The sequence below is a fragment of the Lithobates pipiens genome, unplaced genomic scaffold, assembly GCF_037356315.1.
Source record: "Lithobates pipiens isolate NorthernLeopardFrog02 unplaced genomic scaffold, aLitPip1_a1.2 Scaffold_3, whole genome shotgun sequence".
NCBI classification, from domain to species: Eukaryota; Metazoa; Chordata; class Amphibia; order Anura; family Ranidae; genus Lithobates; species Lithobates pipiens.
Window position 1 is genome coordinate 37,916,004 of NW_027507790.1, and position 60,948 is coordinate 37,976,951.

General features: G+C 46.3%; 1 protein-coding gene and 1 non-coding gene across 3 annotated transcripts; one reads left to right on the forward strand and one right to left on the reverse strand.

Annotated features, from left to right (window-relative positions):
* Positions 1-9,547: 9,547 nt before the first annotated feature.
* Positions 9,548-9,688, reverse strand: LOC143941789 (U4 spliceosomal RNA). Its single transcript, XR_013264416.1, has one exon. It is a non-coding gene; the product is annotated as a U4 spliceosomal RNA (small nuclear RNA).
* Positions 9,689-33,170: 23,482 nt separating this feature from the next.
* On the forward strand, positions 33,171-60,256 carry SIRT4 (sirtuin 4). 2 transcript variants are annotated; one of them, XM_077461450.1, is made up of 4 exons: positions 33,171-33,240; positions 44,655-45,146; positions 49,497-49,791; positions 56,389-60,256. In XM_077461450.1, exons 2-4 carry the CDS (start codon positions 44,665-44,667, stop codon positions 56,566-56,568), a joined length of 957 nt encoding a protein of 318 aa, XP_077317576.1. In that variant the 5' UTR covers positions 33,171-33,240; positions 44,655-44,664; the 3' UTR covers positions 56,569-60,256. The 2 variants fall into 2 exon arrangements, with proteins under 2 accessions (XP_077317576.1, XP_077317577.1); XM_077461451.1 differs by lacking the exon at positions 33,171-33,240 and adding an exon at positions 33,920-35,192.
* The last annotated feature ends 692 nt before the right edge of the window (positions 60,257-60,948 follow it).

Sequence of the window (60,948 nt, forward strand, 5' to 3'; positions counted from 1 at the left end):
GGCAGGGGAAGCTTCTCATTCGCCAGGAGCGATCGAGAGGGGATGGCCAGAAACCAACGGCCATCCCGGATCTCTCCTGAAGCGAAACGGACCGTCGCAGCCAGCGGGAGGGGCTCATATCGGACCCCCACCCGCTGGAAGGCAAGCACATACCGGTACGTGCTTGTGCCTGTCGGTGCCATTGTGCCGACGTAGATTTACATGCGGCGGTCCTTAAGTGGTTAATTTTCACACCCATTATATTTATAATTATTTATGATGGAGGTATTTTTTTGTGGGTGCTGTAGTCATCTTATTTTTAAATGATTTACTTGTAAACATGTGATCACTGTTATTGGTCACAGTGATCACATGGTACCTGAGCCAATCACAGGGGTTCGTTACTGACCACTCTGTCAGACCCAGTGGTAGCAGACCATACCACTGGATGTCATATGACGTCATAGGCTTCCTAAGTGTAGCTATGAGGTCAGAGTGCGCCCCCCAACAACTGGTCCAACAATATGGCTAGGAAGGAGACAGCCATTTCATAATGACCCCTTATCTTGGGCTTCGAGGACATTCCTGAAACAAGTGGCAGCAAGAAGGCATGGAGGAATGTCAAGCTTCCCACCCTCCCAAATCCCTTTGCTGCAGCTTGTCTGTGGAAAGTGCTTGATGCCTAAGACAAGGGGTCATTATGAAGTGGTGGTCTCCTTCCTGTGTTGTTTGGATCGGTCATGGGAGGAAGGAGATGCCCAGTCTGACCTCATAGCTACACTTCCGAAACACCTGGCAACATGGGACAAAGTAATGCAGGTAATTTGTCCAATAGGGGGCAGAATAGTGAAAAACTACATTTTTACAATACACTTTAAAAAAAGTATGTTACCCGGACATTTCATATTCCTGATGTATTTGTTGTACCATGTTCTTGTGTTAAAAAGTATACTTCATGGATGCAAGTACAGTAAATATCTCCTAAATGGTGCACATTTAGGAGATATTTAAACTACTTATAGGGGGGAGGGGGGGGGGAGAGAGAGAGAGAGAGTGAGAGCGAGAGAGCGAGCGAGCGAGCGAGAGCGAAAGAGCGAGAGAGAGAGCGAAAGAGCGAGAGAGAGAGCGAAAGAGCGAGAGAGAGCGAAAGAGCGAGAGAGAGATCGAGAGAGCGCGAAAGAGCGAGAGAGCGCGAAAGAGCGAGAGAGCGCGAAAGAGCGAGAGAGCGCGAAAGAGCGCAAAAGAGCGAGAGCGCGAAAGAGCGAGAGCGCGCGAAAGAGCGAGAGCGCGCGAAAGAGCGAGAGCGCGCGAAAGAGCGAGAGCGCGCGAAAGAGCGAGAGATTACTTCCTCTTTAATAGCATAGGGATTTTTTTTTCTTTTTGCCAAAGTCATGTAGCAGCTTACATTGTGGCTTAAATTTATGAAGAAATTTGTTTTTGTTGGCTATGTTTTATAACAGAAAGTAATGTTTTTTTATTTTTTCATTTCTATAATATAAAATATCATGAAGGAGGTCAAAAGTGTCAGTGTCCGATTTGTCCACTGCAATATCGCAGTCCCGCTATAAGTCACTGATCGCTGCCATTACTACTAAAAAAAATAAAAAAAAGTGGAAAAAAAATACTCTAGTTTGTAGGACACTATAACGTTTGAGCAAACCAATCAATATACGCTGTTCGGCACCTAGGTCACGTCACCAGATACACGCTTTTTTACACCTGCCTCTAGGGCCCGGCCTTTTGGCTAGGACCAGAGGAATTTTTGATTCCTGGCCGGAGGGCCGGTCATTGTATTGCACAATGGCCACTTTTCACTCTCCTCTTCACTATCCCTTTCCTCACTTTTTATTTATTTTATTTGTGTTGTGTGTCACGTTTGTCACTTCACGTTTTGATTAGTAGGGTGTCAGTCCTCGGACCAATCCTGAACGTCTTGAGGGAGAGCGGACATAGGCCTTCTGGCTTGGTCCAATCTCCATTGGGGGGGGGGCTACCTTCAGGGAAGACCCCATAGTACCAAGTACCTAGGAGGTTCTGTTTCGGCAGTCCTCCCGGGGAAAGGAGGTCTTCCGGTTTCGTCCGGGGACCACTTGTTGAGTCTGGTACCTCAGTCCCTGTCTGGAGCCTAACGCCCCGGGGGATCAGGGTATGGTCCTTTTGGAGGACATCAGGCACCCGTCTGCACTTTTTAGTGTGTCACTCTTTATGTGTGTGCACTTTTTTTATGCACCGGGTGGAAGTTTTTTGGGTGTGTTTTGCACGCCATGGGCTTTTAAAAAATAAAAATAAAAATCAATATACGCTTATTGACATTTTTTTGCCAGAAATATGTAGCAGAATACATATTGGCCTAAATTGATGAATAAATTTGATTTTTTACATTTACATTTTTTTACATTTGATCACTTTTGCGATTTTTATTTTTTGTGCTATAGTACGACAATTTTGGAAAAACAAAACAAAAAAAAACCAAACACAATGTTTTACTTTCTGCAAAAAAAAATAAAATCATACTTTTTAGGTTTATAGCACAAAAAATAAAAACCACCGAAGTGATCAAATACCACCAAAAGAAATCTATATTTCTGGGGGAAAAAAAGGACATCAATTTTATTTGTGTACAGTGTCGCACGACCGCACAGTTGTCATTTAAATTAACACAGTTGCCGAATCGCAAAAAATTCCCTTTTGGGGCATTAAGCTTCATACGCATGAAAAGATGCACATTTGCTAGCTGCGCAAATGTGTAGATGTAAATGGAGGGGCCAGAGAATGAATAGAATTTGAAAAGGCTCCATCAGCATAGTAACCTAGTAAGTGAGGTTAAAAAAAAAAAAAAAAAAGACAAGCCCATCAAGTTCAACCTATGTGTGTGATTATATGCCAGTATTACATTGTATATCCCTGTATGTTATGGTCATTCAGGTGCTTATCTAATAGTTTTTGGAAACTATTGATGCCACCTCCCCGCTGAGACCACCGCCTGTGGAAGGGAATTTCACATCCTTGCCGCACTTACAGTAAAGAACCCTCTAAGTAGTTTAAGGTTAAACCTCTTTTCTTCTCATTTTAATTAAAGCCACGTGTCTTATTAAATTCCCTTCCACTGAAAAGTTTTACCTCTATTGTGGGGGTCACCAGTATGGTATTTGTATACTGAAATCATATTCCCTATCAAGCGTCTCTTCTCCAGAGAGAATAAGTTCAGTGCTCACAACCTTTCTTCATAACTAGTATCCTCCAGACTCTTTATTAGCTTTGTTGCCCTTCTCTGTACTCGCTCCATTTCCAGTACATCCTTCCAGAACTGGACAGCATACCTCAGGTGCGGCCGGACCAGAGTCTTGTAGAGCGGGAGAATTATTGTTTTATTTCTGGAGTTGATCCCCTTTTTAATGCATGCCAATATTCTTTTTGCTTTGTTAGCAGAAGCTTGGCACTGCATGCCATTGCTGAGCCTATCATCTACTAGGACCCCCAGGTTCTTTTCCATCCTACATTCCCCCAGAGGTTCTCCTCCCAGTGTATAGATTGCATTCATATTTTTGCCACCCAAATGCATTATTTTACATTTTTCATTTGCCATGTAGTTGCCCACCCCATGAATTTGTTCATATCTTTTTGCAAGGTTTCCACATCCTGTTGAGAAGTTATTGCCCTGCTTAGCTTATTATCATCCTCAAATACAGAGATTAAACTGTTTACCACATCCTCCAAGTCATTTATGAATACATTAAATAGGATTAGTCCCAGCACAGAACCCTGGGGGACCCCACTACCCACCTCTGACCATTCTGAGTATCCATTTATCAGCACTCTCTGAACTTGCCCTTATAGCCAGGGGCGGACTGACAACTCATGGGGCCCCCGGGCAATAGGAGATTATGGGGCCCCCAGGCAATCAGACAGGTAGGTACTGGAGAGGTGGGGTAGCTATAATCTAAGGATTTTTAGACCAAAAGGATGTCGGTAAGGGACATTTCAGAGAGAGATGTAAAAAAAAAAAAAAACACAGATTTTTACATACTGTCCCTGGTTTTACTGAGGCTGGCAACCCTGATGGGGCCCCCTAGTGGCACGGGGCACTCGGGCAGTGCCCGAGTGGCCCAATGGTCAGTCCGCCCCTGCTTATAGCGAAACTTTACTCAGTGGCATCGCTAGGGTTGGTGTCACCTGCTGCGGTAAAATATTGTGTCACCCCAACCCCCCCAGCACTGAACTGGCTAGTGCTTCGGTGCTCTCCCCCTTAACCTGCCACAATGGATGGAGCTGGAACGGGACGGGGGGATGGATAGAGCCGGCATGGGGTCGGCGGGCAATGGATGGATAGAGCCGGCATGGGGTCGGCGGGCAATGGATGGATAGAGCCGGCATGGGGTCAGGGGAATGGATAGAGCCGGCATGGGGTCGGCGGGCAATGGATGGATAGAGCCGGCATGGGGTCAGGGGAATGGATAGAGCCGGCATGGGATCAGGGGGGATGGATAGAGCCGGCATGGGATCAGGGGGGATGGATAGAGCCGGCATGGGATCAGGGGGGATGGATAGAGCCGGCATGGGATCAGGGGGGATGGATAGAGCCGGCATGGGATCAGGGGGGATGGATAGAGCCGGCATGGGATCAGGGGGGATGGATAGAGCCGGCATGGGATCAGGGGGGATGGATAGAGCCGGCATGGGATCAGGGGGGATGGATAGAGCCGGCATGGGATCAGGGGGGATGGATAGAGCCGGCATGGGATCAGGGGGGATGGATAGAGCCGGCATGGGATCAGGGGGGATGGATAGAGCCGGCATGGGATCAGGGGGGATGGATAGAGCCGGCATGGGATCAGGGGGGATGGATAGAGCCGGCATGGGATCAGGGGGGATGGATAGAGCCGGCATGGGATCAGGGGGGATGGATAGAGCCGGCATGGGATCAGGGGGGATGGATAGAGCCGGCATGGGATCAGGGGGGATGGATAGAGCCGGCATGGGATCAGGGGGGATGGATAGAGCCGGCATGGGATCAGGGGGGATGGATAGAGCCGGCATGGGATCAGGGGGGATGGATAGAGCCGGCATGGGATCAGGGGGGATGGATAGAGCCGGCATGGGATCAGGGGGGATGGATAGAGCCGGCATGGGATCAGGGGGGATGGATAGAGCCGGCATGGGATCAGGGGGGATGGATAGAGCCGGCATGGGATCAGGGGGGATGGATAGAGCCGGCATGGGATCAGGGGGGATGGATAGAGCCGGCATGGGATCAGGGGGGATGGATAGAGCCGGCATGGGATCAGGGGGGATGGATAGAGCCGGCATGGGATCAGGGGGGATGGATAGAGCCGGCATGGGATCAGGGGGGATGGATAGAGCCGGCATGGGATCAGGGGGGATGGATAGAGCCGGCATGGGATCAGGGGGGATGGATAGAGCCGGCATGGGATCAGGGGGGATGGATAGAGCCGGCATGGGATCAGGGGGGATGGATAGAGCCGGCATGGGATCAGGGGGGATGGATAGAGCCGGCATGGGATCAGGGGGGATGGATAGAGCCGGCATGGGATCAGGGGGGATGGATAGAGCCGGCATGGGATCAGGGGGGATGGATAGAGCCGGCATGGGATCAGGGGGGATGGATAGAGCCGGCATGGGATCAGGGGGGATGGATAGAGCCGGCATGGGATCAGGGGGGATGGATAGAGCCGGCATGGGATCAGGGGGGATGGATAGAGCCGGCATGGGATCAGGGGGGATGGATAGAGCCGGCATGGGATCAGGGGGGATGGATAGAGCCGGCATGGGATCAGGGGGGATGGATAGAGCCGGCATGGGATCAGGGGGGATGGATAGAGCCGGCATGGGATCAGGGGGGATGGATAGAGCCGGCATGGGATCAGGGGGGATGGATAGAGCCGGCATGGGATCAGGGGGGATGGATAGAGCCGGCATGGGATCAGGGGGGATGGATAGAGCCGGCATGGGATCAGGGGGGATGGATAGAGCCGGCATGGGATCAGGGGGGATGGATAGAGCCGGCATGGGATCAGGGGGGATGGATAGAGCCGGCATGGGATCAGGGGGGATGGATAGAGCCGGCATGGGATCAGGGGGGATGGATAGAGCCGGCATGGGATCAGGGGGGATGGATAGAGCCGGCATGGGATCAGGGGGGATGGATAGAGCCGGCATGGGATCAGGGGGGATGGATAGAGCCGGCATGGGATCAGGGGGGATGGATAGAGCCGGCATGGGATCAGGGGGGATGGATAGAGCCGGCATGGGATCAGGGGGGATGGATAGAGCCGGCATGGGATCAGGGGGGATGGATAGAGCCGGCATGGGATCAGGGGGGATGGATAGAGCCGGCATGGGATCAGGGGGGATGGATAGAGCCGGCATGGGATCAGGGGGGATGGATAGAGCCGGCATGGGATCAGGGGGGATGGATAGAGCCGGCATGGGATCAGGGGGGATGGATAGAGCCGGCATGGGATCAGGGGGGATGGATAGAGCCGGCATGGGATCAGGGGGGATGGATAGAGCCGGCATGGGATCAGGGGGGATGGATAGAGCCGGCATGGGATCAGGGGGGATGGATAGAGCCGGCATGGGATCAGGGGGGATGGATAGAGCCGGCATGGGATCAGGGGGGATGGATAGAGCCGGCATGGGATCAGGGGGGATGGATAGAGCCGGCATGGGATCAGGGGGGATGGATAGAGCCGGCATGGGATCAGGGGGGATGGATAGAGCCGGCATGGGATCAGGGGGGATGGATAGAGCCGGCATGGGATCAGGGGGGATGGATAGAGCCGGCATGGGATCAGGGGGGATGGATAGAGCCGGCATGGGATCAGGGGGGATGGATAGAGCCGGCATGGGATCAGGGGGGATGGATAGAGCCGGCATGGGATCAGGGGGGATGGATAGAGCCGGCATGGGATCAGGGGGGATGGATAGAGCCGGCATGGGATCAGGGGGGATGGATAGAGCCGGCATGGGATCAGGGGGGATGGATAGAGCCGGCATGGGATCAGGGGGGATGGATAGAGCCGGCATGGGATCAGGGGGGATGGATAGAGCCGGCATGGGATCAGGGGGGATGGATAGAGCCGGCATGGGATCAGGGGGGATGGATAGAGCCGGCATGGGATCAGGGGGGATGGATAGAGCCGGCATGGGATCAGGGGGGATGGATAGAGCCGGCATGGGATCAGGGGGGATGGATAGAGCCGGCATGGGATCAGGGGGGATGGATAGAGCCGGCATGGGATCAGGGGGGATGGATAGAGCCGGCATGGGATCAGGGGGGATGGATAGAGCCGGCATGGGATCAGGGGGGATGGATAGAGCCGGCATGGGATCAGGGGGGATGGATAGAGCCGGCATGGGATCAGGGGGGATGGATAGAGCCGGCATGGGATCAGGGGGGATGGATAGAGCCGGCATGGGATCAGGGGGGATGGATAGAGCCGGCATGGGATCAGGGGGGATGGATAGAGCCGGCATGGGATCAGGGGGGATGGATAGAGCCGGCATGGGATCAGGGGGGATGGATAGAGCCGGCATGGGATCAGGGGGGATGGATAGAGCCGGCATGGGATCAGGGGGGATGGATAGAGCCGGCATGGGATCAGGGGGGATGGATAGAGCCGGCATGGGATCAGGGGGGATGGATAGAGCCGGCATGGGATCAGGGGGGATGGATAGAGCCGGCATGGGATCAGGGGGGATGGATAGAGCCGGCATGGGATCAGGGGGGATGGATAGAGCCGGCATGGGATCAGGGGGGATGGATAGAGCCGGCATGGGATCAGGGGGGATGGATAGAGCCGGCATGGGATCAGGGGGGATGGATAGAGCCGGCATGGGATCAGGGGGGATGGATAGAGCCGGCATGGGATCAGGGGGGATGGATAGAGCCGGCATGGGATCAGGGGGGATGGATAGAGCCGGCATGGGATCAGGGGGGATGGATAGAGCCGGCATGGGATCAGGGGGGATGGATAGAGCCGGCATGGGATCAGGGGGGATGGATAGAGCCGGCATGGGATCAGGGGGGATGGATAGAGCCGGCATGGGATCAGGGGGGATGGATAGAGCCGGCATGGGATCAGGGGGGATGGATAGAGCCGGCATGGGATCAGGGGGGATGGATAGAGCCGGCATGGGATCAGGGGGGATGGATAGAGCCGGCATGGGATCAGGGGGGATGGATAGAGCCGGCATGGGATCAGGGGGGATGGATAGAGCCGGCATGGGATCAGGGGGGATGGATAGAGCCGGCATGGGATCAGGGGGGATGGATAGAGCCGGCATGGGATCAGGGGGGATGGATAGAGCCGGCATGGGATCAGGGGGGATGGATAGAGCCGGCATGGGATCAGGGGGGATGGATAGAGCCGGCATGGGATCAGGGGGGATGGATAGAGCCGGCATGGGATCAGGGGGGATGGATAGAGCCGGCATGGGATCAGGGGGATGGATAGAGCCGGCATGGGATCAGGGGGATGGATAGAGCCGGCATGGGATCAGGGGGATGGATAGAGCCGGCATGGGATCAGGGGGATGGATAGAGCCGGCATGGGATCAGGGGGATGGATAGAGCCGGCATGGGATCAGGGGGATGGATAGAGCCGGCATGGGATCAGGGGGATGGATAGAGCCGGCATGGGATCAGGGGGATGGATAGAGCCGGCATGGGATCAGGGGGATGGATAGAGCCGGCATGGGATCAGGGGGATGGATAGAGCCGGCATGGGATCAGGGGGATGGATAGAGCCGGCATGGGATCAGGGGGATGGATAGAGCCAGCATGGGATCAGGGGGATGGATAGAGCCGGCATGGGATCAGGGGAATGGATACAGCCGGAATTGGATTGGGGTGGTAGATGGAGTTGGGATAGGATCGGGGTGATGGATGGAGCTGGTATGGGGAGGATGGATGGATGGAGCTGGAATGGGATCTTTGATTTGAAGGGGGTGGGGGTTAGAGGATATGTGATAGGGGGTGCTTTGGGAGGGGAGAGGAATTGTGCTGGGAATGTCGAACTTCAAATCTGCCCCCCTTCTTCTACCAAAAGTCCTCTCTAACCCAAAAGAAAGCACCCTTCTACCACATATCCTCTAACCCCCACCCCACCTGCACAGGGGCGGACTGACCATTCGGCCACTGCCCGAGGGCTCCGGGCCACATCAGGGTTGCCAGCCTAAGTACACAGTGGACACTATCCGATGGGGAACAATATATGATGATAGGACACTGGCATCAAGCTGAACTTGGTGTCATCCGTGTGCGGGTCACACCCCCGCACCCCCATTGACTTTACTCTACATTGCAACAGTATAATTGATACACTATGATGCCTGCTAATCAACAGTTTGTGTCTGCTATTCAAAATGACATCTCCTTGTATATATAAATGTAACATATTACACTATCATCTTTATGCAAAAAAGAAAAATAACAATACTTGCATGCTATATAACACCAACGTTAAACAGCTTTAAGTTAAAATAATGCGACCTCCTTAACTTTGGTAATGCTTTTCAAAATCTATTTTTGTACCAGATAATTCAGTCTCCGTAGAGACTGTCAAAAATTGCCGGTGCCGGCTATATTGCAAGCCGTCACGGCGGGGTATTGGGAAAAGTTTTCAATTAGCAATAATCGCGCCTCGGATAAACCTCATTGGCTACGATACTGCCACTGCGCAAAGCTACCGATTATTGGGAACAGCGAGCACCCTCCCACAGGAACATCGCACTGAGCTCAGGGCGAGTCACACCGGAACGCTTTATTTTTTTTTATCTATTCTATCTTACTTGTCCTATAAACATTCCATGTTACAAATAACATGTGTACACATTTCTTAGACCAATCGAACAAACTATCTGTAAGTATGTAAGACAGATTGCTTGAGTTACTGCTGCATTGTGGGTATTTTATTCAAATGACTCTTTACACAGTTCCGCCTCCTATTGGTTCTAGGAACAACCTTCCCGCAGCGCTTTCCTTTCTATTGGTTCCAGGAACAGGCTCCAGACAATTCTTCTCTCAGGATACAGAGGGGAAGAGACGTGTCCTGAATATGACTGAACAGCACCGAGCTACACAATGTCATCATATATTACATATCACGGTATGGACGGGCAAACCCTGCTCACTATCGCCATCTATTGGTAGTCAGAAGCACTACATGCGACAGGCTTCCTAAAGAATGCGCTTTGTTTAGCTCGGCAGTATTCCATCAATCACCACAAAGGTCATGTACAAGAGGAGAAAAATAGAGATTTACATTTGCAGATTGACCAGAAAATGAGTGCCGGTGTTCTGCCATATAACGTCCGGCCATCTATAAGTGTCTGCCCCATACTCAGTACGCCTGCGCCGTGAGTCAAGGTGCAAGCCCCACCATCCAAGTGGACATAGGGCTGCACATTTTAGCGGGCTCGCTTAGATCGGCACGCTTCGGGCACGGCCTCGCCGCGCTCGGCTATTTTTAGTCTAACTCTATGTCCACTTAGATGGTGGGGCTAGAAGCTGGACTCACTGCGCAGGCACCGTTCATCTTCGGCTATTTTCGGAATCTGTGTGTACTGTGCATTTGCAGCAGACACTATCCGATGGGGGACACTATGTGATGGTACACAGGTGTTCTGTCAATATGTGCCCACTGTCAAAACGTGCTCTTACATGCGCAGAACGGAAGGGCACTCCAGCTGAGTTGCAGATCAGCTGGAGTGATGTCACATAACGCTTGCGCACATCGTAGATGGGTTTTTTCGATGGTGATACCATTTCAGAGGCCACAATTGAAAGCTATGCAAAGAGCGGAAGAACACCGTATTTGTCATATTGTGCCTTGCTGTTGGGCCGCGGGTTTACAGCGAGGCACAATCTGACATCTAAAGTGTCCCTCCGCTCTTTGCATAACTTTTAATTGTGGCCATGAAATGGTATCGCCGTTGAAAAAACCCTCCTACAATGTGTGCATGCACTATGGTGACGGCACTCCAGCTGATCGGCAACTCAGCTGGAGTGCCCTTCAGTTTTGCGCATGCACTTTTCAACGGAGGGCACAAATCAATAGAACACCAGTTCAATGCCCTGCGAGAACACATGTGATTCGCACCACACTGAAGTGCAAATCACATGCGATGTCCATTCGATGCGATTTCAGCCATACAGATAGTATATGGCTGATATCACAACGCATTCTGACCAAACTCGCACAGGACCTTTTTTTGGTCCACATCAGAATGGGATCGCATGGGTGTTCACACCCATGCGACCCGATTCATGTCCAAACTGTCAGTTTGCAGTGAAATATGCGAACTGAACCGAGGGGGTCATTAACATTGTATTGACACCAGTGGCAGCTGGTGCTCAGAATTTATTTTGGGGGGGCGCAAACAAACTGAAAGATTCTGAAAAAAAACCCCATAAATTGCAGCCTCACTGTGCCCTTCAAACGCAGCCACTGTGCCCTTTAAACGCAGCCACTGTGCCCTTTAAACGCAGCCACTGCGCCCCATCAAACGCAGCCACTGCGCCCCATCAAACGCAGCCACTGCGCCCCATCAAACGCAGCCACTGCGCCCCATCAAACGCAGCCACTGCGCCCCATCAAACGCAGCCACTGCGCCCCATCAAACGCTGCCACTGCGCCCCATCAAACGCAGCCACTGCGCCCCATCAAACGCTGCCACTGCGCCCCATCAAACGCTGCCACTGCGCCCCATCAAACGCTGCCACTGCGCCCCATCAAACGCTGCCACTGCGCCCCATCAAACGCTGCCACTGCGCCCCATCAAACGCTGCCACTGCGCCCCATCAAACGCTGCCACTGCGCCCCATCAAACGCTGCCACTGCGCCCCATCAAACGCTGCCACTGCGCCCCATCAAACGCTGCCACTGCGCCCCATCAAACGCTGCCACTGCGCCCCATCAAACGCTGCCACTGCGCCCCATCAAACGCTGCCACTGCGCCCCATCAAACGCTGCCACTGCGCCCCATCAAACGCTGCCACTGCGCCCCATCAAACGCTGCCACTGCGCCCCATCAAACGCTGCCACTGCGCCCCATCAAACGCTGCCACTGCGCCCCATCAAACGCTGCCACTGCGCCCCATCAAACGCTGCCACTGCGCCCCATCAAACGCTGCCACTGCGCCCCATCAAACGCTGCCACTGCGCCCCATCAAACGCTGCCACTGCGCCCCAAATGCTGCCACTGTGACCACCCCCCACCCACTCGCTGTCTGCCCGGCACTTACCCTGTCGCGGTGGTGGGTCAGACATGTGGGTGACGGCAGCGAGCGGTGGGACCTTGTAGTGGATCAGACAGTGGCTCCTGTGTCCTTGAATCGTCTCCTCCCCTCGCAGACCCACGCACCTGATTGGTGGAGAGGCAGTTCAGTGTTAGGAAAGCGAATATTTTATTGTTTTTTCTTTTAACACACCTGGGTGGACTCCGAGCGCAATGCTTTGCGATCCAAGTTAACGTTTTTTGAAGCCTATTAGAGTCTATGGCTCTAATCAGGTGCTTCAATAAAACACCCCCCCACCTCTATAATTCAGGTGCCCAGCGTCCAAAAAGGGTCCGGACGCTTGAATAGGGAGTGGCGGCGGTGGCCATGGATAGATTTATCCATTAGTCATAGAGAAAGGCTGGAGAGAGGGGGCGGTGCCCATGGGCCCTTAATGGATGCACCACCACTGAGTGACACTCCTGGCAGTTTGCATATGGCAGTGTGAACTGCTGTGTGAGTGGGGTGCAATGTGGGAACCTGCAGTGGGTTTGCAGGGTACCCACATCGCACAAGTGTGAACTGAACCTCAGGGCTCATTCACATGGGCAGCCAGTGGGCAGAAAACACAGACAGTTGAGTTGTTTTTCTCCCCCCCCCCCCCCCCAAACACCACCTAAACACAGAAATGCAGCTTCAGGTTGTACCCATGCCAGGATCAACAATGCTTTGCTTTGTTGACTAAATGGCATGCTGCATTCGGCACTGTTGCCAAATGTAACCCATTCAAGTGAAAGGGGCAGTGGCGCAACCGACCTCTGAAAAGCAATCCACCGTGGAACACTGTTCACATACCAGGATTTTACAAAAGTCTACTAGGAATCGTAGAAACTTTATTACTCATCTCTATGTATCATGTAGTTTGATCACATCTACAGTTAAACAACACTACCATGTGGCGTTTGTCTGTGTTCTTTTGCAAGTTTTTATAGTTCATTTTTGAATCAGCACTATTTATTTGAATGGGCCTCCCTCCACGCCAAAAAATATACTAAAGAAGCTCATGTACCAAATGTTGGACATGAGCTGAGCACATTTTGCATTGGTAGTTTTTCGTGCCAAAAACAAAAAAAAAAAAAAAACAGGCAACTGCTAGCCATGTTTGGAGTGCCCATAAGAAATAATGCCACTGCAAGTGCGTCACGCTTTGTAGCTCACTTTCAGAAATGCTCGTTTCCTCTATGCCCAGGTGTGAACAGGGCCTATAAGTTCAGCAAGCTTTCCGTCTTGGTTTGTTAATAGCGTTTTCCAGACATTCCAAAAAAAAAAAAAAAAAAGGCTCGGAGAGGCATGAGAGTGCTTTACTGGCGAGTAAGACATGATATAAAGGAAGTAAATGTTTATTTCTGTGGAAAATAAAATGAATTGATGACAACCGATGAGCCCTGGCCAGATGCCCCAGGATATAATTGCTCTTCATCATTCCCATAGCTCTATGTCAAAACATTGGACCATTACTACTGTTGTTATGGCTCTTTTCAGCTATTCTTGGACCGCATTTTAAAAGCTGGACTCTGGGATAAGCAAATATTGTCTAAATACAAGAGGCATGTGTATTATTACTTGAATCTTTGTGTGCTTTGTGTATTTCCTCCGGATCTGTGGAGTAAGGATGAGCTCCGGCGTGTTCGCACACCCCGCGTGCAGAGCCCGCCAGGAAGTCGGCACTGCGCTAATCACAGGCAGTGAGACATTTCCCGTTCTCTGCAGCCACGCATCGGGACAATGTCTCACTGCCTGTGATTAGCACAGTGCAGTGCCAACTTCCTGGTGGGCTCTGCACGCGGGGTGTGCGAACACGCCGGAGCTCATCCTTACTGTGCAGTAATCCAGAATGAAACTGTCAGGATTGGGCTCAGTCCTTCCTTCTCTGCGCTGGCTGCTCAGCTGTCGGCTAATTGCCAACTCCCATCACTCTCCAGTCTCCACAGTTACTCAGCTGTTGATGATGCTGCTCATCAGTCTTGCCTACTTAAGGATTAACCCAGTGGCTTACGGATTAGACCTTCCTTCAAATATGCGTATTTTGGATGTATTTCAGGTCTCCTTATTAAAACCTTTGGTCTGCAACCGCTTTACCACCTTGGTGCCATGTCCTCACCCTGTACAGGTTGAGAACCATGAGGAGTAGGGGTGCAACGGATCGTCACCAATCCGTGATCCGAAGGGGTCACCCCGCTCAGATCGGCACATGACGCGCTCCGCGGTCTCGGCCTTATGAAAGGCCACGGCTTCGGCCTAGCACCGAAGAGGCGGCCATCTTTCTACACCCAGGCTGCTTACACTGTGATCTCTCTGTACTAATCTGTACAGTGGAGGGGAGAGATCCAGAGATGGAAGCAGCCATCCCTCCATACCCTGCAGTACCCAGCTATACCCTGCCTGCCAATACGCTGCGATACCAGCCATACTCCGCCGTACCCAGCCATACTCAGCCAATATTACAGTGGGGGAGATTGTGGATATTACAGTGGGGACTATATGCTGGTGGAATTTTTACAGGTTTTTGCAAATTAAATTTGCTGATCCGAAAAATGATCCGATCTGTGACTTTGATCCGAGGAACGATCCGATCCGTGAGTTTTTTGATCCGTTGTACCCCTAATGAGGAGTATGAAGTACAGTCCATTGTTGACTCCCGTAGGTCCTGTGGGCACAAGGGTGACCACAACATCCCTTTAATCCAGGACACATATGAATTACACAGGTTCTGAGGCTAATTTAATGCAGATAAGGCACCGAGTGAGTTTAATTACCTCTTTAATCAGCCACAGCCTGTGTAAATTAATGTGTGTCCTGGATTAAAAGGGATCATGTGGCAACCCTAGTGGGCGCATACAGTACCTGGTGCATTGGAAAGGGTACGGTCCAAAGGAACACTCTTGGGTCTCATCCTCGGATGTACATGCCCCCTGTCGTCCTACGTGATTTCCATAGACGTTTTCCCCTCAAGCCTGGTGGTCTTCTGATGGGGAGGGGTCATGGAGGAAGGGATACTGTCAGGGCTGAGCAGCCCTTCCTTCTCTGAGCTGGTCATTCAGCTGTCAGCTAACTGCAGCTCCAATCTCTCTCTACAGTTAGGCTACTTTCACACTGGGGCGGGTGCTGGCGGTAAAGTGGTGCTATTTTTAGCACCGCTATTCGGCCACTAGTGGGGTGGTTTTAACCCCCACTAGCGGTCCAAAAAGGGTTAAAACCACCTCCAAAGCACCGCTGCAGTGGCGCTTTGCCGGCACTGCCCCATTGTTTTCAATGGGCAGGGGCACATTAGGAGCAATGTATACACCGCTCCTACAGCACTGCAAAGAAGCAGCTTGCAGGACTTTTTTGACCATCCTGCAAGCGCACTGCTTCAGTGGAAAACTACCTTTAACACCAGAACAGGCCATCATGAGTACCTTGCAATGCCTTTTGGCCTTTGCAATGCCCCGGCAGTTTTCCAGGAATTTATTAGCGATGTCCTCTGAGATTTGTTGCAGTTATATCTAGTGGTTTATCTCAATGATATCCTCATATTTTCCAAGTCTCTGGAGAGCCATCACACAGATGTCTGCCATTAACTTCAGAAACAAAGAGAGAACAATCTCTGAGAAGTGCAGGTTCCATCGTGAACAGGTTAAATTCCTGGGCTACGTCATTTCCACTGCTGGTTTTTTGATGGACCCAGAGAAACTTTTGCCAGTCCTACGGTGGGCCCTGACCCATGTGTTTACATCCTCTGCAGCATTTCCTGGGCTTTGCCAACTATTATCGGAAGTTTATTCGTAACTTCTCGTCTCTAGTCTAGCCCCTGACCGATATGACCAGAAAGGACGATAACCCACAGTTGATCTCTGGAGTCCATTAAGGCCTTTGGGAGTCTCAAGGCTACCTTTGTTTCTGCTCCTGTATTGGGACATCCTGATCCTACATTACCTTTTATCCTTAAGGTTGATGCTTCTGAGACTGGAGTTGGTGCCCTTCTGTATCAACATCCTACCTCAGAGAGCGCTATGCATCCCTGTGGCTACTTTTCCAAGAAATTGTCACCTGCGAAGTGCAATTATGAGACTGGTTACAGAGAGCTATTGGCGATAATTTTAGCCCTGAAAGAATGGAGACATCTCTTTGAAGGTACCACTGTGCCGGTTCTCATTCTTACTGGCCATAACAATTTCACATTCTTGTCTGAGGCTAAACGCCCCTCTCCCAGAAGGGTGCGACGGGCACTTTTCTTGTCAAGTTTAAATTACATTGTCTCATTCTTAACCGTTACTAAGAATGTAAGGGGCGGACGCCTTGTCACAACAATTTTCCTCCACTTCCAAGTTGGAGTCTGTTCCGGTTCCTGTGATTCCTCCCGATTGTATTCTGGCTACGGTTCGCAACAGTCTCACTTCTCCTTTGGGTGACAAAATTCTTGCTGCTCAGGTCCATCTCCCACCTGAGAAACCTTGTGACCGCTGCTTTGTCCAAGAGAGTCTCTGTACTGCCGTGCTCCAGACTTACCCTTCTCCCAAGGCAGCTGGCCACCCTGGGAAGAATCAACTCGTTCAGGCCATTTCCCAACAATTCTGGTGGCCTAGTCTACGTACTGATGTAACGGCCTTCGTAGCTGCCTGTTCCATGTGTGCTCAGAGTAAGATTCCACAATACCTTCCAGTGGGCCTCCTACAACCCAGACCCAATGAAGAGAGGCCCTGGATCCACCTGTCTATGGATTTCATTGTTGAGTTATCCAACTCCCAAGGCAACACTGTTATCCTCATGGTGACTGACTGGTCCTCAAAGATGTGTCATTTTATTCCACTTAAGAAGTTGCCAACTTCTAAAGGAACTGGCTTCCATTTTTGCTCGGGAGATCTTTCACTTACATGGCTACCCAAGGTGATTGTCTTGGGCAGGGGTAGTTAGTGTCCCGGTTCTGGTGAGCCTTTTGTGCACAGTTGGGAATTCAGCTTACTTTCTCCTCTGCGTATCACCTGCAGTCTAATGGGATCACAATCAGTCCTTGGAGCAATTCCTATGTTGCTACATTTCTGACCATTATAACAACTGGTCAGACCTATTACTGTGGGCAGAGTTTGCGCACAGTGCCTTGAATTCTTCTTCCCAATTGTCCCCGTTTATGGTGAATTATGGTTTCCAACCTTCCATGTTGCCTGACTCGTTTGTTCCGCAGAGTATTCCAGTGGACTTCATTCCACTTGGGCACAATTCAAGGAGGCTTTGCGTCATGCTAATGATAAGTACAGACTCCATGCTGACCACAGAAGCTTGCCTGCGCCTTCCTACCAGGTTGGGGACAGGAACCAGAGGAGCTCTGCCTTCACCTTGGTCACATCACAAGAAACTATCTCCTGCATTCCTGTTTAAAGACTGGCTTTGCTGTCATCCCTTCTGGCTCCAGAACCTGCTTGCTGTTCCACTACTTGAACCCTACTTCTATCTTGGCTGACTACCCATTCCGGTTACTGAACTTTGGCTATGTTTTGACTATGTTTTTTCTTTTTACTTTTATTATTAAAAAAGTGTGATTTAACTGTTACTTCTGTCTCGGTCTGATTTCATGGTTTCTGACAGAAACGTTTCATTTGTGTAGGAGCTTTCTGTAAAATAGACCAGTGCCTGCTGTTCTCTCTTTTTCCTGGGTGACGGGTCTTGTCTCTGCCCCCTCCTGTAGTTTTCTGCAGGCAGCTTGTAGTGGGAGGGGCTGCTGAGTCCCTCCCACAGCTTTGCTCTTTGGATAGGTTATGTGCAGCACAATGATGTCTCTGCTATTTTACAAAGTAATATCTGGGCTTGGGAAAGCATTTGGTGCACACAAAGTGGAAATATATCCTTTTCAGTTTTATTTAATTATATTGTAATAAAATATCTGTGCTCAGAACCCACAAATAACCTTAAAAGAGGTCAGAAAAGCTCCTAATAGACAGATAATGATATATTATACACAGTCAGATTTTCCTAACCACAGTGCACTGTTGTAGAGAGACAACTAATGAGATTAGTAGTTTCCATACATGGAAAGGATCTGCTGATGAACTCACTGGCCAGCATTACTCACAATCAACAACACTCCGTACTGAATTAAAGTAGGATGACATAATTACTGCAGATCACAAGGCAAGGAACTGGTAACAATCAGTTTATACTTATAATCCACATCTAATTAATGGAACTACAAGCACTGTATTCTCTTGCAGCCTTGCTCAGTCCTAGCAAAAGGAATTTTAATAAATAAAAAAATAAAAAAAAACACATATACAGGCGCTTTGCCTTTGGGTTATGATGTGTGCACAAAGGGGATGTATCTTATATCGCTTTACTTTTCAGACATTTTCCAGGCAGTACATACCTAGTATGTTTTTGAACAAAAAGAGGAGATAAAGACGGAGGGGCATTTACTAAGAATGGAGCAGTTATGCATGGCAACCAAATCAGCTTCTAGCTTTCATTTTAAAAACTTAACCGAACAAGCTAGGCTAGAAGCTGATTGGTTACCATGCACAGTTGCTCCAGAATCTGTTTGCTCCAGTTTTAGCAAATCCCTCCCAGATATGTGTCTGTGAGCATTAGACACTGAGCTTGCCCTAAACTGTACTTTTGAAGTTACCCTTAAAAGTACTTCCATAAAAATGAGGCCTCTCCTATCCCAGCCACCTCTCCCACATCAAGCCTCTCCTACCTATCCCAACCACCTCTCCTACCTATCCCAGCCCCCTCTCCCACATCAAGCCTCTCCTACCTATCCCAGCCCCCTCTCCCACATCAAGCCTCTCCTACCTATCCCAACCACCTCTCCTACCTATCCCAGCCCCCTCTCCCACATCAAGCCTCTCCTACCTATCCCAGCCACCTCTCCCACATCAAGCCTCTCCTACCTATCCCAACCACCTCTCCCACATCAAGCCTCTCCTACCTATCCCAACCACCTCTCCTACCTATCCCAGCCCCCTCTCCCACATCAAGCCTCTCCTACCTATCCCAGCCCCCTCTCCCACATCAAGCCTCTCCTACCTATCCCAACCACCTCTCCTACCTATCCCAGCCCCCTCTCCCACATCAAGCCTCTCCTATCCCAGCCCCCTCTCCCATGGCAAAGTTCTCCTATCCTGATCACCCCTCCTCCATGAAGACACCTTTCTTTCACCCTTGTCCTTCCCCTGGTCAAACCGCTCCTTTGGCAACACCAACACTGTGACTGGGACTATTTACCTTCAGACCCATTCATAATGTATGAATGGGTTTGGGGGTAAACAAAGCCATCTATATAATTGTTAGCAAGTAGAAACAGTGGTGACACACCACTATGTATTTCACAGCAGATTAACATTCATAAATGTTTAAAATAAAAAGGAATAGTATATATACAGTAGGCATAGATTATAAAATAAATAAATGAAATGCTTTTATGCCTTTTTTCTGTTTTGCTTATTTTGGCATATTTTATTTCTGAAGCATTTTACACAATGATAAAATCTAACAAATCTAAAATATACCAAACACAAGCATGCACCCAGTGTTGAAAATGAAAAAGTAGCTATTTTTTGCCCCTTTTTTCCTAATTTATTAAAACTACCTCTAATAATAAAATACTTAAATAATTATACAAAAACACCACAAGGGAAAGGACACTATTTTTACAACTATATGGGAAATACAGCTGCAGCAACTGGCATTTTTAAAATGCAGCCTTTCACTTTAAAAAATCAATAGTACACTGGGCACATAACTGTCGGCAGTGTCTGCAGGAGCCTGACATTGCACCAGCGATCCACTGGCTGAGGTGCAATGCTCAACAGTCTCCTGTGAAAATAAATAAATTCAATTTTTTTCCCTGCAGAAACACATGCATGTATTTTATTTTTTTAACAAAGGGGAACTTAGCCTTTAAAACAGAACTTATCTCCCTTCTCGCATTGTACGCCATAAGCTCCATTGTCACAGCTTACTTCTTTACCCAATCTTCATCCCTGGCTTGGATTCCTCACCCAATGGCTCCTGTTGTTGTATCTGAGCCAATGAGGAGAGAGAGAGAGAGAGAGAGTTAAGAGAGCCTCAGCTTTCATGCACATCGATGGATCGAGATCGGACTCAGGTATGTAATTAGAGGGGCTGCAGGGGAAGCTACATGCAGAAGTTTTTGTTTTTTTACCATACTGCATAGAATGTAGTAAGGTAAAAACAAACTTGCCTTTACAACCACTTTTACTTGCCTCTCTCCAAAGCACTAAGTGTCATTTCTTCCTGCAGTCTAGTTCCTCTGTTATCAGCATGAGTCACTACTGAAAGGTTTTCCTGACACCAAGAGCTAAAAAGGTGACAGGGGAGAGAACTCCAGCACACAGTCTGTAATTGACATCCTCAGCTCTGTTCCTGTGTGCTGTGTGAAGAGGTGAGGTGGGTGTCATGTCCTTCCCACCCCTCAGCTCTCACGGCTCTTGTACAGTGTGTAACTACAGCTCCCAGCACCCTGCTTTGTGAGTCTGTGAAAAAACTTTTTTCATCTCTAATGCCCCGTACACACGATCGGACTATCTGGCGGACTTGGTACACTCCGCCCATGTGTGGGCTCTGGCGGACTTTTTTTCCCCAAAAGTCTGGCAGACTTAGAAAGAAGTTTTGACTTAAAATTATCTGCTGGACTCGGCAGTCCAGTGGACAATCCAGGCTCCACCGCTAGTAAAACAGCTAGCAGAAGATAGCGGAGAAGTCCGGCGAGAAGACCCCCCAAGACGGAAGACCACCGGAGCTGTCCAATAAATTATTTTAAAACCTTGTGTTGTGTTTCATTTACACTTTTTTCACCAGGTGAATGGGTAGGGGTACATTGTACCCCATACTCATTCACATAGGGTGGGGGGCCGGGATCTGGGGGCCCCCTTATTAAAGGGGGCTCCCGGATTCCGATAAGCCCCCCGCCCGCAGACCCTGACGACCAATGGCCAGGGTTGTCGGGAAGAGGCCCTTGTCCTCATCAACATGGGGACAAGGTGCTTTGGGGTGGGAGGGCTGCAGCCTGGTACGGAGGGGGGGGCGCTCTCTCGTCCCCACCCGCTTTCCTGACTGGCTGCATGCTCGGACAAGGGTCTGATATGGACCTTGGGGGGAACCCCCACATCGTTTTTTCGGAGTAGGGCATCCCCTTTAAGTCCATAACAGGTGACGGGGCCAGTGAGGTGTCAATCTCGCCGCCGAAGGCGGCAACATTGACTTCCTTCTCTAGTCCCCTCTACCTGGAGCCGCGTTCAAAATGCTTTTGTTGAAAAGCCTATGGTGATATGCCCGTGAAGTGGCAGTTCAGGGGTGCCTTACATTCACTGTGCTTTGATGTTTGACACCTCACTGTATACACGCTTTTTCACACGTGCCTCTAGGGCTGGGCATTTTGACTAGGACCAGAGGAATTTTTGATTCCTGGTCGGAGGACCTGGTCATTGTATTGCACAATGGCCACCTTTTCACTCTCCTTCACCATCCCTTCCCCACTTTATTTATTTTTTTTTCTTTATGAGTATTGTGTGTTACGTTTTATGTTTGTCACTGCACTTTTAGCGAGTAGGGTGTCGGTCCTCGGGCCAACCCTGAAAGTCTTGTGGGAGGGTGGACATAGGCCTTCTGGCTTGGTTCGCCCTCTCTTTGGGGGTCTCCCTTCGGAGGAGCCTCTACCCTAGTACCTGGGTGGGCCTGTTTCGGCAGACCTTCCGGAGAAAGGCAGTCATCTGGTTTCGGTCAGATGGGCCATGTATGGTACCTCAGACCCCATCTGGAGCCTCGGGGGATCAGGGTAAGGTCCTTCCTAGTGGAGGACAGTAGGACACCTGTTGCACGTTTTTGTGTTCACTCTTGATGCGTGTGCACTTTTTTTGGCACCGGAAGTTTTTGGGTGTGTTTTGCACACCACAGGCTTTTCAATAGAAAAAGAAAAAAAAAAGTACCAGTTACTTACCGGTAACTGTCTTTCTGGGAAATCTTCCAGGACGGCACACCTGAGAGATGAGAGGCTCCTCCCTACAGGAAACACAATCAATCGACAGCTGTTTTAAGTCCCCACCCTTCCCCTTGATCCTCAGTTTGTAGAGAAGTAACTCCTGAACCAGGTTCACAAGGGAAATCATTCCTCATAGGTACTCACCTTCTAGTGTTCTAGAATTTTCCCTCCTCCAACGGGCGGGAAGTAGGCCTGCCGTCCTGGAAGATTTCCCAGAAAGACAGTTACCGGTAAGTAACTGGTACTTTTCTCAAGTCATCTTCCAGGACGGCACACCTGAGAGGATAAACAAGTACCTCAGGCCTACCTTAGGGTGGGGCCACTGCAAAACCCTCTTGGCGAACCTTGGCTCTGCAGTGAGCTTTACCTCCACTCCATACGCTCATATGCTTGATGAAGGCATGTTAGCTGGATCATGCGGCTGATCTGCAGGTCTGCTCCACAGATGTTCCTGCCTTTTCCGCTTCAGATGCAGTATCTAGGTGAAATGGGCTCTTAAAAATGGAATCAGAAAACATGTTAAACTTGTAGGTTAGCAATGTTGCCTATCTCACACATCTAACAACCATGGCCTATTATGCCTGTAGGTGCTACTTAGAACCACTAAAAAGATAAATAAGAGACCTGTGTAAGACAAGGACACTACATTAATCAATAAGAGGGCCTGTCTTAACACTATCCTGTTGAGGGAAATAAAACTGCTTCCCTTTTATCTTTATGTCAGCAAAAGACTAAAGGGAAGCCTACTTAAGGGAAACAGATTAACAGAAGCTTGAACCCTGGGTTTAAGGCACGCCCAATCTATGTCCTTACTTACGCCTGAGAGCCTTCTTCAGGAGATTAAAGTCCCTAGCAGGAGTAGACTACCCATATTGCTATGTCTAGTTTTGCTAAAAGGGCAAAATGAAGGCCATGCACCGAGCCGAAACCTATTTGATCGGGTATACATCTTTATACTTCATCCTCAGGCCCTAATACTCCTCTGAACAGAACTCTCCAAGTTCTTACTAAACAGGGCGATTCATTATCCCCTTCCTCCAGTGTCCCATAACCCTACAGGGCTTCAACCCTAGGAAATGGTTCTGGCATCCCTGAATGCAAGTGGTCAAGGTTTTCTGACATGTGGCATCTGCAGCCCGAACTCCTGGCCCCTCCATGGAAAAGAAGGCTGAAATACAAAAAGGTGATACATGTATTATTAATATCACAAATAAAATGATCATAGATTGTGGGCACGGCACAATAGATTTAGACAGAAAGGACACAAGCATAGACAACAATGTTGTGTGCCTGAGTGTGAGTAGCTAAACCAATATATCAAATATGGGAAGAGACCCAAATCTGAACCTCAACGTAGACGTAGACAAACAGTCCTCATAGTCTGGTTTTCTGATGTGCTGCCAAGATGTAAAAACATTAAGACTCAAGCAAACCCTAAGTGCTGCGTATTTCTTTAGTGCAGCTAGCTAGGTCATAACTGATATATAAATACGGAAAGGACAGGAACCCCCTTTACTGTTGTGCTTTACCTATGTACAGCAAAACAAGGCTATAAAGACAGAAAGACCCAAACTTCTATGTTGTGTATTTCTGACAAACCACCACAGTTATAAGATTAATATGAACACCAACTCCCGTGTTGTGCATTTCTGCTATGCCACAGGGAAAAATATGGAACACAAGACAATCCTTTCTGTCATGCACTTCTGTAGTGTAGTTCAGATAGAACCAACACTGAGAAAGGACACAAGCAACCTGCAGCATTGTGTTTTTCTGAAACAGAAAGCACCAACAAGCTTCAATCTTGAGTATTTCTGCTGTGCAACAACATAAAAGCAGACACTGAGGAAAAAGACAGACAGCCTTTACAGCTGCAATCTTTCTGGTCCGCTGCAAAATAAAACAATAACGCCATGATGAGTATTCCTGCTGTGTAGCGAAACCTCAATCAGAAGGGACAGATAAGTTTAGGGTTCCCACACCCGTGCGACCCAACCTGCGACTTGGGACTGCAAGACGCATGAGAAGTCATATACTATGGCTTCCAATGGGTACCATTTGTGTCTGTGCGACACCAGCAGTCCCTGATTCCTGGATCCACAGACCTCAAGATTACACAGGTCTCAGGGAAAAAAACAAATAGCAATTTTCAGGTCGAACAAGTAAGGGGTCCCCAATGCTGTGACTTCCTGGAGGATTGCAGCCAACAAACCCCTGCTGTGTATCCCTAAGATGCAGAAAGGTAGATCCATGAGAAACACTGCTTAGCCTGATATACAAACGATTAGGCAGTAAATATAGGACATACAGGACACAAACATTCAATCTTTGTGCATGTCTGATGTGTAGCAATATACCAATACTGAGCAGAGAGGCCACCATCCTCAATGTGTCTCTCAGCTGAGCAGCAAAAACAAAATCAGAAAAAGACAAGCAATCTTCACTGCTGTGTCCTTTCTGATATGCAGCCAATAAGGCAGTATATGCAAGACATAAAAGGACAGACAACCTTCAATCTTGTATATGTCTGATGTGCAACAATATAACAATTCTGAATAGAGATAGCACATCCATATTGAAGCGATTTGGCCTTGCGACTCAACATGTCAAATCGCATGGCTAAAATCAGCACAACACCACTTTGTGGTGCTACAGGGATTACCAAAGGCAGTATATGTACTACACCTGGCAGGGGTTCAATTTGTATTTCTGCTATGTAGCCCAACAAATTCGAACCATCAATTTTCACTGCTGCCTTTCTGATAAGGCAGTAATACAGGACACAAAAACCTCACAGACCTTAATGCTGTATAAATCTGATGTGCAACAATAAAACACTATGAATAGAGATAGCACATCCATATTGAAATGATTTGTCATGCGACTCAACATGTCAAATCGCATGTTTAAACTCGGCAGCCATTGCTGTTAATAGCACTGTCTGAATCAGCACAACGCCACGCAAATCAGGACCATCAGACTTCACTGCTGCCTTTCTGATAAGTAACCAACAAGGCAGTAAAACAGGACACAAAGCCCCACAGACAGACCTCAATCTTGTGTATGTCTGATGTGCAGCAATATAACCATTATGAGCAGAGATGTCACCAGACTCAATGATGTGCATTTCTGCTGTGCAACACAAAACCAGAAAGTACAGATCACCTTCACTGTTGTATTTTTCTGATCTGTAGCCAAACAAAGCAGTACCTTTAGTATATAAAGGACAGCAAACAAGCTTCAGTGCAGTGCATTTCTGATGTACAGCAATATAGTCCTTATGAGCAGAGATGTCACAAATCTCAATGTGTATTTCTGCTGTGCCACAAAAACATCCCAGCAAGCACAAACCTTCACTACTGAGGTCTACTGGTGTGCAGCCAATGAGGAGTCATGGTCTATCCCTTTATGAAATAACCAACAGGCAATTTATTTCATAGGCATAGCCTGGGCTGTAGATACTAAACCTTCACCACCAGAGAAGGAACAGATCCTAAAATGGTTGGACACCCTACTATTAGTAGTAGTTGTTGTCCTACCTTACCTCCATAGACTGAGCAAACGCTAGCCAGCACAAATCCAGGTGGTGCTGATTAGCAACTAAAGTCTCAATGAGCCCAGCCCTAGAGACCGATTTAAGACCTCTCTATAAGAGGTGGTTACCAGTTTAGCCTGGGAGGTAAATAGCTATTTGCAGGCTTCAAACAATCAATTATGTAGCTCTTGCATAGGTTTGCACAGAAAATCCTCAATTAAAAGGATGTAGGGAGCGATCTATGGTGAATCGCCTTTAGATCTGCCACTGAGTGGATTGTAGCCCAAACCAATAAAAAAAAGTTTCTTCTTACCTCCTACACTATAATATAAACACAGTGTAAAGGTGGAGTGGGAGGTTGGAGCTTATGAAAGTTAACTATAGCAGGCAACCCCCAAAAGGAGGATCTGTGACAAGGGAACCCCTACTGTGCCACACAGTAGCTTGGTCTCTGCCCATCCTTGAATGTTAGGTCAGCTCTTAAACATTGTGAAGCAACTTCAGATTCCTAGCAGCTGGGCTAATAGGGCCGGTAACCTAGTGCACCTGCTGACCAGGGGAGCTGCTGAATCCACCAACCACTGCCCAATTAATAACTTGTTCAGTGGTATACTTGGCCTGTAAGTAACTTTGTATCTACCAGGTCCCCTCTGTATGCTATATTCATCCCTACTAATGTACCACACCTGGGCATGTAGGGAGAGGCTGGCAACCTACTGCTGCGATAACCACAGTGTCTCTGCTGTAAGAGGGAGCTGTGGCTGGTGGTTTTAGCAGTGGCGTCTGCGCTATTTGTATCCCGACCCCAAGTTCTGCACTGCACCAGTCAGTATATACACGGGGAAGGGGGAGCAATGGCCTACCTACCTCTTTCTCATCTGAGGTGGTTTAGGCACACTCGTTCCTCTGCACCACCTGTCCACCATACAGCTTCTCTGATGTAAGAGGGGCTGCAGCTGGTGTTTTTAGCAGAAGCTTAAGGGCTATTTGAATCCAGACCCCAGGTGAGATCTCAAATGCCCAGAAACCCTCTGGCTGGAATTGGGGATTTTGCAGCTAATTTCCCACGGCAAAAGGAAAGTAAAGTACTCACCGTTGTCTTCCTCTTTTTGCCACAGCCAGCGGGCTTGCTTTTCCATCCTTATGGTCCACACGCAAGGAGGATAGCCGCCAAAGTGCTCCCCCCCCCTCCCCAACTGCTGTCCCCATAGGGAGGTGCTAGGTTAGGCTGTGTCCTGCACTGTACCAGTCAGTCAGTCTATATACATGGGGGGGGGCAATGCCTTCCATTCCTCATTCCCATCTTCATATCTGAGGTGGTTAAGGCAGACATCCACCGTAGTAAACTAGTGCCTCCTCGCTCTAGAGAAAGGAGGATGTGGGCGCCTGCTCCTACTGACTCTCAGCCTTCCCTCCTGGGTAAGAACGCCGCTGCCATTTTCCCGAAGTTTGAAAATGACGCGGGTGCTTGTTGCCACGCCCTCTCCGGCAGCCCACGCGAGCTACCGGGGACCCAGGAGTCGGGGACAAGATCCCCCTGGAAAGAACCGATGGCCAGCACCCCCGTCTGAACAGCCACCTATACAGGTAAGGAGGGGGAGACAGGATAATGGCCCCTGAAGTTCTGGGTACACCACTGTACCCAGGGTCCTTCAGCTCTCAGGGGGGCTCTTCCAATTTCTGCTGCCCGCCCTGAGGAAAAGATAGGGGAACCCCCCAGGAAGGACAAGAATATCCTACCAGACCCAGAGGCTTCCCAGGCTTGTGGTCCGGCTCCCAGGGGGAGACCACCAGCCCCAGGCTTCGGGTCATTTGGAAAAAAACAAACAGTTTCGCTGTGTAGGGAGAAACACAATCAAAAACTGAGGATCAAGGGGAAGGGTGGGGACTTAAAACAGCTGTCGATTGATTGTGTTTCCTGTAGGGAGGAGCCTCTCATCTCTCAGGTGTGCCGTCCTGGAAGATGACTTGAGAAAAATCTCTAGCTCTCACTCTTTACTCCTAGATTATCATCTGTGGCCACACTGCCCTCTTGTGGCAGTTTTGTAGACTACTGGTGTGGGAGTTGGGTGATAGCGTCCAGGTGGGCTCCTTAAATGGAGTGCATTTGGATGTGCGTTTTATCACTTCCAGCATCTGCCCACATCATACAATGTGTGCGTCTTGACATTGTGATGTCACTTTTGGTTATGCTGTGACACTTTCATGTCATTTGTTTGCATTGTGACATCACTGCATCACGTACGGTGATAACGTTTAGGGTTGGAAGGGTATTTAAAGTGGTTGTATAGTCAATTTTAGTACTTTTACCTACAGGAAAGCCTATAATAAGGCTTACCTGTAGGTAAAAAAAATATCTCCTAAACCTGTACAGTTTAGGAGATATTCCCCTCGTAATGCGCCGCTGACTGCAGCGGCGCATGCACACAGGGGATTCTCGGCTGAACGTCCGGCAGAAGCCGGACCCTGCCGGGAAGAAATCTCCCACGCCCATGCGTGGGAGTGACGATATCGTGGCTTCCGGCCACTCACAGCGCCGGAGCCGCGATACCCAGAAGAAATGCTGAGGGAACATGTCAGCTTCCTCGGCGTGGATCGGGCCACATGTCGGGGCCTCATTCTAAGGTAAGTATTTCATAATGAGCTAGTATGCGGTGCATACTAGCTCATTATGCCTTTTCCTTTGCAGGTGAGCAAAAAAAAAATTTTTTTTTAATTCTGTGGGTATACAACCGCTTTAAGGGGAGACTGTTTAATCTATCTCACTCTTTACCTGTGACATTCAGGGCTGGGAATTTGTTTTCTTCCCCCATGACATGTTTGATTGTAGGCATCTCCCAGGGCACAGTCTTATGAGGGGTCCGCTTTCCCATGTGGCTATGTATGTTTGATAGTGTTGTTGCATCTTTTTTCCCTGTCTATCTGCAGCCTGCTGCAGCCCATGCTTATACCTGGATACAGGGCACCAAGGCCTAGCTTTGTAAATGGTTTTATGATGAATAAGGGGTTCAATATATATGTGATATTGGTTTAAATCAAGGTATGTTTTCCTATTAGTGATGGAGTTTTGGTCTAAAAATTCTTTGTAACGTTGTGCAATATATTTTAAATACATACAACAGGATAACTATAGGGTGCAAATACAGTCTTGAAAAAGTGGATGCTGTTCCAGGAAATTCATTGGATGGAAGGACATATGTTCAAAAATTAACATTATTCAGATGTAATTTGATTACATGCTGTCGCACAAATCGCGTTTGGGCGGAGCTACATGCTGACATCACAATGCCATATTCGATCTTGGAACTGGCAGTCATTTTTTGCTTCTCTCCCCTACAGCAGTGAATTGGCTATATGACTGTCTCCAGTGATGAGTGGTGATACTATCAGGTACCTTCAGTAGACTGATGGGTCTGGATGACCAGGTGTGAAAGACTGGAGAGTCCTTATACAAACACGTGGTTTGCTGCTCTTTCTTGGCAGCTGTGGAGCTGGCGAGTGTGGCAGTGATGGTATTCACAGGTGGTGGTGTGGATTGTTTAAAGATTAAAAGGTGGAAGCTTCTATACACCAGAGGACACGTTTTGATACCAGTGGACTTTATTTTAGTGGTTTTGGTTTGATCTACATTATTTACTTATTAGACTTTTGTGTTGATTGATTTGATATTTGTTTATTACACATTTGTGGTTTTGTATACGGACCTACTGCAAGCAACCTTAGCTACTTTAGTGCTGACTTTCCACTAAGTTTAAAAAAAGAAGTACAGTATGGCCAAAGTTTTTTTGGTCATACTTCTCTTCTGGGTCACAGGAGTGAACATACTTTTGCACGCCTGTGACCAAGACTCACCTATATACGGTAGTTTGGAGCCATACGACTGCACGATTGATAGCTGGCTCTTGTTCTCAGCTTGTAGCTTAGAGCCAAAGCCAGCTGTGCCCACCCCCTCTCCAGCCCAGTGCGCACTGGAGGGACAGAGAAGAGAGCAGTGACTTACAGTCACTGCTTTCTGCTCAAAGGTGACTGAGAAATGAGCAGCCAGTGTTCATGTAATCACTCTGTTCTCAGGGTTAGAGCCAGCGGGTGACAGCTGCAGCATGGCGGTGAATATGTATGTTTTTTTTTTCACACCCCAAACGCCTCCTTTAGTGACGTGTATAATCAACAGTCCTCATTGTAAAGTGATACAAAATACAAACATTACAAGTGGACCCTCTCTATTTTATGATGATACTGTTTTTTAGAAGTTTTTTGTATTAATAAAGTTATATACTGCATATTATGCTTCATAAGTGTGCTGTTGTGGGGTAGTTATGCCCAAATATCGCTTGCTGGATTGCTTAATTTTATTAATAGTTTCATAGAAAAGCTATAAAGATGTGTTTATTGGAAATGAGGCTGCAGGGACACACTAGTGATGTAGCAGCTAGCATGTGGAACCCCAGTGCACACAGGAATCTGACACTGCAGGAAATGTCAGAAGTTGAGGATAGCAGCAGCTGTAGCTCTACGGGATAGTAAAGACTCCATACACAGGTAGGACTGGTAGAAACACGGAGAGCAAGGCAAGAGTGTCTCTCTCCGACTCCCGTAAAGAGGAAGTAAACCCTGATGGGTTTACTTCCTCTTTTTTTCCCTGCAAAGGTAAAGCATAATGGACTACTATGCATCGCATAGTAGCTCATTATGTGTCACTTACCTGACACAGGAGCCAGCGAAGTCGCCGCTGATCCCTGTAGTCCGCCGCATCCATCTTGCTGGTGGCGTCTCGCAGCTCCGACCAATGACAGCGGCGAAGCCGCGATGACGTCACTCCCGCGCATGCGCACGGGAGTCGCGTCTCGCAGCTCCGACGCTGCCATTCGGCGAAGCCGCGATGACGTCACTCCCGCGCATGCGCACGGGAGTCGACAAATTAGGCGAATCCATTCTTGGATTTGCCGCATTTAGAGCGCCTGCGCGCCGCTGTCTACGGCGCATGCGCCGTAGACAGCGGTGCCCATTTTCGGGCAAATATCTCCTAAACCATAGGTTTAGGAGATATTTGCCCGAAAATGGGCACCGCTGTCTACGGCGGTTTAGGAGATATTTGCCCGAAAATGGGCACCGCTGTCTACGGCGCATGCGCCGTAGACAGCGGCGCGCAGGCGCACTAAATGCGGCAAATCCAAGAATGGATTCGCCTAATTTGTCGACTCCCATGCGCATGCGCGGGAGTGACGTCATCGCGGCTTCGCCGAATGGCAGCGTCGGAGCTGCGAGACGCGGGAGTGACGTCATCGCGGCTTCGCCGCTGTCATTGGTCGGAGCTGCGAGACGCCACCAGCAAGATGGATGCGGCGGACTACAGGGATCAGCGGCTTGGACCTACAGGTAAGCCTTAATCTAGGCTTACCTGTAGGTCAAAGTGGTTTGAAGGGGCTTACTTCCTCTTTAAACTCGCCATACCAATAGCTCCTTTATCCTCCACTGCTGCAATAAAATCAGTGGAGTGTGCGACCTGGGGAATGTTATTTCCCTGGTAATGCGACAGTGCTCAGGACAGTAATAGCTGCTAAACCTAGGCTCTGTCACAGGTGGGCAGGTATTGTGCTCCCCCATACTGGGAAATGCCAGGTATTCTCACTGGTTGCAGAGGAGCTGTGAAAAAGCACAGATAAGATGAGTATACAGAGGTCCAGGAATGCCCTCTGCATTCACTGTCACTTTCTCCCACTTAACCAAGGTTGTATTGTCTCTAAAGGGGTTAGTTCTCCTTTACCAAAAAACTGCCCATTCAGGGACGCCTTCACATAAAAACAAACTGTACAGCTTTTAACCTTGCTATAGTTGTAGGCTATCAATGTACCTCCTAAAGCCTGACTGAAACTTCCAAAGATGGCAGATAGTACATCTGCAGTTTGCTATCTTCTGCATCGCAGCAGAGCTCAGATCTACTGTGATGGGAAGAGAAAACATATGCAAGGGAGATGGATTAGTAATCATGCTCCTATGATGGTGCTGGTGGTCAATTAACAGCTGGAAGTACAGAAGAAAAAATCCAGATGGCTCAGTTCCCCTTTAAGCCATCTTTATTGCAAACAATAATCAACAAAAGCAGCTAAAACTCACAGAAAAGGAAGAGAAAGAAACAGCTGGGAGTGTCTAGCAACAAAGCAGGATGGGGGTGATGTCATCTCTGGGGGTTTTTCCAGTCAGGCTTTGGGAGATACGTAAATAGTCTACACCTATAGTAAGGGCATTATTCAACTTTAGTCAGGGTTGCACAGTTTGTATTTATCTAAAGGCACCCATTATCTGCATAGGCAGTTTTTTTAACCTCTTCACGACCATGCTATAGCTGAAAGATGGCTACAGCGCAGTCGCACCTTATCGGTAGGCCATTATAGTAAGTCCTATGCTTGCGCTTCTCGTGCGCCCCATGTGGCGAGCATCAGCAGTGACCTGTGATTGCTGTGTCCTAAAGGACAGAGCTGATCACAGATCGGGTTAAACAATCAAAATCACGGCGGCTCTTTAGTACTCGATCAGCTGTGTCCAATCACAGTGTAAACAGGATTTTCAGAAATCCTCTCCTCGCGCTGACAGCGCGTGAGGAGAGCCGATAAATGGCAAATCCACACAGGGGACATCTACACTGATCATCAGTGCAGCCCCAACAGTGCCTACCAGTGATGCCTGTCAGTGCAGCCCCACCAGCGTACATCAATGAAAGAGAAAAATTACTTATTTACAAAAAAAAATTTGGTATTTTTATGTTTGTTTAGCAAAAAAAACAAAAACTGGTAAATGTCACCAAAAGAAAGCGCTCTGCCTTAAAAAAGAAAAAAATTTTTTTTTGGGTACAGCGTTGCATGACCGCGCAATTGTCGTTCAAAGTGTGACCCTGCTGAAAATTGGCCTGGGCAGGAAAGGGGTGAATGTGCCCTATAGGCAAGTGGTTAAAGGTGAGCTTGCCATTTAAGCATGCACGTGTGAATGGGCCTGGAGACAGGTAAATCAGCGCAATATAACCCAGCACCGGGGTGTGAAAATTCTAGGTGAAAGCTGTGTAAAAATAATTTACACATAAACCCCTCTGTCTGTGATTTGCTTGCGAGCAGAAAAGTTCTTATCACATTTGATCCCCCCAGAAACTGCAATCTAAAACATCCATTCCCTATGGGTGTCACCTTTACTGGGATATCAATACCAACCTTAGAACTCTCCTGTACATGGGTATGCATTTTACCAGCAACCCTACAGAGCTCCCCTTCCCCCTCTGCAGGCTTCTCTCAGGTTGCAGCTTTTTACAAGTAAAACCTATTCACAGCCACATATAACAATAACTTCCTCCACGTGCTGCTTCCTTGTTAAAAAAAAAAAACACATCAGCGGAACTTCCGGTTCATGGTGAGAGGATTATGGGAAATGTAGTGTTCGACTTCTAAAAAGCCGTGACGTCAGTAGGTGAGTGTGTACCGTGTAGGACGTTCAGTCAAGTGTAATGAGTGTGCCTCGTTTTCTCTCCCGATCCCCATGAGTACACTATGACTGTATTATGGAGGCTGCTCGGGTTAGGAGGAGGTGATTAGAATAGGACTTAGTCACCCCTCCTTTTGCTGTGCTCTGTGAACGCGGACGTGCTGTGTGACGTCATTGGTGACGTCAGGATTAATATATAACTAGATATGTAATTTAATACAGAGTGTTACTGCTATGTGACTTTCCCAGAGCCTCCCTGGGCGCAGTGTGATAGTGTAACCCCCATTAGACCCTTGTGGCATAGAAGAGCGTCCCATCCATCATGTTCTCACCTTCTTAGCAACAAAGTGCTATGGGACTTCCGGTGGCACCAAGATCTAAAGCAAGGAAGGGTCTCAAACTGGCGGCCCTCAAGCTGTTTTGCGAAACTACAAGTCCCATCATGCCTCTGCGTGTGGGGGTCACTACAACCTTGGTTAAGTGGGAGAAAGTGACAGTGAATGCAGAGGGCATTCCTGGACCATTGGGCCACTCGGGCACTGCCCGAGGGCCCCATTCCACTAGGGGGCCCCATCAGGGTTGCCAGCCTCAGTAAAACCAGGGACAGTATATAAAAATTAGTGTTTTTTTTTTTTTACATCTTTCTCTGAAATGTCCCTTACCGACATCCTCTTGGTCTAAAAATCCAGAGATTATAGCTGCCCCACCTCTCCAGTACCTTCTCAGCCAATAGAAACATGTTTGTGTATACTGTGTGATTGTATACTGTATGTGTGTGTGTGTTTGTGTATACTGTGTGGCCCAATAATCTGATTGCCTGGGGGCCCCATAATCTGTTGTCAGTCCACCCCTGGGTCATACTTGTAACTGTCAGCCTTGCAATGCCTCATGGGACTTGTAGTTTCGCAAACAGCTGGAGGACCACCAGTTTGAGACCCCCTAGCCTAAAGCATCATAGGCCACCTCTGGGACCCAGTTTGATGTTGCACATTTATTAAAGGAGAAGTACAATGAAATCTCATTTGGCTATACATTTATGTATCACTGGAGTACAGTCTGTTCTGCACTTCTGTCACCAGTTTTCAGCAGACAGCGGGCTGAAGTCAGCTGATGTCACAGAGCCGGTCCAGGCTCGGGAGGAACGCGATCATCTGGTCAGGATCTGGACCGCCCACCTGGCTCTCCCGCTCCCTCCACAGCTTGGCGCTCCAGGGGCAGGGGACAGAGCAGAGAGCTGGTGACTGAGACCCGTTTCACACTGGGGTCACTTGTGCATTAGCGCTAAAGCGCCCGCTAATTTTAGCAGTACTTTTGCTCTGTTTTAGTGGAGTCTTTTGGCCACTAGCGGGGCGCTTATAACCCCTGCTAGAGGCTGAAGAAGGGGTTAGAAACGGCCGTGTTGCGGTGGGTTGCCCATTCCGCTCCCAAACTGTCCCAAAGATGCTGCTTGCAGGACTTTTACTATCATCCCGCAAGCGCACCGCCCCCGTGTAAAAGCAGCTCCCCACATAAGAGGCAGCTTTACAGGCGCTATTTCTAGCGCTAAAATGCCTGAAAACGGCCTCAGTGTGAAAGGGGACTGACAGTCACTGGCTCTCTGCTCGGGGAGCTCTGAGAACTGAGGAAGCTACTGATGATGCATTATTCATGTGAAACGCGTTGAGGCATAGTGGTATGACATACATGTCACTTCCTGCCCCTGGTACTTATGAATTTGTGATTGGAAAGCGCGCCAGTTCCCATGCACTGAACGGCCTGCAAGGTACAGATATGGACCACTGGATAGACTCAGTGCTGGTCGGAGGCACTTTTGCACCATCCTGTACCCTCAGGAGACAATAGAGCAGTCTCAGCATGGAAAGGACACACCAGTTCAGCAGTCACAGCGTGTTTTCGTTTGGTCTGTAAAGAGTGGTGCACTGAAGCACCCACTAAATGTGAGTATCCTATTAAAGTGGCTAGTGTTTTGTATAAATAAAATAGTTTAACCACTTCAGCCCTGGAAGGTTTTACCCCATTCCTGATCAGAGCACTTTTTGCGATTCGGCACTGCGTCGCTTTAACTGACAATTGTGCGACGTTGCACCCAAACAAAATTTATGTCTGTTTTTCACCACAAATAGGGATTTCATTTGATGGCATTTGATCACCTCTGCAGTTTTTATTTTTTAAGCTATAAACAAAAAAAGAGCGACAATTTTGAAAAAAAAGCAATATTTTTAACTTTTTGCTATAATAAATATCCCCCAAAAAATATCTAAAAAAACAAAATTTTCTCCAGTCATCTTCCAGGACGGCAGGCCTACTCAGGTGTGCAGTCCTGGAAGATTTCCTAGAAAACCCATTACCGGTAAGTGTAACTGGTAACTTTTCCTCAGTTTGGGCCGATATGTATTCTTCTACATATTTTTGGTAAAAAAAAATTGCAATAAGCGTGTATTGATTGGTTTGCGCAAAAGTTATAGCATCTACAAAATAGGGGATATTTTTATGGCATTTTTATTATGATTTTTTAATTTTTTTTATTAGTAATGGTGAGGATCTGCGATTTTTATCATTATGGCGGACACATCACACACTTTTAATACTATTTTAGGACCACTGTCATTTATACAGCAATCATTGCTATAAAAATGCATTGATTACTGTGTAAATGACACTGGCAGGGAAAGGGTTAAACACTAGGGGGCGATCAAGGGGGTTAAGTGTGTCCTAGGGAGTGATTCTAACTCTGGGGGGGGATGGGCTACTAATCACATGACAGCGATCACGGCTCTCAATGACAGGGGGTAGTGATCTTTGTCCTGTCACTAGGCAGAACGGGGAAATGCCTTGTTTACAAAGGCATCTCCCCGTTCTTCCGCTCCATCTGTGCCATTGTGCCGATGTATATCGCCGTATGCTGGTCAACAAGGGGTTAAATGATATCACACTTCTCTGCTATACTTATATGTGGAAAATGTACCAGCGATCGGCCCAGGATCCCAGTACAGACACTGAACCCAGAGGAGGTTCAAATGCGTGTTTTGAGCAAGCTTAACTGCAAGGTCACGGGTTCTAAGGTGAGTGCTGAAGGGGGGAGCACCTGAGTGTACACAAGAACACGTTGGTTATCACCAATATTCTTTGGATCTGATTATTTGGAATGGACTTTATATTTATTATTTTTTTATCAGCGCATGTCTTCACATGAATTTTTCAGCATAGAAGTTTGCACGTAGCACTTTAGTGCACTGGAACACTGATGATATGAGTTTACACATTGCATTATATTGGTGCACAGAGTCACTTTATTGTCACTAGGGCACTTTATGTATCGGAGATATTTGTAATATTGAAGGTACAGTCTTAAGTATATAATTTACAGTGATTTGTGAAAGTACACACGGAAATAGAAATTTATTGTGGTTATCACATGCCAAGATTAAGATAGCACGCCACTTTCCTCTGTATTTTATTCGTTTGCACCGTCATATGGGATGTGATCAGTGCTAGCAGCTGTCTAGATTAAAAATTGGTATATGTTTATGGTAGCTTGCAAGATTTTTTTACTATTTAGAGCACTCATGCAGCCCCAGACCATGACACTTCCACCATGCTTGTCTTTGTACTCCTCACCTGGTTGCCACCACACACGCTTGACAGCATCTGAACCAAATAAGTTTATCTTGGTCTCATCAGATCACAGGACATGGTTCCAGTAATCCATGTCCTTAGTCTGCTTGTCTTCAGCAAACTGTTTGCGGGCTTTCTTGTGCATCATCTTTAGAAGAGGATTCCTTCTGGGATGACAGCCATGCAGACCAATTTGATGCAGTGTGCGGCGTATGGTCTGAGCCTGACAGGTTGACCTCCCCCACCCCTTTAACCTCTGCACCAATGTTGGCAGCATTCATATGCCTATTTCCCAAAGACAACCTTTGGATGTGACACTGAACACGTGCACTCAACTTGTTTGGTCGACCATGGCGAGGCCTGTTCTGAGTGGAAACTGTGCTGTTAAAACGCTGTATGGTCTTGTCCATTTTGCTGCAGCTCAGTTTCATCAACCCTGTTCTCAGGGTCCACTAACAGGCCAGGTTTGCAAGATAATGGAAATAAATCACAGGTGATATAATTTGTTGTTCAGTGATTGCAGTATTCCAGTCTACAGCTCCCTAAGGTAATACATAAAACCTGGCCTGTTAGTGGGCCCTGAGGACAGGGTTGATGACCACTGGCCTAGGCCATCTTTATGTAGAGCAACAATTCTTTCTTTCAGATCCTTAGACCCCTTTCACACGAGGGAATTTTGCAAGCGCTATAGCGTTAGAAATAGCGCCTGCAATCCGCCCTCAAACTGCTGCACCATTGTCTCCAGTGTGAAAGCCCGAGGGCTTTCACATCGGAGCGGTGCGCTGGCAGGATGTCAGGAAAAGTCCTGCCAGCAGCTTCTTTGGAGCGGCGAAGGAGCGGTGTGTTTACCGCTCCTCCACCGCTGCTCCCCATTGAAATCAATGGGGCAGCGCTGCAATACCGCCAGCAAAACACTGCTATTGCAGGTGGTTTTAACCCTTTCTCAGCTGCTAGCGGGGGTAAAAGAGCCCCGCTAGCGACCGGAATGCGCTGCAAATCTGACGGTAAAACGCCGCTAAAAATAGCAGCGTTTTACCGCCGACGTTATGGGCGCGGCAGTGTGAAAGGGGTCGTAGAGTTCTTTGCCATGAGGTGCCATGTTGAACCTCCAGTGACCAGTATGAGAGAGTGAGAGCAATAACAGCAAATTTAATACACCTGCTCCCCATTCACACTAAAGAGTCACATGACACCGGGGAGGGAAAATGGCTAATTGGGCCCAATTTTGTCATTTTCACTTAGGGATTTACTCACTTTTGTTGCCAGCGGTTTAGATATTAATGGCTGTGTGTTGAGTTCTTTTGAGGGACAGAAAATTTACACTGTTATAAAAGCTGTACACTCACTACTTAAGAGTCCGTTCACACAGGGGCAACTTGGGATCCGACTTCAAGTCGCCCCAAGTCGCCTCAGGTCGGACAACATTTAAAAACCAATGTAAGTGAATGAGAGCTGTCTTAATGCACACTACTGAAGTCGCTCCGACTTCAAAAGAAGTTCCTGTACTATTGAATCCGACTTGTAGGCGACCGGTACCCATTGATTTCAATGGAGGTCGCCTCCAAGTCGGATTTCTGTCTATACGGAGGCGACTTTGACAGAATTATTAGCTCTGAAGGGGGAACTCCACGCCAAATTTCTGAAAAAAATTTGGCATGGGTTCCCCCTCCGAGAGCATACCAGGCCCTTAGGTCTGGTATGGATTCCAAGGGGAACCCCCTACGCCGAAAAAATGGCGTGGGGGTCCCCCCAGATCCACACCAGACCCTTATCCGAGCACGCTACCCGGCCGGCCAGGAAAGGGGGTGGGGACGAGCGGGCGGCCCCCCCCTCCTGAGCCGTACCAGGCCGCGTGCACTCAACATGGGGGGGTGCCTTGGGGGAGGGGGGGGCGTGCGTAGGGGGGCGTAGGGGGTTCCCCTTGGAATCCATACCAGACCTAAGGGCCTGGTATGCTCTCGGAGGGGGAACCCACGCCAATTTATTTTCAGAAATTTGGCGTGGAGTTCCCCCTTGAGCTCATTCTCTGCTTGGCCACGGCAAAAGTCGCCTGGCCTGGGGCGACTTGTAAGTCGTCCCAAGTCAGGTTGAAGTCATCACAAGTCGTGTTGAAGTCGTCCCAAGTCGCGCTGTGATCTTAACTCAAGTCGTGTCCAAGTTGCCTCACTCAAGTCGCCTACAAGTCGTGTTGCCCCTGTGTGAATGGACCCTTACATTGTAGCAAAGTGTAATTTCTTCAGTGTTGTCACATGAAAAGATAGAATAAAATATTTACAAAAGTGTGAGGGGTGTACTCACTTTTGTGAGATACTGTGTGTATAACCGTTTTTTGATACATGCTCTGTATGTTGGTCTTTCTTTCTTGTTATTGCCAGAGACTCTGACTGACGGAGGACCTGTATGGGGAAAACTTAATACCAAGTGCATTTCCACTCAAGCACTTTTAGGCTCCATGCACGCTGACTTAAAAATTGCTGCTCCTACAGAAGCTTTGTGTTTTGCTTGTAGAAGCAGCTCAATGTTATCCTATGTGTCCATGCACATTAGGACGATTACACAATAATTATATAGGTGAGGGTGTCCCTGTAAGGTGCCACATCCAAACTAACTAGACAAAAAGAGGGTGTCCCCTAAGTGGACTTTTAAGGCACTAACATAATTTGTAAAAAAAAAAAAAAAAAAAAGTATTTTATTGAACATAATACACAGGATAAAAACAAAGTATATTGGAATGGTTACAATTACTGTGTACAAAGTACAAAATCACCAACGATTGACTGTAAAGTTCTTGTCATTCACCCAACGCATTTCAGAATATCTATGTCTCCTTCTTCAGGGACGTTTACAAGAAGGTCAATCATATGTGTACATATGTGTATAGTGATAACAAAGTCAAAAACAAGCTATATAAAAATATATAGTAAACAGCATTATTTATAACATATACGTTACAATCAGATAGATATTGTGTAGACTCACATATTTTGTGGAGATATCATAGGAAAAACATTCCAATAAAGCTATTAAATTAAAAACAAAGAATATAAGCAGGACTGTGTCTCCAAGAATCTACCTGTTTCAGGTAGCTTGTATTGATGCAACATCAAATGAGAATTGAGTACAGCTGGGCTAGCATGGGGGGGGGGGGGGGGGGGCATTGGAAAGCTGACAACACTGAAGCCAAAGGAGGATGTAAGTAAAAGTAGTGAAATGTAATATAAGGCATTATGAGTGGTATGAATTCAGCTAACTTGCATTATTTTTTTACTATATGAATTTTTAGAGAGAAGAATGTGTGCAGAAAAAATATATTGAATGTGTGTGTGTCCTACCTGCATTGAGTAGGAACAAATAATTGATGAAAGATTGATATAGAACACTATGTAGTGGGTGTCAACTGAAAAATTAGGACGATTACAGGCATTTTAACCACTTGCCAACCGGCGTGCGCCGATGTACTTCTGCAGAATGGCACAGACAGGCAAATGGGCGTACAGGTACGTCCCTTTAAATTTGCCCCGCGCAATTGCGCGTGCACCGCTGGCACCGGTTGGAACCTCCACGAGTCCGATCGCGGATCCCGCAAACTCGATTGCCGCGGGGAGATACTAATGTAAACAAGCATCTCCCTGTTCTGCCTAGTGACAGTGTCACTGATCTCTGCCCCGTGTGATTTTAGCAGAGATCAGTGACGTGTCATGCACAGCCATGCCCCCCACAGTTAGAAACACGCCCCTAGGACACACTTAACCCCTTCACTGCCAGTGTCATTTACACAGGAATCAGTGCATTTGTATAGCACTGATTGCTGTATAAATGACAATGGTCCCAAAAATGTGTAAAAAATGTCCAAAGTGTCTGCCATAATGTCGCTGTCACAATAAAAATCGCTGATTGCCGCCATTTAAAAAAATAAATTATTCATAAAAATGCCATAAATCTATCCCCTATTTTGTGAACGCTATAACTTTTGCACAAACCAATCAATAATCGCTTATTGCAATTTTTTTTGTTACCAAAAATTAGTAGAAGAATACGTATTGAACTAAACTGAGGAAAAAAATGTTTTTTTATATATTATTGGGGGATATTTATTATAGCAAAATGTAAAAAATAATGCGTTTTTTCAAAATCAACGCTCTTTTTCTTTTTTTATAGTGCAAAAAATAAAAACTGCAGGGGTGATCAAATACCACCAAAATAAATCTCTATTTGTGAGAAAAAAAGGACGTCAATTTTGTTTGGGAGCCGCGTCGCATGACCGCGCAATTGTCAGTTAAAGCAACGCAGTGCCGAATCTCAAAAAGTGGTCTGGTCTTTGGCCTGCAAAATGGTCCAGGGCTTAAGTGGTTAAGCTCAACATTTAGAGGCAGGAAAAATAAACCCTTCCAGTTTATGTTTTTGATTGGAACTTTCTGGCAGAAGAAACGCAAAACTCTCCTAAACTCGTCTAAACTTTATACAAAGAACGCTCTATATGAGCATTTTTTTCTGTCAAGGGAACTGGAATTTTTTTACGCCCAGTGTGCATGGAGCCTATGGCTGGGTTCACACATATGCAAATTGGATGTGGGTTTTGACGCATCCAATTTGCATGACATACCAGTGTGATCATCTCTCAATGGAGCCAGTTCACACAAGTCAGGGGCGGCCACGGTCTGGATTGAAAAAAGGGTTCGGTGCGTGTTTGGGTCCGGTTCAGGTGCGAATTCAGGCAGAAATGAGGACCTCAATCGCACCCGAACCGGTGAGCAGACACTCATCGAACCCCAGGCATGAACCCACGGCCACACATATGTGAACCCGGCCTTAGACTTTTCTTCACAGAGAGTCACACATCTTATGGTAAGGAGACATCTTCACTGGTGTATGCACATGTGATGTTTTAGGTGGAGCTGGGACACACAAATACTCTGATCAAAAGCACCTGGATCCAGCATATGGACTGTTCAGATTATCTGTATGAACTTTTTTCTTATTCTTCATGGTTTCTATGGTTTTCATATTTCATATTAATTTATAATCACATGGTTTAGTGTGGCATGTTGCTTATTGATTCATTTTTATGTATGTTATCCTACATATACTTTTTGCAGCTTGTTTAGTATGATTTATATTACCATCTGCATGGTCTCACTTGGACTGAGATACTGGAATCTGTGTATAACAAGTTAGTAGTGAAAATGTCAGGGATTGTATCAATACTGAAATAAGAGTGGAAGTGGCTTTGCTTCCTATTGTCTGAGCCTCCAGCAAGAACAATGAGCAGCACAGTAATAGCATCACTAAGCCCAGGTTCACATTGAGGGCAGGTTTGAATTCAGCTGAACTGGCGCGATTTCAAACCGGCAATGCAGTCCGAATTCGGGGGCGATTTGACAGACATCTGTGTGGGTTCCTGCACAGATGTCTATTAAAATCGCCCCTGAGGTCTGGTTCACACTGAGGCAGCACGACTTACAGCGCGACTGCCTCAGGCGACCTGGACGCGACCACTGCGGCAACCTGCAAAACGACTTCTGTATAGAAGTCAATGCAAGTCGCCTCAAGTCGCCCCAAAAGTCGTACAGGAACCTTTTTCTAAGTCGGAGCGACTTGAGTCACTCCGATTAGAACGGTTCCATTGCACGGAGCGGGACCCGACTTGTCAGGCGGCTAAGTCACCCGACGAGTCGCCCCTGTGTGAACCGGCTCTCAAGTTGCCAAAAGTAGTACAGGAATTGCTTTTAGGAATCAGCGTTGCACCGATTCGGATGGTGCTATTGCCGGCAGTGTTATTACACACACAAATCCCCGTTCTGGCTCTCGTGAGTGGCTGGCTATCGCACCTGCTGGCCACGCGCATTAAGTACCCCGGCGTGCATCTGGCGTTTGCATATACAGTGATTTGCGTAGGAGTGGTTAAATAGCCTTGCAGGATTTAAATGTCATTTTTGTATGTGTGCGTTGTAATCTTTTGTTCAGGGAATACTTACCTCTGCCCCTGCCCTCACTGCCGATGTCTGCAGAAGTAATGGAAAAGTGACAGCTGAAGACACTGCAGAATCCGACACTTCCAGGAGTGTCAAATTCCTGGTTCCCCTGTTGTGCTATATCCTGTAGGGACCAGCAGGGGGGACCTCAATGCTTAATGGGACACCAGAAAATCAACACTCCCTGAAAGTGTCAGATTCTGCTATGTCATCTAGAGCAGTGGTCATCAACCCTGTCCTCAGGGCCCACTAACAGGCCAGGTTTTATGTATTACCTTGGGGAGATGCAGAGCTTTCTGTTCACTTCTGCAGAGACAGGCAGGGTTGAAAGCAGGAGAGGTGAGTATTCCATGTCTTCTATTCAATGGCAATTTTATTTTCAAGATTGATTGTAAGAGGAGAATTCCAGATTAAATACAAAATTCAGCCATATGTGCAAAATATTTTGTTCCCTGTATGTTTTGGAGGTACTGTTTGAAGGTAAAATAAGTTAAAAAGTGTCTATGTACACACTAGTGCGGATTTCTCTGGATCCAATTCGCATGTCAGAGATTGTGACTGGCTCTCTATGGCGAATTGCACAGGAGTCCTGTGGTACTTTTTGCCCGTTTTCAGGTCTGAATTCAGCCCAAAATTTGGGCTGAAATCGGACCTGAAACGGTGAACCAGGACACACCGGACCCCTGCTGGGAGCCACTCTGGCTTGCAGTGTGAACCCAGCCTTAAGCCTCGTACACACGATTGGATTTTCATCAGGGAACTGTGTGATGACAGATTGTTTGCCTAAAATCCAACCGTTGGTACGCTCCATCAGACAATTTTTGTCCAACTTTCGCCCAACAAATGTTGTATGGCAGGCTAGTAAATTTTCGGCGGACAATGGTCTGTTGTCAGATTTTCCTATCATCTGTACACAAGTCCATCACACAAAAGTCCAAAGTACAAACATGCATACTCATAATCAATGCTCTCCAAACACAACATTAGCAGAAGGTGCCCAAAGGGTGGTGCTCAAGAGCTGACATTCCATGTAGTACAGGGGTCTCCAAACTGAGGCCCAAGGCCCAGATGTGGCCCTTTGCTAGCTTTTATGCGCCCCTTGGGAAACAACTCCTTACACTAATATGAGGCACTATTCCTCTCACTGACACCAACAATGGGGCATTATATCTTCCACCGATATCAATGATGGAATACTATTCCTCCTACTAATAGGGGGAATACTCCTCCTATTGACCACCAACCCTGGTGCCATATTTATTCTCACTGATGCTGGGCCCGTGACATTTTCTGCCCCTGCTGGCCACAGTCCGGCCCTCCTAAAGTCTGAAGGACAATAAAGTGGCCCTTTGTTTGAAAAGTTTGGAGAACCTTGATGTAGTACATCACTATGTTCATGTTTGTTGGCCAACAATTGTGTGCCATTAGTATGCAAGTTCCTGGAACACGCCCTTTGGACAAAAGTCTGATGCTCTGTAGGCCAATAACCGGATCGTGTGTACGAGGCTTTTATGTTCCAAAATTTATGTAGCTCACAACCAGAAACCACTACATACAATGCAGTTGCTTCTTGCAGTGACTCCTCCGTCAGCCATTAGATAATTGAACAATAATAAGGACACGCTAGTTTGTAAAGTCAGATTTTAGTTTGCAGGCACCAGTGCAGCTTATAAAACAATTGGACAAGGAAATGCATATAACATGCACAGGCAGAATTGACTGGTTATCTTTACCCTGACTGATGTTGTCTTTTAAAAACAATATGGTACTAGATTGCAGAATTCTTTGACACATGTTCTAATTATTTTGCAGAAAGTAAACTATGCGGATCTCTGTCAGAAAATGTGCTATTGTGTTTGGAAAGCAGAGCACTGCCTTGATCAGACGCAGCCTCTCAGATTATGTCCCAGTCTGTCCACCGACTCATCCAAATGAAGTGGAACGTCTCCAAGACTTTGTGCTCTGCTCGCAGAGACTGTTTGTTATGACAGGTGCTGGAATCTCCACAGAATCCGGAATCCCGGATTACCGTTCGGAGGGAGTAGGACTGTATGCCAGGACTGAACGTAGACCCATTCAGCATGCAGAGTTTGTCAGGAGTCAGGATGCTCGCAGGCGATACTGGGCCCGAAACTTTGTGGGGTGGCCACAATTTTCATCTCATAAGCCCAATACAGCTCACATGGCTCTATATAACTGGGAGAAGGCTGGGAAACTGCATTGGTTAGTGACGCAAAATGTTGATGCCTTACACGCTAAAGCTGGACAGCGCCGTCTGACTGAGTTGCATGGTTGCACCCACAGGTAATGAGGACAACGTTTTAGAGCTATTCAATAACGTAATGCTTTTCTAATCTTACAGCGGAGCTCCACCCAAAAGAAAAGTTCTGCTTTAAGGCCTCCTCTTCACCAAATGGCACTTTTTTTTGAAGGGGGCGGAGCAGGTACCTAATTTTGACAGGTACCCACTCCCTTCTGCTTGTGTCACCTAGGATACCCGAGCTGAAGTTCTCCTTTTCTCCTCCCTCCCCGCAGTCTTCTGGGACACATCACAGGTCCCAGAAGACTGCGATACCATTTATAATGTAAGAAATAATATCAACGTCTCTGGTCTCCAATCAGAGGTGTCCAAGGGGGGTGTGTGAGCAAGGGGACTATCACGGGGCACATATGATCATTAAATCAATATCATAGGGAAGGGTGAGGTAATTCGACTAGTTTCGCTTCTCAGCTTCTTCAGGATATTACCTACATCTAAAAATACATTAGTTTAATATAATTATAAATATTTTAATCACATCATACTACATATAACCATTCAATAATTTCTCCTTTATTGAATGGTTATATGTGGTTATATGTAGTATGATGTGATTACAATTTTTATAATTATATTAAACTAATGTATTTTTAGATGTAGGTAATATCCTGAAGAAGCTGAGAAGCGAAACTAGTCGAATTACCTCACCCTTCCCTATGAATTTGTGACCTATACCTGAAGATGTAACATTTTGTAACTTTAATAAATTGTTTTTATAAATATTATTTTCGTTATATTAATTTAATGATCTATGTGCCCCGTGATAGTCCCCTTGCTCACACACCCCCTTGGACATCTCTGATTGGAGACCAGAGACGTTGATAATATTTCTTATGCCCCGTACACACGAGCGGACTTTTCGACATCCAAACTCCGACGGACTGAGTCCGGCGGACTATCCGCTCGTGTGTGGGCTGCAACGGACTTTAGCTTCGCAAAAGTCTGACGGACTTTAGAAATGAAGCATGCTTCAAATTTTCCCGACGGAACTCCGCCGGACCCGGTCCCCTTCGAAAAATTCGCTCGTGTGTGTGCTACTCCGACGGACTAAAACCGACGCTAGGGCAGCTATTGGCTACTGTCTATGAACTTCCTACGTCGAATCCAGTCGTACGTCATCACGTTCGACTCCGTCGGAGTTTGGTGTGATGGTGTGTGGTCAAGTCCGTTCGGTCGAAAAGTCCGCCAGAACTCCGGCGGAACTCCGCTAGAACTCCGTCGGAAGTCTGTCAGACTTAATCCCTCTCGTGTGTACGGGGCATAAGTCTATCTGATTGGCATGAGGGTGCACACTAATAGTTCAAGATTTATTCTCTATATATGAGGCCACCCATTAACCATTTATAATGTGTGCACGCATGCGCAGTGGGCACCTGGCTGTGCAAAAGCAAGCTGTCACAGCCAGGTGCCCAGAGTGGGAATGCCATTACTAGGGACAGGAGACAGAAGGAAGGGACGGTTTGGGTGACCACATCACTGAATCCTGGGACAGGTAAGTGTCTGTTTATTGAAAGTCAGCAGCTACAGCTACTATGTATAACTGAAAGTTAGCTGTAGCTACAGCTACTATGTATAACTATGTACAAAAAAATTCATACCTATAATTTATTCTTAAAGCGTAACTCCACTTTTGTTGAGAAAAAAACATTCCCCTCTGGGTAATCTATGTAGATTACAAGTATTTGAACAAACTTTGTTGCAGGTTTCTACCTTTTGTTATTCTGAAGAAATCCCTGTGTGTTTGTTTGTGTCCATGTGGTAAGTAAATCTAATGGGAGTGGTTTCATAATTATCAATCAGTTGTGCACCCGCAGGGCTCTAATGAGGAAAGACGCTGGACCTGCATCCCTTTAGACGTGATTTCCTATTGGAAGTATCTCACCAAAAATGTAATTTTTGTTGCACTGGATGTCTGAAATCTGACTTGTATCTAGTGCAGACTTCTGGGAAAATTGTTGAGCCAATCACACAAGCAGAAAATTATGTTTCAGGGGGGCATTCTGTACAGAACACCTCCGGGTAGCCATATTGCATTGCATTTTACAGAAAATTACAGAGTTGCAGATTGAAAAGGAAAGGTAATATTTAATAACATTCAATTTCAATATGACTAAAGTGGAGTTACCATTTATAGAAAACTAACTTCTCCTACTCCTTCCAAGCTGTCCCTCATGGTTTCCATTCAGAAATAATTCAATAATGAAAAAGCCATTGAGGACCATGTTATGTCAAGTTCTATATACCCACAACTGTGTTTCTGATGAATCTTGGGATTGTGGATTCTAGTTTTAGGTATATAGAATTTTTCTGAAAATGGAAAGCAGACTTGGTTAAGACGATGAAATAGTTCTCAATCAGGTAGATATAGGCAATGTGGGGAATTTATCAAAACTGGAGCAGACAGAATCTGGAGCTGCTGTGCCTGGTAACCATCAGCTTCTGATCTTAAGTGTATTCTATTTAAAGCGGAGCTTCACCCGAAAGGGGAAGCTTCATTTATTTGCCTCCTCTGCCCCTCTACTGCCACATTTGGTACCTTCCGAGGAGGCAGAGGGTATATAGTTTTGACAGGTACCCGCTCCCACTTCAGGCTTGCTTAGCCCCAGCCAACTCATCCAAGGAAGTTCCGCCCCCCTCCTCCTTCCCCCACCGCATGGCCATTCGCAAATTGCAGCGCACTTCACACATACGCAGTAGAGCACCGCTTTACTTTCGGTTTCCCTTACCCGAGATGGCAGCGGCAGCACGTGAGAGCCGTTTCCTGATATTAAAAGTCAGCAGCTATGGTATTTGTAGCAGCTGACTTTTTTTTGTTTTGTTTTTTTGGAAGGAGCCTGGCACTCCGCTTTAAGTTTTTAAAATTAAAGATAGAAGCTGATTGGCTGCCGTGTACAGTTGCTCCAAATTCTGGTTGCTCCATTTTTGATACATTGTATATTGCCCATAGTGTATATAACTATATACAGTGCCTTGAAAAAGTATTCATACCCCGTGAAACTTTTCACATTTTTTAATGTTACAACCAAAAACGTAAATGTATTTTATTGGGATTTTATGTGATAGACCAACACAAAGTGGCACATAATTGTGAAGTGGAAGGAAAATAATAAATGGTTTTCAATGTTTTTTTACAAATATCTGAAAAGTGTGGCATGCATTTGTATTCAGCCCCTGTTACTCTGATACCCCTAACTAAACTTGAGTGGAACCAATTGCCGTCAGAAGTCACCTAATTAGTAAATAGAGTCCACCTGTGTGTAATTTAATCTCAGTACAAATGCAGCTGTTCTTTGAAGCCCTCTGAGGTTTGTTGGAGAACAAGGAAGCCATATGAAGTCCTGTTTACAGTTTGCAAGAAGCCATGTGGTGGACACAGCAAACATGTGGAAGATGGTGCTCTGGTCACATGAGACCAAAAATAAACTTTTTGGCCTAAAAGCAAAACGCTATGTGTTGAAAATTGCTGTTCACAGATGCTCTCCATCCAATCTGAAAGAGCTTGAGCCATTTTGCAAAGAAGAGTTTTTCTCTCTAGATGTGCAAAGCTGGTAGAGACATCCTCAAAAAGACTTGCAGCTGTAATTGCAGGGAAAGGTGGTTCTACAAAGTATTGACTCAGGGGGGCTGAATACAAATGCACCCCACAGTTTTCACATATTTATTTGTAAAAATTTTGAAAAGCATTTATCATTTTCCTTCCACTTCACAATTATGTGCCACTTTGTGCTGGTCTATCACATAATATCCCAATAAAATACATTTACGTTTTTGGTTGTAACATGACAAAATGTTGAACATTTCAAGGGGTATGAATACTTTTTCAAAGCACTGTATACATATAATTTCAGGTTTGGTCCTTTGTTATATGATGACAAAATCAAAAAGCAGATGTTACCTTCAAATAGAAATGGAAGTAGCTGAAGTTAAAAGCAAATCTATTTTAAAAAAAAGTCTAGCTAGTCCTCCCAACCACCAGCCACTGAGCCTCTCTATAGCATATTGAAGTATGACATTCAATAGGGAGGTGGAAGGGACCAGTGCCAAGCTTAGATTTTACAGGAAAAGCCAAGCTTTGCATTTAACTTCAACTGCCACTGGATCTGTATGCAATCATTATTTTGACGTTTTTTTTTTTTTAACTGAAGATAATCTCTGTTTACACATTTATTTTTTTAATTGGATTGCCCAAGTTTTTGACAGGTATACTTTAAGCATCCAGATGCCACGGAAGGGGCTCATTTGGGAACATGTGTATCACAAGTAAGGAAAACATCCCTATACCCCTTTGTCTGTGGAAATTGATCCTGATTTGTTTTTTTTTTGCTTCTTTTTAGGGTGATTTGTCTGGGTTGTCAGACAGTGAGCAGCAGATTTGAGCTTCAGGAACGTTTCATAGCTCTCAATCCATCTTGGAATGAACAGGCTCATGGGGTTGCACCAGATGGTGATGTATTCTTGACTGATGAGCAAGTGTCCAATTTTCGTGTCCCACCCTGTGACAAGTGTGGGGGTATTCTGAAGCCACAGGTGACGTTCTTTGGTGATACAGTAAACAGAGAAGTGGTGTTCTCTCTTTATGACAATCTAGGTCAAGCGGATGCCATTCTGATAGCGGGCTCCTCTTTGCAGGTAAAAAGCACATTTCTCAATCCCAATTTAATACATAGATGTTCAGATGTATTTTAATTTTGCAAGCAATATATACAGATATCTACTGCAATTACAAGGGTTCTTCAAAAAGTTTAGCACTTTTTTAACTCTATTAAATATAAAAATATATAAGACCCCTCATATATGTAAATAGACCATAGGTTCATAGGTTAGATAAGGGGAACAAAAGGCAGACTGCTAAATACACTTTTACTATTTTAATCAGCCATCTTTGTGCAACAACACTGTTATGGTAACAGTTGTGTAAATGGGCACATTACATTGGTATTGAAACCAAAAATATAATATATTGCAGCTTACCAATTATTAGATGTGGTGGCTGCATTCGTTTTCTTGTTCTTAGGCTTTTTTTTCTCTGCTTTCTCCTGGTGATGTGGTCAGGAACACACCTCTTGTATTATAATGCTCCAACACTGGATGAAAGAGTGTTATTAGTCTGGGGGGAGGGATTGTTAGATGTACTAGCAGATTTAAATACAGTAACAGTAAATTAAACCCACACTCCAGCTAATATTTTATGAGCAGTTACAGATAATTTTAACCACTTCAATACAGGGCACTTTTACCCCCTTCCTGCCCTGGCCATTTTCCAGCTTTCAGCACTGTCGCACTTTGAGTAACAATTGCACAGTCAGGTGACACTGTGCCCATATGAATTGTTCCATCTTCTTTCCCCCCACAAAAAGAGCTTTCTTTTGGTGGCATTTGATCACCACTGGCTTGCTTACTTTTTGTGCTACAAACAAAAAACATTTAGAAAAAAATTATGTTATCCTTTGTTTTTGTTATAAAATTTTGTAAATAAGTAAGTTTTCTCCTTCACCGACGAGATGGCACAGATGAGATGGCACTCATGAGGAGGCATTAATATGCAGCACTGATGGGCACTGATAGGCAGCACTGATGGGCGGCAATAATGGGCACTGATGGGCGGCACTGATGGGCAAGAATGATGCGCACTGATGGGCAAGAATGATGCGCACTGATAGGCAGCACTGATGAGGAGGCACTGAAAGGCATTACTGATGGGCACTGACTGGCATTCCTAATGGACACTGACTGGCATCCTTTATGGGCACTGACTGGCATAAAATGTGGGTACAGATGGGCACTGATCGGCATCACATGTGAGTACAGGTGGGCATCACTGGGGGGGCACTGATGGGTTCTCAATATGCTGATTATCATCGCAGACAGCCCCTGTCAGGCAAGCCACTGATCGGTTCCCTTCTACCCACGCCTTGTCAGCGCGAATGGAGGAAAACCGATTAATGGGACTTCCTGGTTACCATGTGATCAGCTGTGATTTGACACAGCCGATCACATGGTAAAGAGCCTACGTCAGAGGCTCTGTACCTAGATCGTAGATGAGGTGTGCCGGATCGAAACATCGCACCACCGATCGCCATGCTATGCGCCCCCGGGGGCACATACAAGCAGCTTATCCTGCTGGACGTCATGAGTTGCTCAGTCAGGATAACAGAATCACCCCACAGCCGTCATTCTGCATACGGAAGGCAGGAGGTGGTTAAGCACCCCTGCAAGTGTTAAATGGTTTGTCTCCTCCCTTTAACTGCAAGAGAGCTGTTGAAGAGCAACAGAATTACTATCTGAATCACCAGATGAAAATAGAAGAAAGAAAGCCTTAAAAAAGGAAACTAATGCAGCCATCACATCTAAGAATTGGTAAGCTGCAATAAATATTTTCTTTTGGATTTAACACTGCTTTAAGAAAACAAACTAAATTACATATTACAGTGCCCCATTATTTTAGAAACCTTGACAGACACTGATGTTATACCGTGTGTTATATTTGAGGATCTAAACCCACTCTGTTTTTAGAAGACAATTAGGATTTTTTTTTTTAGATTGAAGTCCTTTGACAAGAAATTATTGGAAGTGATGTTTACATGCGTTGCTAGGTTAGAATTACTTAAAAAGGTGCACTGTGAAGGCCTATCAGCACCACTCAGCGCCAAACAACAACTCTTCAAAGAAAGCTGATTCTAGCCACTATGCAAAAGTAAAATAAAATACACTCACCAGATGTTAATATTCCATACACCTTAAGGTAATCCTTTGCTGTCACTTTAAGGGCAAGTCATCCACAGATTTTATCAGGGTGAAAATATAAATAGCTCCAGTACAACAGGATCATATAATAAAGTAAAAATGCCACATCACATCAAAAATGGAGATCACGCACTGACATGTTTCGTCACTTCCGACTTTAGCTTAGGGCAGGTACATGATCTCCATGACGACCGAAAGTGACGTTTGCGTGTCAGGGTCAGCTGGGAATCACTAGGAAGAAACAGTGCGGTTGTTCAAATTACACAAGCAGCTTGCTACACAGTGGACCGGTGACTACGCTACGTTATACTAATTGCTCTATTGTTTTTACAAGCTAGTAGGTATATTTTGTATGGGGGGCATTTGGCCTAAATAAAATTTGAAAAGCAGGATTACGCTTCGTGGCATTTTTAGTTTCTTATATGATCCTGTTGTACTGGAGCCATTTATACTTTCACCCTGACAAAATCTGTGGATGACTTGTCCTTAAAGTGACAGCAAAGGATTACCTTAAAAGGCATATGGAAAATTAACATCTGGTGAGTGTATACCCTAAAGGGAGTGTTACTCATGTGGTGGCGTTCTCGGCATGTGGTGCACGAGTAATGACGACTAGGATCACTGTATTGAGACCTTCATCTGCTTAAGAAGTAATTTCACTATTTTCTTACATGCGGAACCATATAAATGCTTGTCACATATGGATGGAGTGACATGAGCGCTGCTATGGCATTTTAAGAACATAAGATGTATTGGGCTTTTTAAATGCTATTGGTTTTATTAGGTTAGAATTACTGATTGTATGCCAAAACTTTGTTGGGTGAGGTTTAACTACAGTGACACAGAGTGCATCCACCTTATGTTAAGACATGAAAAACATTGAAGGTTAATGGGTAACTAAAACCATGGGCTGAGAATGTGTTATTAACTGAGAGTAGCAGCTGACATTCTCAGGGACATTTTCATTTTTTTTCTAGCCATGTGGTGATACAACAGGTGAGTTATAATTAAAGTGTATCTAAAAACACAAAAATTATTATATTGCAGCTTACCAGTTCCTAGATGTGGTTGCTGCATTAGTTTTCTCTTTTAAGGCTTTTTTCCTTTTTTACCTGGTGATCCGACCAGTAAGTTGTCATTTTTCAACTTCTTTTAAGCCTAGGTTCACATTGCAGTGATTTGGAATGCGACTTGACATGTCAAATTGCATGCCAAATTGGCGGCTATTGCTTTACAGTGCCGCACCGATTCCCAAAAGTAGTTTCTGTAGTACTTTTGGTGACTTCAAGGTGTGCAATTTGTATAGACATCTGTGCAGCAACCCACACAGATTTTTTTTTTTTTTTTTCAAAAGCCCATGGCGTGCAAACACACCCAAAAAACTTCCACCCGGTGCATAAAAAAAGTGCACACACATAAAGAGTGACACACTAAAAAGTGCAGACGGGTGTCTGATGTCCTCCCTAGGTAGGAGCCATACCCTGATCCCCCGGGGCGTTAGGCTCCTGACAGGGACTGAGGTACCAGACTCATCTAGTGGTCATACAGCCGAAGCCGGAAGACCGCCTTTCCCCGGGAGGACTGCCGAAACAGAACCTCCTAGGTAGTAGGTACTATGGAGCTTCCCCGAAGGTAGGCCCCCCAATGGAGGTTGGACCAAGCCAGAAGGCCTATGTCCGCCCTCTCACAAGACTTTCAGGATTGGTCCGAGGACCGACACCCTACTCATCAAAACGTGAAAGTGACAAACGTGACAAACAAACACAAATAAAATAAATAAATAGTGAGGAAAGGGATAGTGAAGAGGAGAGTGAAAATGTGACCATTGTGCAATACAATGGCCAGGCCCTCCGGCCAGGAATCAAAAATTCCTCTGTTCCTAGCCAAAAGGCCGGGCCCTAGACACAGATGTCTCTGAAATCGCCCCCCCCCCGAAGTTGGGACTGATGTGCAGGAATTAAATCGTGCAAATTCAGCTGAACTCGCACAATTTCAATCCCACTCAGTGTGAACCTGGGCTAAGAGTCCTTTCGCATGATTTACATTTGTGCGTTTTTCATCTTTCCTTTTTTGTATTAAAAACAGACAGTATTTCACTCCTATGGGTTTGCAGATGTAAATGGATGCTCATCTGTTTACATCCACTGATATCCATGTCCATTCAGGTCCATTTTGTTCAACTGAACAAGGCTGTGTCCTTTTCTATGTAGATGGATGTACATGTAGATGGATGTTAACGTGATTGTAAAGGCTTGTGTTTTTTTTTTTCCTAAAATAATAAATACGTTAAACTTACCTGCTGACATTGCACAGAACAGTCCCCTTTACTCCTCTTCTTGAGTTCCCCCCCCTCCTCCAGGTGTACTTAGCTCCTCCTCCCTTCTGAATTCCCCCATAACAAGCCTCTTGCTATGGGGGCACTCATGTGGGCTCTGTCCCAAGCCAGGGTCTATGAACTACAGACACGCGCAGCTCGGCCCCACCCCTGCTCCCTCTTTGCAGAATTTGATTGACACAAGCAGGAGCCAATAGATGTCACTGCTGCCTCAGTTCCTGTGAGGAGAGAGAGAGCAACTCTGCTACTCTTGGGCACAGCACTGGATTGAGATAGGGCTTGGGTAAGTATTTAGGGGTGACCTGATCATGGAAGGGTTTTTTTACCTTAAAGTGATACTAAAGTCTCGTTTTTTTTTTTTTTTTAACAATAACAAACATTTTATACTTACCTTCTCTGTACAGTTGGTTTTGCACAGAGCAGCCCGGATCCTCCTCTTCTCGGGTCCCTCTTATGTGCTTCTGGCTCCTCCCTCCTGTTGAGTGCCCCCACAGCAAGCAGCTTGCTATAGGGGAACCCGATCTGAGCCACATCTCCTTTGTGTCCATACAGACACGGAGCTGTGTCCCGCCCCCTTTCTCTCCTCATTGGCTGACTGACCGCGCTGCTGTCTCAGCCAGTGAGGAGGGGAGTCCAGCAGCAGCCGAGACACTCCTACAACAACACTGGATCTAAATGAGCTCAGGTAAGTATTAGGGGGGGCAGAAGGTCTATGCATTAAGATAAAAAAAAACCTTCTGCCTTTACAATCCCTTTAATGCAGAGAATATATTAGGGGTAGAAAAAAATCGTATGCCTTTTCAACCACTGTATGTGAACTAAACTGAACTGATCTGAACTAAAGATGGATGTGCAGACCGATGTAACCTGAATCAGTATTCATCAGTTATCAAAAGTGTGACTGAACTTATGATGCTTATGTGAACAATTCCTAACAGACTAAGCTGTCTAAAAAACGTGGCAGTTAGAGGGCTGAGACAAACCATTTACCACTGACAGGGGTGCTTACAATGCTTTATGTAAAACCTTTATCCAAAAAGGAAAAAAAACGTTTTTATAACTACTTAAAAAGTGTTACCTGGAGTTAGGCTTTGTTGGTCACTCCTAAAATCCATCTAAATTCTCTATCTATCTAGTACTGGACTGCTGCTCTCCAAGGGTGGCTATGTTGCTGCTCCATACATAGAGCGGAGGAGTGGGGGTAGCCACCCTAAGATGGGGAAAATGTGTTACTGGCCAGATCACCAGTTGAAAACAGAGAGGAAAAAAGTCTTAAAAATGAAAACGAATGCAGACCCCACATCTTAAGATTGGAAAGCTGCAATACACAAATTTGTTATTTTGGGGTTCAGACACAATTTAGAATTAAAATAGGAAAAAGCCATGACTGGATAATTCTTAACTCTAGTCCTATATCGTAATATTTTAAAAATGCATCAGTCCAATAGAAAAACAAGATATGAGTTTAAAATGAGTTCTTTCAGAAAATTGCTAAATGTTAATACTTACCACTTTTTACCTCTCTTGCTTGAAATAGGAGACTAATTAAGACACCATCCAGTGTGTCTGACACCTTGACAGATTATGGACTCTGGTTTCTACCGCCCTCTGAAAAGCAATCCACGGTGGATCTCTTTTGAGAAGGCAGCAGAGCAGGTCTTCTAGCCATGCCGGAGGTGATCCTGCCACCTTCTGATTGTGTATTTTTATTTATTTACTGGTTCTTTTTTTTTTCTCCAGCTCAACAGGGATTTTGTATAGAAATATTGTGCTGCAACAGTGAGCCAAGTGCTTGGCTTGCAACTGCACTCGTTGACTTCATTGCATGAGTTTTATAGGCAGTGTCACCTGCCTTGGCATGCAACGTTAAATTTTCCTTGGCCACAAAGCGTAGCATCGTGGCTGTTTGGCCGTGACTGCATGTTATGTTTTGGATGGGCAATTAAGGGTTGATAAAGCCACGTCTCAACTGCCTGTTTTTTTTACCACCCCTGGATGCCTGTGCGAAAGAGGCCTATGTGTCTGTGCTCTGCAAAACAGAGCTTAATGGTGATAGCATTGCATCAAGGGTTCGCACATAGTGATGGAGAATTGATACATATACAGATTCTGTTTTTAGTTAAATTTCCTATTTTTCTGTTGTTTAGGTTTATTCTGGCTATAGGTTTGCACTTAAAGCCCAGGAAAAGGGGATTCCTATTGCAATTCTTAACATTGGACCCACCAGAGCTGATCATCTTGCAGTTGTTAAAGTCGCTGGTCGCTGTGGGGATATCTTGGCAAAGATAATGTCAGTGAATCAACATTTTCAGGAAAATGTGAGCTAAATGACTACTGGAAGAGACACAGCAGACTCGGTGGATACTTTGCCTCATGGTGGAGGAATCTACTCCTGGGTGCACATGGAGCCATAACTAGTTTATTATTACTATTGCTACACTACACTACGACTTCTTTATGGTGCTTACCCTTGTCACTTATAGGGCCAGTTCACACCAGACGCAGTTTCGGTTCTGTGTGCTTTTTTTCTGCGCTAAAAATGCATGCACAGTGTTTTTCATGTATTTCAATGGCTCTAGTTCACACCATGCAGTCAGTTTCTGGTGCAGAAACTGACCAGAACTGCCTGTATTGGTGCAGAAAAAACTGAACTGCATGGAACTGCATCTGGTGTGAACTGACCCTTATACAAATAAAGATTTTTTATTTTTTTTTCTGTACGGCTTGGCTTTAAATAGCTAAGTAGAGCATCGTTTTTCTTATCTAATAATGTTTGAATATTTCATTTGTAAACTAAACCTGAGCATTTCAAACTAATCATATGCTTGAAAAATGCATAAATAGAGATTACTATCAATATCAAACCCTGAAGTAGATCCAGAGATATCGGCAACTGAAGCCACATATACAGTATATGTTAGGGATACACCGATACTTTTTTTGTACGGGTGAGTATGAGTACCGTCACTTGTGATCAAGTACCAATACCAATTAACCAATACCTTTGCAAAAATGCATGGGCTCAAATTGCACCAGTAAGAATCGCAGCCGATTTGAACACGAATTTGGTGCGATTCCTGTCCGAATCACATGTGGTTTCCAGCACCGCTCCTGTGTGATCCCTGGCTGAAGTCACTATGATAAGCCTGGGTTCACACAGGAGCAGTGCGGGAAACTGCATGTGATTCAGACAGGTTGCTATTCTGTGCATTGCGATTTGAGTCCATTCATTTCATATGGGCTCAAATCGCATCGTAAAGGAAACGGTTTTAGGTATCTGACCAAGTACTTGTACAAATGCTTAGTATCGGCACCAATACTGGTATTGGTATCAGTTCAGCCTCCAGTAAATGTTACCTTTTTTTTTTTTTGGAAAAGTCAAGCGTGACACTGCCTCTTAGTACCTTGTGAGCTTCCTCATTTGTCAGTAAGGCAGCCCATAACATTAAAGGACAAACAGGAAGGTATCTATTAAGCACATTAGTAATAAAGGTTACCTTTATGTACGTTTTTTCATTATATGATTAGTTTGAATTGTTTTTGACAGGTTTACTTTAAAGATAACCAGTCACCAAATGTCCATTGTTAATAATCTGAAAATGAATTAATCTGAAAATCTGGATTATTATATTATATTATATTATATTATATTAGTGTCCTTATTGCTCAGGGATTACTTATATTATGTATTCTGTGATCTTGTATTCTTCATGTCGGAGTAGACAATTAATGCAGTCCGTTTCTGTATATTACCCAGAAACACACAAAATAAAACAAAAGGCTTTTGTCCCATACACACTATCAGATTTTCTGCTGAGTTTTTCCTTCAGATTTACCAAAACCATGTAGTGCAAGGACCTGCCTGATTGCATACACATTGAAACTCCTGAGGTTTGACCTCATATTATATGGTTTTGGTAAATCTGAAGGAAACACTGATAGTGTGTATGAGGCTTTAGATGACTATTCATCCTTCTTCAGCAGCCAGACATTAGACAGGTCATCCTGCATTCTGGTCTTATTTGTGGCTCATCCACACAGCCATTCCTGAGAACCCCTGGTCAAACCTGCAGCAAAAATGAGCTGTTCTGGGCATTGTGCGGGCAGGCAGGAATGATCATGTTAGGGTGGACCTCCGCTTTAAGGAAGAACTCCGGGATAAGCAAAAGATTGTCTAAATAGAAGAACCATGTGTATCTTTACTTAAAGGGGTTGTAAAGTCAGAAGTTTTTCTATGCATTAAGATAAAAAGCCTTCTGTGTGCAGCAGCCCCCCTCAGCCCCCCTAATACTTACCTGAAGGCCCTCTATGTCCAGCGATAACCACGAGTGTTTCAGCCATTGGAGATTCTTTCTCCTGATTGGCTGAGACACAGCAGCCACGCCATTGGCTCCCGGTGCTGTCAATCAAAGTCGGCTAGTCAATCAGGGGAGAGAGGGGCCGGGGGTGGGTTTGGGCTCTGTGTCTGCATGAACACAGGGAGATGTGACTCGGCTCAGGTGCCCCCATAGCAAGCTGCTTGCACTAAGGGTGTTCTGTCAAAAGATCCAGCTCGTCAAAATCTCCAAACACGTCACTTCCGGTGACTCTTCAGCTGCTGTAATTGGAGATTTGGACGAGTTACCTGTTTTCACAAAACATGGCAGCATATACACTGCTGTACACAATGACTTGGCTTTTTGAACAGAACACCGGCTAAGGAGGAAAAAAGTTGTTGCCACCTTGGAGGCGGTCATTTTGTTGGTTATAAGCGGCCGGGACTAACAATTTTTACTCATTATAGCATGTACCGTAGTGTATACGCTGCCGGTGTTTTGTGAAAGCAGGTAACTCGTCCAAATCTCCAATTACTGATGCTGGAGAGTAACCAGAAGTGAGGTGATTTGAGGTCTTGACGAGTTGGCTGTTTTTACAGAACATGAAGACTCAACAGGAGGGAGGAGCCAGGAGCACAGCAGAGGGACCCGAGAAGAGGAGGATCTGGGCGGCTCTGTGCAAATCCACTGCAACAGAGCAGGTAAGTATAACATGTTTGTTATTTTTATAGGGCAAAAAAAAAGAGATTTTAAAATCACTTTAAATCTTGGTGTGTTTTGTGTATTTCTTCCAGATCTGTGCAGTAATCCACTGTGATACGTTTGCTATGTGCAGGACCTTCCTGTAATCCAGACTACTGCTACTCTCTCCTTGTGCAGAGTGCCTGGTCTTGTATTGACCCTATCCCCTGTACTTTTCTTCAGGTAACCTGTAGTGGGCGGGGCCTGCTAGGCTTTTTGATCAAAAGTGTCCAATGCCATAATGTAGTAGTCCCGATAAAAATCGCTGATCGGTGCCATTACTAATAAAAAAAAATTAATCATAAAAATGCCATAAAACTATCCCCTATCTTTTACGCTATAACTTTTGCACAAACCAATCAATAAACGCTCATTGCGATTTTTTTTTGATTTTTTTTACCAAAAATATGTAGAAGAATACATATCGGCCTAAACTGAGGAAAAAAATATTTTTTTTTTTAGATTTTTTTGGGGATATTTATTATAGCAAAAAGTAAAAAAAAATTTTTTTTTCAAAATTGGCTCAAATTTTTGTTTATAGCGCAAAAAATAAAAACCGTGATCAAATACCACCAAAAGAAAGCTCTATTTGTGGGGAAAAAATGACGTCAATTTTGTTTGGGAGCCACGTCACACGACCGCTCAATCGCCAGTTAAAGCGACGCAGTGCCAAATCGCAAAAAGTGCTCTGGTCTTTGGCCAGCCAAATGGCCCAGGGCTTACGTGGTTAAAATTAAAGTTTTTGTGACTGGAGTTCAACTTAAATATTTGAAACAAATACGGTATAGTTGATTATATGTAATTGAAACTACCTCAAATATTGATATCTACACCCTTGCTCTGCATAATTGTTAAATTTTGCATTTAATTACGATTGTAGGATTGTATTTACTAATAAAATGTTTAAGACGGTATGGAGCTTGTGAGGAGCTCAATGAATAAAGTAAACAGAAAGTCATTTTTCTAGACTTTTTTGGTGTCTGTATATATGAAGAAACATACATTAAAGCGGGAGTCCTCCGGGACTCCGCGTTTTTTTTTTTTTTTAAAAGCCAGCAGCTACAAATACTGCAGCTGCTGACTTTTAAAATAGTGACACTTACCTGTCCAGCGCGCCCGTGATGTCGGCACCCGAAGCCGATCTCTAGATCGTCTCTCGGGTGCTGCCGCCGCCATCTTGGGTATGGGAATCAGGAAATGGAGCCTTTCGGCCTTATTTCCCGGTTCCCTACTGCGCATGCGCGAGTCGCGCTGCGCAATAAGGACGGTCCCCGCTGCCTCTGGGATCTGTGTGTTTCCCAGCAGGCAGCGGGGCACTTGCGGAAAGGGGCGGGCACTTGCGGAAAGGGGCGTAATCTACGCCCCTTTCCGCAGAGAGCTATCCCGGAAGTGGGTGCAGATACCTGTACTGTACAGGTATCTGCACCCCCCTCCCCCCTGAAAGGTACCAATTGTGGCGCCGGAGGGGGGGAGGGTTCCGATGAGCGGAAGGTCCACTTTAGGGTGGACCTCCGCTTTAAGTATACCATTGTTCCTACAGGTAACAAAATCTTATAAGAAACTATAAGATGGTGTTTTTTTGAAAATGGTGTGAGGCACTGGCTGGCAGGACGGTGTCTATGTGTCATCTATGTGGCTGTTTTTTTCACC

Coding starts and splice junctions, on each gene's coding strand:
- SIRT4 (XM_077461450.1), top strand. CDS start 44,665: ATGCGGATCTCTGTCAGAAAATGTGCTATTGTGTTTGGAAAGCAGAGC. Junction 45,147..49,496: donor TTGCATGGTTGCACCCACAG/GTAATGAGGACA, acceptor GCTTCTTTTTAG/GGTGATTTGTCTGGGTTGTC. Junction 49,792..56,388: donor TAGCGGGCTCCTCTTTGCAG/GTAAAAAGCACA, acceptor TCTGTTGTTTAG/GTTTATTCTGGCTATAGGTT.